The sequence below is a fragment of the Teleopsis dalmanni genome, chromosome 1 (genome assembly GCF_002237135.1).
Source record: "Teleopsis dalmanni isolate 2A chromosome 1, ASM223713v2, whole genome shotgun sequence".
Lineage (NCBI taxonomy): Eukaryota > Metazoa > Arthropoda > Insecta > Diptera > Diopsidae > Teleopsis > Teleopsis dalmanni.
The window spans coordinates 9,107,194-9,171,009 of NC_051846.1; the positions used below are offsets into that span (position 1 = coordinate 9,107,194).

Here is a 63,816-nt window from a genome sequence, read left to right on the forward strand (position 1 = left end):
TCGACTAATGATTGGATTTTGCAAAGTTTACTCGTTTCAATTAAAATTCCTTTGCTAATAAAATATAAATGATTCTAAATAATGTGATATGCAATGTGAAGACATCTGTAATGATCGCTGGAATACTCGTATCTCACTTACTTTATAGCTACGTTGTGATCGCAAAATGTGAGAGATACGCAAACTGGAAACTATGCGGTGCGAATCAGGTTGTGTTTAATGTGGTTTATCTAACTACTTTTAACATTTTTATTTCTTTATTATTATTTTAATTTTTCTCCATTTAAAAAAAATTTCATTTGGTTTTTCTATTACGTATTTGTTAATTTAATATTGAAATACTTGTTCTACTGCCATAATTAAATTAAGCGCAAAACTCTGCCAGTTACATAGTATTTTCTTAGTAATACATGTACTTCCGTCATATATCTTAGGATTGTCTACTCTGCTTATGTAGTTGCTATATAATACGAGTAAGCATGGCAACAACTTTGCGAATAAATTTGCATAAAAAAATTAGTTCAAAAACAATAATAATATATCAATAACAATATTTAGTTCAATAAACTGTAAATGTAAATTCAATACTTGGAAATTCTGTAAGCAGTCTATTTACATTTTCAATCTGACTCAGTCGATAATTCTATATTATTTGTTATTGGGTTTTAAGAAAAATTATTTCATTTTTTTTCAGTAAAAATGAATGACGATTTTCTTATATCAAATAAATATTTTAATGAATTATAATTTTTTTATTTTGGTCTAATACCATTTGTCACCTTCTTGGCAGTACCATATTTCCACGTTCATTAAACTTCAAGTCCAAACTTCAGGCTAGTATCAAGAAATTTACTTTGAGGGGGCTTACAGATTAAAAACCGTAAAATATCTATTATAATATCTAGATTATTTTTCTATAAATCTTTAACCAGTTCATCTGAATCAACTCTGGTTGCTGGTTAAATCAACAATTGAATCGGAATTCTGGCAAACGCTCTCAGTCTATCATTACCATTAATATTTCCAGACGGAATTCTTAACATCTTTTATGATCAAAACTTGCTGTTGTCACTGGTACAGTACTTCAACTCGTAAGTAGATACATCAGTACCAGAAACAAGTTTCATTAATTTAAAAACCAGCAGAAACATCTACAGAAGAAGGACGCAGTAAGTCGAAAGTTAATGATGGATTGTTATGGCCAAATAAGTAAGTCAAGTAAGTTATATATATATAATAAGTATATATATAATAATAAGTAAGTATAATAAGTAAGTTAATATATGCATCAATAGTTGATATGCTTCCACTACAAAGTATATACTCAGTTTTCACTGCAATAGACAATATTTTACCGACAATATTTTATTCAGAAGGCGCTTCAGGCCCTCCCCTGTTCCTTATTGGAACAGCAACCGTTAATGGTTGATGGTTTAAGATGTGATTGTTAATGGTTTAAGATGTGATTATTATTATCATTTTAATTAAATTTTTTTTAATATTTATCAGTTGCGAGAGCTACAAGACAATGATCTATGAATATATACAACATTGACACCTCAACATATATATCAATGTGCGATCTATTTAGAAGCACAGATTACATCTCTAGGATCCAATGGCTTAGATTATATAGGAAACCAATTAGAGACCTAATAAAACTTGCAACTCGTCTATTTGCTGAAATGTCAATGGCCTACTATGACAATACAGAGACACTTCAGTGGTCGATTACTCCGAAATTGGTTTGTGCAGGAGTTACCGAGATGATAAAAAGATGGAATATATCAATTACTTTTTATATCTTTTTATAAGACTAAAGATGAAGTAATTTAATTGTTTTTAAAAAAGTTTTCCTCACTGATTCGCATAGATAGCAAAGCCAGATTTATTGAAGTCTATATTGAATACTAAATGATTTAACTCAGATGGCACATAGTGTTAAAATAGAAACAACGTATACCGTATTGTCAATTCTCCCACAATTTCAATGTCTCCGAGTAGAATTGTTAAGATAGTTTTCAATAATCGCTTACTCAATCTTATCTAAATCTTGTCATTGTTGCAGATAACCTCATTTATGTTAATCTTATTATGCAATATAAACTTTTATGTTTCTTTTTTGTATATATATATTATTTTATAAACTGCTAGTTTTTTCTTGACGTGTTCACTCTACTGTAGACATAGTGTACCTATATCTTCTTCCTTCCCTTTTTTCACTAGAACGTCATCATCTTTATACAAATCAATACTAAGCCAACAATACTAATATATCTTATGGTTCATTCGACTGCTGTAGTTGTCATTAACTCATAAAGAACCAAGGATCTTAAATAGAACTTCTCTTCTCTCTGAAACTTCCAGTGCTGTTCTGTTATTCTGCGATATCCTAAACTGTTTCATTAAATAAATTATCTTTGTCAATTTGTCTACTTAATTGTTATAAACAAATACTATGGAATAATACTGAATTAGAAAATAGTTTATTTTTAAATACTTGGTTATTATAAAAAAAAACTTAAATTCTACTTATGAATATCTTTTAAGTGTTAATTAGACTCTAAAATAAGTACTACTTCAGTTCTTTTGCTTAATAACTGATAAGCGATATTGCTTTCGATACAAATAAATATAAATAGTACTACTATGAATATCGTATAATTTTACCTACGAAGCTATGGGACAATGGGGCTATGGGGCTATGTATGGGAAAGCAATGCAATCATATTCTGATCTTTAAAAAAAAAATGAAATTTTAAAAAATTTACAAACTCGAGCGTGCGACAATACAAAAATAACAACAGCGAACATAAGATGTTATTTGAAGAGAAAAAAAAAATATATATATAAAAATGAAAAAAAAAAAACCTTATCAGTATCTTAAAGCAATAAAAAAAATATATGAATAACAATGAAAATTCAACTTAACTAGCCCAGCATTTGCAGTTTCGAAAGCATTTTTACTTCTACCGATCGACGTTCAGGTTCAAATAAACTCCGCGCATCGTAGCGACAAGACGTTCTTCGGCGATAAACGATACCAGGCGGTCTCTGCGTCTTTGGTTTAGAACGTGCGCGTGTGTGTGTGCGTTTGTATCTCAAAATTGTGTATTTGCGTTGAATACGTCATACTGGAAACGTACTTATTAAATTGCATCTAGAAATTTTATATTTCAATTGAATTGAAAAAAAAATAAAAATTTAATATAAAATTATAATAATTATTTAAAAACAAAAGCAATATAATTTTAAATAATAAAATACGTTATAAGAAAAATTATTTATATTTATTAAAAAAAAAATAATATCTTCAAGATACAACATTAAATAATTAAAAAAAATAAATAAATAAAATTTTTGTTTAATATAAAATAAAAAAAAATTTTTATCGTAAAAAGTACTAAAATAATTTATGAAAATGTTACAAAATTATATGCAATTAATTACAAAATTAATTTTACTTAATTTATTTTTAATAAATGCACAAAATACTACACAGTAAGTAAAATTTTTGTTTTTCACTTGTCATAAGTAAACTTCATCTATGTTTTGTTTTGTTATTTTGTGGTTTAAAAAATATTCTACAATAATCTTGTTTTTATCAGATGATTCGTATTAAGAAATTTATCAAAAAAAAAAAGTAAAAAAATTATATAAACATTTTACTCTTCCGCCAATTTGTGTCTTGTGTCAACGATCTGTTACCAACCATGGAGTTTATTATCTAAAAAAAAAAAGTAATGAATACCAAAGATATTACAAAATTTGAACATTGTCGATTTCGTTTAATAAAATTTCAATTAAATTTTTTATTTATCTTAAAAAGATACATGTTAACCTGTTAGTTACAATAAAAAGCAAAAGAAAAAAACATTCATCTAACATTTATCGCTTCAAATTGCAGCCACACACAATTAATGTTACTCATACGCCACCAGTGCCACCAGTGCCGACTACACCGACAACGCCAATGCAATGCAATTAATTAGTGTTTAATTAAAGTTGAAGTAGTTTTATTTGAAATTGATCATTTAATGAGTCTAAGTATAATGTTTCACATTTAACTAATTTGTTTTTATTATTTGAATATTTAACTTTGGAATGTTTTGTTCATATATATAGACTAATGTGTAGATTTTGTGGTATGTTCGTATCTATAATTTACATTGTGCTTAAGCCATATTAATAAAACACATTCTTTTTGGCTTTAATATTCATAATTTTATTGATCTAGTGATTATTAAGTCTTCATTCTAGAAACGCTATATAAGACTCCGTACAAGACAAGACTCCGCTCTCAACCGCTCGACTGTTTTCTTAAACTTATACTAAGTCTTATAATATTGTGTTGAAGCTATTTGTGCCAGTAAATTTGAGCACTGTTACTCTTTCTTAACTCGAGGTATTTTCAAAACCCCTTTTTACGCCTTGACTGGATTATTGTTTATCACTTCATCAGACTAAGCAATAATTCACCGCAGATCTGCATACCTCCCCGAGGAGCCTGTAACCATTCTGAGTCAGTTTTACAATAGTTTGGTTTTATATTTGAAACAATATATTTCTCCTATTCTAATATTAGTTCTAATATCTTCTTAAATCTAATTGGTTACTTCATACTTCATATTATTATTTTCATGCTTCATTAGAAGCTTAAAGAGTCTACAAAAGTTTTCCAAAAGTTTTTCAATTCGTTAAACGATTTGCACGTCTCCTGCTGAACTGTCCTTCTTCAGGTCATTCTCCAGATCATTTCTGGTCTGACTCGTATTCTGACTAATGCCATAAATTATTAAAATGCAATGGTTTGCTCATTTTAAATAGGAACATTAGTGCTTTAAAGAATATGAATGCAACAGTCAACATAGACATAGACGGTCTTAACATTGAGTAATACCAACTATTGATATCCCATTACAATATAAATATAAATAAATATATAAAAAAAATATTATTTTAACATTAGTGATATATCCAGTAGAGAGAAGAGGGGATCAATTCCAACGCATTGACGATATAATTTAAAGATAATACACTGCAAAAACAATTTTCTCAAATTATTTTTTAATATAACTTTCACCATTGACACAATTCTGACTAAACCACTGTACAATAGACAACAAGTAAACGAAAAGGAATGAGAATTTCGGTATATTTTATAAGATATTACACTGCACAATCCATTGGCACAATCCGGATAATGCCACTATATAATATATAAGAAACAATCAAAAATTAACGACACTTTTGAATCATTTTAAACCTCTATGTAACCTTGCATCTTTAAACCATCTTCTTAGATATTATTTGTTAATGGCACCGTAGTTCGCAGATTGAGAAACACCGTTGGGGCACCTATTTAGATATTGTCTTGAACTATTTCTATGATATCACCTCTATCCCATATATTGTTGCAAACGTTATACCTTAAATACCTTTTCCCTTTGAGTTTAAGAAATAGCATAAAATTTTGTTAATACCCGAAGATATATGAGTTCAGATTGATTTCAAGACAGCTCAGTACAGTAACAGTTCACTATTGATTAATATTTGCGAATTTTCTCACAGACGGATGAAGCCATGTCATACATTACCTATTAAATTTTATTCTTCAACTTATACCTATTGTATTTGTTTATGCATTTAAATTAGTAAAGAAAAAACTAATTAACTTATTATTTGTAAATTTAGATTTATTAGTCAAAGCAAATGTGTAATCCCTTATGTGTTAAGAATTCTACATAAATGCTCACTTAGTTTCATATATATTCGACCCATAAGTAATCTTATCTATTGCTCTTTGATGTGTGAAGGAAATTACAACTACATTCTATAGTTATATGACGTAATTATTTGCAGTTAAGGCTTCACACCGCGGGGACTAATTGAAACTATACGTTTAGACATAGTTTCCTCTTTAGAAAGAGTAAGGCCATTCTAACATTTCTTCTGTTTTTTTTAGATCACCACACCCGGTTGGAAATTATAACTCAAGATTGAATGATAATAATGTATATTATCACTCTACCCTCATATCTTTGGATTTTAAATACATCCACCACGATGCTGCCATATAAGGGGTCTCACAATTTCAATTGAACAGCGACTACGATACTCCCATATAATAAGTCAGCCTCAATTGATCAGGATAACCTTATACCTTCAATCAGGTGACGCAAGTAAAATTCACTTACTACCATTTCTACTCCAAATAGTATCAAGTGGTGCCACAAGACTCTGTTTCCCTCTTACAGTCATCTCTTCCCCTAGAATATTCTAACTTGAGAATATAATATTTTTCGCGACGTGAAGCTACTTTTAGAGTACCATCTATTACTTAAATGGCTATCTCATCTGTAAATATTTTAGTAATAAGTTGTTACATCGTACTGGCTGGTACATCGTATGTGTATAGCAGATATAGAATGGGGCCCATACAATTATTGTGAGGTATTTCAGTTAAGCTATCGTAAGGTTTTGATTATTCACATTCTTTATTTGACAAAACGTTAGCGGTTTTTAAGATAGATCATTAGGTGATTTAGATAAATAATTCAGGTAAATAGTTTAGGTAAATAATTTTGATAGATAATTTGATAACTTAATTCGTAAAAAATATAGTTTCATCATAATAATAATAATTCGTCATATTAAACCCAATTAAAAGCTGGCAACATATTAAGGATAGCTAGAATTTTTTTGTTTGAATACATTGTGGAAATATGTTTTAATTAAATGATTATTTTTTAACTAATATATAGCACATTAACATTAACTATATATTTCCAGAAGATTTTATCCTTATCTGATGTTACGATGTCTTCAAGTACTGGCATTCTGACTTTCATTCAAAGTGAAGAATGTGTTGTTTTCGATTAGGTTAGGTTAGAAGCAGAAAAGGTGGGAGGGTGTTTATACTTTCCTTATCAATTATATATTATATTTATCACCGAAAACCTAGTACTAACATCCATTTTGTATGAATAATTTACATAAAGCTCTATGTTATATAGAGTTTCATATCAATTTATTGTACGAAATAGATATTAGAACTAGGCTTTATACAAAACAAAAAGTAAGTCATACCATATATAATAGAGAATACATTACGAGACGATTAAAAATTAAAATCTACTAATCAATTTATGTGCCAGTACGCGAACACCCATACATAATTTACTTTCGTTAACAGGCAACACAGATATCTAGTCATCTGACTAACTCTCTCATGCGCATTCTTCTGAGCATTCCCTATAATCTTGTCGTAACCTACAGGTAACTCAAAACCATTTAATATTTTCTCCTTGATTATCTGGCTTTGGCATCCAGAAAAAATAGATTTTTAAGAAAAGCTATTTAGAAAAAGGTAATAGGTTTTTCTAATAGCTTACTAGACCAACAAAGCTAATAAACTTATTAAATTAACTAAATTCGACGAGATGGATTTAGTCTGTATCTTTCTGTTTTAGAGTTTCTTGTGAGGTATGTGGTAGGTACGGGATGGATTCAGACTATATCCTTCTACCTTAGAGTTTCTTGTGAGATGTGTAGTAGCAAATGGCAAAGAATCGCTAATTGAGGTCAATGAAAAGTTAACTGCAGGCCTGCCAGTGCAACCAACCAACCAATCAATTCTCTGATGTGGTATGAAAAAGCAGTATCGAAACTAATTTCCACAGGTAACTGTGTTAATTGATAAAACAATTTTTACGAAAAGAAACTATTTATAAGTTAGTAGGGTTCAAACAGTAATTAAGTAACCACAACAAAAAATTTTAATTCAATTTATTGAAATTTGACCATACAATGCTGTTTTGAGTATTGCTAAGTGCTCATTATCACTGAAATATTTGATATATACTGATAGAATGATATTTTCTGATCATTTTAATAAAATTTGCAAAACTTTTATTGAAAAATAAACTCAAACAAAGCTTGGATATTACACGTGAGTAGCATTCCAAGTCCTTGACTGATTTCTATAAATAAAATTGAATACGTTTCGAATTCGAATAAATATCACATGATGCAAAGTGAAAGTAATACTACAATTATTTAACATTTCCATTTCAAATGAACAATTCTTAAGTCAATTGAGATACTCATAATGTTCTCAAAACGAAACGCGTGAGAATTCACATTATGTAAAAAATATGACTCACTCCTCTTAAGCCTAATTCTTATGCAAGCCATTGCACATAAATCTCCACGAAATATCTGAATAAATTATAGAATAGTAAACAATTCTATTTAGTATAGAAAACATATATTGCAAAATCAATTAAACGAGTATTCCATACTCGTTCCTCCCCGCAAGCATAGAAATATTGCATTTTTCGAGACAAATTAACTTTGAGAAGCATTGAGAAGTCATTGAGAAGTCAGCATATTTACGACAAATTCTTATCAATAATAATTAAAATTAATTTAATAATAGAAACAAATTGGATTTAACTGGAAAGTAAAAATTAATGAGCACTCATACGCACCGAGTTCCATAAATTAAATTGTACGGGAAAACACATATTTGTGCGCTTTGTTCTGGCCGGCTTTTAAATTTAAATGCTTATTTGCATACAATATTTGTATATACATATATATATATCTATCTCCAATAAAAACTATATGCTTATCATATTTCACAGAAATTATTTTGAGTTTTGTGGCGCCCCGCACCAGCGTCGTTTTAATTACATTTGCTGCTTAATTACACTGAAGAGAATGCGTTGCACTTTTGCGCGCAGCCTTTGCCTTTCGTTGTCGTCAATTAGTTCCGTATTTGAAAAACAGAAGAAGAAACAAATTAATAATTAAATAATAAATAAAAAAAAAATACAAAAAAAAAGTAAAAAGAATTTATCTTTAATTAAATTTTGCAGAAAATAATAAACAAAATATACACGAAGTCAGTGCAAAGAAATTAATTCATGAAAATCTACAAGCAAATATAGGCAAACACAAGGGCGGCGAAGTGTAGACATAACATTGGGGAAAATTAAAATATATTTTTTGTTGTTTATTTGCACCCAAGGAAAAAAATTAATTATCTCTGAAATATTTAAATTATTCAGAAAATTAATTATGACTGCAACAGTCAACCTCCCTTTACCCACATGACCCACATGGGTGATGATATTCAATTTCGGTACTGCAGAAACCCAAAGGTTGTTTCAGTTTGTTTTTTTTTGTTTTTTTTTACTTTTGATTAAGTAATTTTATTTACTTTTTTAATCTTATTAATTTGCAATAAATGCATATAAACAAGCGTATTTACATGAAGTTACAATTCCATACTTAAATGCAATATTAATATTATTTACTCAGTATGTCCATATGACAATATTTAACTTACGTTATTGTCAAGTATTTGCACGGAAAATTATTTTTCTTCGTTTTTTTTTTTGCGGCTATGAGGAGTTGAATGCCTGCTGACCACAATCCGGCGCCTCGGAATGTGATTGCCCGCATCACACGGACTAAACCACTCCCTCTCTTCTCCTCTCCTTCCTAGAGTTCTTGTCCTACCCCGGGACTACATGAGTATAACTTCGAGGTAGGGTCTCTATTAGTCATTTAAGACTTCCATCGGTGTGACCTGCGTCCAGGTACCGCTACTGATTTTTCTTTGTATTTAAGTTAAATATACAAGAGCCAACAATAAAATAGCCAATAAAAAGCCAATAAAATAAAATAATTGTTATTGACAAGTCCAAAAATATAAATTCAAGTCTTAGTTTAATCATAGAAGATTTTTAACTATTTCTAACACGTGCTAAAGCTTTTATTTTACTGAAAGATTTGCCCGACTCTCTGTTGATTGTGCTTCCCATGTAGTCTTTCGTCGACCGCGACTTCTTCTTTCTTGCGGATTTTATTCTAGAGCGACATATGCGATTTCGCTAAAGGGTTTGCATAGAGTATGGCCCAACCACCCATACTTTCTTCTTAAAATTTGTAGATCAATTGGCTTTTGTTCAGTTATAACCCACAGTTGCTCGTTGCTGATCATTCTGAGTCACCAAATTCTTAAAATTTGTCTCAAGCATCTATTGATATCTTGTTATATTAAGTACTAGGAAAAATACCATACCATAGATTAAATAAGAGTAAATAATGTTGGCGATCCTGCCTCCCATTTTACTCCTTGTGCTAATATATAAAGACTCGTATTTAAAATCTAACCCAAATTGCTCTTTAAAGGAAGGTCTTGACGATGTCGAAGATTCTCCACACGTTGCATATATCTTCCTCTGCACAGTAATACAACATGCTATGATATGAGTCGCTTTCTTCGTCCTCCTCAGTGACACTAAACACTAAAGTATCATTATTTTTCCAATGTTAATGTTAAATCTCAAGCCAAGTACTTAGGCTCATTGGTACAATCAGTTGCCACAAACTCAAAGGTTTCAAAACCGCTTTGAACTTTTCGTAAAGCTTAAAATTCTTTTTAGTGGAAGGTCCTTGAGTTGGCAAAGTTCCTCAAAAATAAAGCACCACAAATAGTGAAACGGTACTGAGCAATAACAAAGCATATATAGGACACTTTCATTGTCTTCTCTCCAACTGCAATAGGAATTATTAAACGGGGGATTGAAACTTAGAACATAGTTTTCTCATCGACTTTGACTCATGAGCAACTCTACCAAACGATTGATATCTTTAAGGAACAACTCCATGAGAGTACTTAACTTTTTGTAGATTTATTCAATCCTTCCGAAGAAACTCAATTTCCTATATCACTATCAATGTTAGGGCCGTTAGTAAAAATAGTTAGATCCTATTCTAATTAGGGGCCTCTCGACAGCCTTGCTCTACATCTTTTGAACCATTTCTTCCATGACTATTGAATTTATAGTTTAAACAGGAAAATAATGCAACGCTAAAATAATTTTTTATTTTATACCTTCAATGTTAGAAAGCCAAGCGTAAAGTTTGAGGATGAAGATTGCCCAAGTTTAACAAATGCAACGAATCTACAGCAAACCCAACTTATAGATAGACTAACGCATGTTTGCCGCTATGATAGACTTGAAAGACCAATACGTAAGTTTCTTGGAAGGTACAATATATGACAAATTTACTAAAATTAATTAACTTTCTTTCCTATCTTTCCTATAGCTTATGGAGTCAATGCGGAGCGTTTGCCAACCAATGTTAAAGCGCGCATCTATATTTACTATTTACAGAATCTCAACTCGGATTTGTTACAATTTAAGATGCACGCACTGTTGCAGTTAAGTTTTGTAGATAGTCGCCTTGCCTATAATATGGTAGCGCCGTCACGCAAGGAGCACATACTCGGTCAGAAACATCTTAGTGAACGTTTATGGATGCCACATATATTTTTCGCTAACGAACGCGAATCAGGTATACTGGGCACAGATGAAAAAGATGTCCTCACATCCATATCACCCGAAGGTCGTGTCATTATATCAACACGTCTGCAAGCAACACTTTATTGTTGGATGAATTTCAAGAAGTTTCCTTTCGATGAACAATTTTGTTCGACTGTTTTGGAAAGTTGTAAGTTGAGAACAGAAATATAGATCTTTAGGAATATTATTTTTATCTTGAAAAAAAATTTTAATTAAATTATTTTTAGGGATGTACAATACAACAGAATTGGTATTGAGCTGGGAAGCAAGTTCGCCGATTTCATTTGATCCAGAATTGAGATTAACTGGTAAGTTTATAAAGAGATTAAAATATTTACATATATATAGATATATATGTGAATTCACACACATACGTATGGAAAATATATTGTGTATTATTATTATACATTAAGACTGAAAAGTTTTCGGAAATTCTCATTTAAAATTCGCGCGCTGTATATTTTTCGATATTTTAAGTTTATGTAGTTTGGCAGCACTGTCCTTAATTACTATGCCAAAAATGAGCGCGATCTGTCAGACAGTTCGTTTACGGCAGCTGTTGAAACCAGTTCACCTCAGTAGTGCGTTGCGAAATGTCTTCGACGGTCTTACGACCGTCCTGAAAGGCTTTGTACCACTCATAAACTTGAGTTTTCGATAAAACTGATTCCCCATAAGCCTTTTGTAGCATTCGCAACGATTCTGCACACGAAATTCGTTCGAAACACAAAATTTGATGCAAACTCTTTGTTCAATATTTTTTTCCATTGTTTTTTTCGCAACGCACTACTGAGGTGAACTGGTTTCAACAGCTGCCGAAAACGAACTGTCTGACAGATCGCGCTCATTTTTGGCATAGTAATTAAGGACAGTGCTGCCAAACTACATAAACTTAAAATATCGAAAAATATACAGCGCGCGAATTTTAAATGAGAATTTCCGAAAACTTTTCGGTCTTAATGTATATTAGATGTATTAGATGTATTAGATATCGATAGGTTTGATATCTTAGCGTAAAAGTTTAATTTCAAAAAATAAAATTATTATAATAATAATAGCTTACAGTAATAGATACAGTGTAGAATATCTATTAAAAGTGATTAAAAATTTTAACCAACTTTAATAATAGGCTTATCTCATTGTAAATATAATAACCTGGGTATTAGGAAAGGAAATTTAAGTCTTCAATTGATTTTTCATAAAAATTGAATGTTATACAATCATATGTTATATATTACAATATGTGTTTGGAATTCTCTCTGCCTCTAGCAGTATGTACCAAGTCTCCAAACATTTTTAACTCAGGCCGACGTCGGATGTTTCTCAACGAAAACTTTATTAAAATAATAGCCACAATGGAAGTTCTCATAAATTCTATAGTTTATGACTAATTTATATACTATATCAGAAAGTCTACAAAAACCAGCACTTTTATGATAGTTTGAAGCACTATTTTTCTTATGAATATAATTTTGTATACTGCAATGAAGTGTTGGGGAAAGCAAACTTAACTGAAATTATTTAAGGACAATGTTTGGAGATAAAAATGTTAGTAATGTTAGTAAATAAAAACTATCAATATAATGAAATCAAAAAAATTTCTTACCTGATAATGAGATATATTATATAAACCAAAACAATAAAATTTCTGGTTCGGTGTTCATTAAAACACGTTTATTAACGAAAATTTGAAAATTACTTGCAATAGTTTCTTACAGTAAATACTAAGAAATTATAGACACAATTCTTAAAGAACTTCTTCTTTAAGATCCCACTTTTAATTAGATCCAAATTTGCAAACTCCTATGTATGCATAAAAGATATTCACACTATTTTGTAGATGTCTCAGAATCATATTAAGCCTCCAGGACTTTAATTCTCCAATAGATCATCTTATTTTCTAAACGATATTATGAGGATTTTAAGAAAATTATAAGTTTTATACGAATTCGAATAGCAAAGCAAAGACAAGGACAAAAATTTTATTTAATTTATTGCAATTTGGCTGAATCCGTCTAACTTTTAAATGATTTCTTTTTGTCATAAAGACGTGTCACTCTCGGTAAGGATGAATGAACATTATAATAAGTTTTAATTTGAAAAATCATAAAAAAGACGAAGAAGATTAATCCGATATTAATGCTGAGGGATTAATGTTGATAAAATATTCTATTTCTTCACTTCAGTTGTTTCCAGACATCGGTAAACAGTAATGAATCTTTCTGAAAACACATTAAATTTGAATAACATGTGAAGGCATATTTAATGGATAGAAACTTGATATACATATGTTTTAGGTTAGATTATACCGGCGATCGTTGGGAGATCCACTTAGGCCTATAGGTCCATTATGCTACCGTATTATTAAAAACCCAAGGGCTAAAACTATTTAGAACCTTTGGGAAAGCTTATGATGCTATTTAAAGTGAGGTTTTGAAGTTTGCCTCGAAAGACCTACGTCTTATAACTGAAGTTTTTCTCCAGATAAAGTTTGCTTTAACTCCCTGAACTCAAATGGCATTTAATATAACATTTAGAGTCCCTTACTTCTTCAAAGCAATTTTTGCATATCTTAAACTTAGAAATCCCTTTAGTATTTTTACTTTGTATCTATATTAATGTTTATATTAGTATTTATAATATCTATTTACATATTTATTTATTTTTCTATATTTTTCAGAATATAATATGCAACGGTTTTGGTATAATGAGAGCATTGTCCATTCGGATATAGTCAATATGCGGCATGGTGCTTTCTGTAAGTATATATATATATATATATTAACATATTATTTTAAATAGTTTTAATAATCAAAAATATCAAATCACTGGTATATATTCTTCAAATTAGCCATTTTTTAATAATTCTGATTTCTAATGTTCTGTATATCATGCATACATCCATTTCTTAGTTCAAGAACTCAAGAGTGTATGCATACTTCACATTTCTCAATGGGCAGATATATATCTGAAATACCAGCAAAAGTATTTAAAGTCAGGATACCGATCTTTCCTCTAACTTACCTAGCAACGCTGTTGATAATATACAAAGAAAAAGAGAAAAGAGAGAGAAAACAAAATAAATAAAAATCAGATAGAAAAAATACAGATCGTAATAGGGATCGAGATAGAGAAGAAGATGGAGATAAAGATAGAAATAGAGAAAGAAATAGAGAGATTAGGATAGATGTCGAGGTAGAATAGAGGTATAGATAAAAATGAAAATGGAGATAAAGAGAAAGAGAAAGCTGATTTCCTATATGAGAATAATAAATTTTGGTCTTATCTTCTCTGGCTGCGTTACTGATAAGATAATAGAGAAATAAAGAAAGAGAGGGAGAGGCAGAGAGAGTGAGAGTGAGAGAGAAAACCTTACTTCAATATTAAAATAGCGATCTATCCCTTAAACAGCATTTTATTTTCTTTCAAATGCATACATACAAAGATTTTAAACTATCCCTATTTTGAGGTTGGCTATTTACTCTCTTATCTCTCTATTTCTTTTTTTTTTGTATTTTTTTGGAATACTTATATTCTGCTCAATAATAAACTTAAGTTTGATTATATATAATAATTATATTGATTATTGTCACTTATATTCAATATTGTTTTATATAATCAGATAACTAACAATCAGTATCTTGACTTAACCTTCTTTATACTCGTATTTCTCTCTATTAAAAATGATTTTAAAGTTTCATAAAATTTATTATTTTTGTTGTTATATTTCATATTTATATATTTATTTATATTCTTATATTTATTTATATTTATATATTTTTCAGTTGGCAATTACAGTTCAATAAGCTTTACAGTCAATTTGAATCGAGAAATTGGTTTCTATCTAATGGATTACTTCTTGCCCTCTATGATGATTGTTGCCATATCGTGGGTATCCTTTTGGCTTCAAGCTGATGCATCACCACCACGAATTATGTTGGGTAAGTTTAATTAAACACCATTCAAAATGTAAATGAATCGTTAAATTCATTCACCAAATAATTTTGACTATTAGCTTACCATTAGCCTTTAAAAACACTAACAATATATAGGTAAAAAAAAATTTATTCATATTTTTTTTTATATCTTTCAGGCACCAGCACTATGTTATCATTCATCACACTTTCTTCATCTCAAAGTAAAACTCTACCCAAAGTCAGTTATATAAAAGTATCTGAAGTTTGGTTTCTGGGTTGTACATTCTTCATCTTTGGAAGTTTAGTAGAATTTGCGTTCGTAAATACAATTTGGCGACGAAAAGAGAATATTGAACTCAAAAAAGTCAATAGCAAATATATAATTAAATCTACACTAACACCTCGTCCTGCACGTCGTGAATTAGGTCTTAACAATCAGTCACGTAGTCAATCCCGATCCTGTTCTAGCTTGGATAATATTGTTTCAAGCACAGAAAGTGTTAATGGCAAGACTGGTAACTCCAATCCAGGATTTAACAATTATTTAACAGTTCATGTGAGTATTTTTGATTATTAATTATTTATTAATCATTAATTAATAATCTTTTATAATCAATTTAATGAATTAAAATTTACATCATACAATATTATTTGATTTTTCATTTAATTAAGGACTATGTCCCCCTCCGCTTAAATTTTCAATCTCTCATATCGTATTCCGTCGCGTCTAGTAATAATTTACTCAGTAAAAGCCAATTATTTCTATGTAAAGTCTCCAGCTTTTACTGATGTCTCCCCATGGACACTCTTTGGGGATGACAAATTATTTTTAAGTAAAGTCTCCAGCTTTTACTGATGTCTCCTCATGGACATGACAAATTTCCTGAAACAAAATTTTCTTTGAAGATTATTTGGCAACTTAACTCGTTTTGACCGAATACTGACCGAAGACTCTCAAGAAGTTTCATGAATTTTTCTGAATTTAAAAAATAAAATATAAAAGTATTGCATACTTTTAGGCCAAAAAGTTAATTTTTTCACCTGAATATTTTTCCGCTTCCATATAAATAATTGCTGTGAATTATTACTAGAGAAGGAGGAGAAATCATTTTTCTGAGATAGACATAAAAATAATGTGAATCTTTTTTTCTTATAAATTTTAATACAATTATTTGAAAAATATAAATATTTTTCTCTAAATATATATCCGTTTATTGCTTTCAGAATTTACCAATCATAAAAACAGAATCAGTGGATAGTGTTTCGGTTACTAGTGAACGCAATAGCACTGATCATGTTGTTGACATTGACAAGGATAGTAATAAAGATAATAAGGAGCCTGATCACACAACATTCACCACGATGACGCCACAGGAAATCGCTATGTGGATAGATCGCCGGTCACGTTTTCTATTTCCTGTTATGTTCCTAGCATTTAATGCTTTGTACTGGACGTTCGTCTATTGTTTCTAAGTCACGTTGGTTGTTTTAATTTGTTGCTTTAATTAGTTTTATTTTAATTAACATTTCATGAAATAATGTACATATACATACAAATCCTATTTAATTCTCTCATTTTTTGCACCTACATTTTTACCAAATCATGACGTTTATTTATCATTATAAAAAATTTATACTTTCTCGATTTATTTTACTTTTTATATTTTTACTCTTACATACATTGCTCTAATTTTATATAATATTTATATATATATATGTATGTTATTTTTTAATTAAAATTTAATTTAATAATGTGTATGAAAGTTATTCATTTATAAAATGAATTCTGTACGATTTAATAAATTTAATAGATATTTTTTGAAAAAAATAATTTGTTATTTCATTTGTAGAGAAATAATTTTGAAATATTTTTAAATAAGTATTTTTCGATGAAAACTTTTAACGATATATATATTTGTATATATAAAATTTTGTATACATATATAGTAATTGCAATTAATAGAAATAGAAAATATACGGGTTGCTGACTCGCAATAGAGCAAAGTCAACGCGACCAAGATTGATCGTTTCTACTGATCTAACCGATTCTAACTGAACAAAAGACATTCTGTTCTTCATATGAAAGTCAGAAGGTCAACTGTCGAAAACATCCTAACATCAGATGGAAATAGAATCAGGACCTAATAGTATCTCCTAGTTCACATCAAAACTGGAAAGTCACGGAGAATATTATTGGAGGCCTCATCAGCCAAACACTTCTGGATCAACAGGTCTTTAGTTTTGTGACCATCGGTATACCAAGAGTTCACTTTTGATTCTAAACCAATAGTGGAATTTTCCGTAAAGACTCTAATTGAATGCTAATTAAATTTATGAGAGTTTTTTATTGGTCATATTTTTTAATTAATTAATAATTTATGTATTTAAAAAATATCAACCATTAAATTTAAATGTTTGACGACAGCTGCACTTTTTTCTCAAAGCCACTATTTATTCTTTATAAAAAAGACAGGTAAAATTTGGTATGTGTTTTATACTCTTAAAATAAATAAAAGATATAGTGAATGTTAAATAAAAGTAAAATAAACTATAAATCTTACTATTGATATATATGTCAATCACGTTTCTTTTTGGACAAAAGGCGATACACCCACCATGTTTGTCACGCCACGTGTAATTTTTAGAATACTCTTTATAAACGGATCATTAGATGGATACATGCGACAAACCCGTTGTACGCGAAAAATCTTTCTTAAGTACAAATTCCTTTCAGAATATTTTATCTCAAGATTAAAGTTTTCAACTTCAAATTGTTTTCTTGCTTTTCTTAATGCTTTTTCCAAATGTCGAGGTTTCTCATGATTTATCTGTATCGCATTGACGTATGTAAGTGATTCGTTCGATTTCACCTTTGGTTCACCATATCCAATTTCAAGATTAAAACGTTCTTCCAATGGATAATAAATGCGTTGGAAATCTTTAAAGTTATTATCAAAGAATTGCTTAAACCAGATATAAAACTCTAAATTGGATGCATAATCGTGTTTAGTTACTTCCGAAAAGGGTATCTCTCTGAACTCTTGTCTTCTGTGTAAAGCCTCTTGTAGTATTAAGAAATTCTTAACAGCATCTGCTTTAAGATTAGTCAAGAATACTACTTTCCTCAAATCCATGAGATGCGGAAAGAAATAATGATACAACTGGCAATATGCTGCACCGGTACAAAGATCCTCAAGTTTTTTGAATTTCGATTCTAAGGCATTATTTATCCAAGAAAGATCTTCTTTGCGTGGACACTTGCGATCGTAATCGCCATGGTCTTCCTGAAACATTCTATTGTTAAGGGGTTGGACCACATAAATACCTAAATTTTGGATAGGCCAGAAATAATTATTTTTAATAAATTTTGAACGCAAAACTGACTTGTTTTCTTGTTTTAATTTAAAGTATTAGTTACAAAGTTTTTAGCTGTTACTAAGTTATTTTTATGGAAGCAAATAGATGTCAAATTCTTATTTAATTTAAGAATTTAATAAATTCTTTTTAACTTATGTTAATCAAATTAAAATTTAGTCGTTTCCATTGACATAAGTTGATTTATGCATGTGAAAGAGCTTTTATATTTAGAAAAGTTCTGTAAAAGGTAACATTTAAAAGTTACCAGATATTATTTAGTTTTTATTTTTAGCATAAATTAATTAATTGATTATGAGACCCAGAAAATGTAAAAAATTTTGAACATATTATTTATTTATAAAAAACAAAAATTTAAAAAAATTCTTACCTCTCATTTGTTTGATTTCTTGATTATTTGTTTATCTACATTTTATTTTATGTGTCAAATATGTCAAATTTCGATCATTTCCCTTTTCAGAAATATATTTTTGACGTAATTTCCTTTGATTTATTCTTAACTAAGTTAAAAAGCACAAAAGGTCTTTGTACGGTTAATCAAATTTCATTAGGGATCTTAATCAAATAAACTGCTTTAACAAAGGCAATGGGAACATACAATTAATCTCAAACTAACTTAATTCCGGCTTTAGAAAATTATTGCTGGTTTAATTCGTACTTAAGTCAGTTATGAGATTCAAATTACGACTATTCAATTGTCTCCGAATTAGTATAAACTGCTTATTATTTATTTTTATTGTATAATATTAATGCTTGCCAAAATAAATGTTTTATTTGTAGTAAACATATTATATTAATTTTACAATAAGAACTTAGGTCCAAAAATTGAATTAAGTATACCATAATTCAGCAAAGTTAATGCCTTCAGCATGAATTAAATTAACGTTGAGTGTGTTACTATTACTATGTCCAGACAACCAAATTTCCTTAATTTTGAAAAAATTAAGTTAATTTCGAAAGTGTTCATACTGCCCCAAATTAAGGAAATTATATGTGTTTTACTTCCAATTCGAATGTTAAAAATTACATGCTCCAAAAACCATTTGTATATGGGAAATTTTAAAAGTTAATTATTGTAACAATAAAGGATGGCATTCAGTAGTTTTATTAGCTTTAGTGGATTTCAGTTATGTGAATTATTATTTTCCACTCTATTTTAAATTAATAACAGTTATTGTTTTTGCTCTATATTCAAATTTAAAAATGTGCACTACTTTCAAAATATTATCTCGATTTCATTAGTCAACACATTTTTAAAAAAATGTCAGTGAAAAAACAACTTGATTTCGCTGAAATGAATATGAAATTAAGATTTTTGCGAAATTAGTGTGTCTGAACAAAGTATAATGTAATTTCAGCCATAAAACAATATCATTAATAAAATAAGAATTTAATTTTTTGCATTTTGATATTAATTATGTCATTTTTAAAATTATATAAAGGTTTACGTATTACGTATTACACATTTAGAAAAAAATTTTATAATCAATATTGTTTCAGTTAAAATTCAAAAAAAAATTTTTAAGTATTAATTTTCTTTAAAATTAATAAGTTTTAACAGAAAACCATTGTGCCACACTACAATTTATCTATTTGTGGAGGTAAAGAAACGAGCTGTCAAATTGTAGATAACCACAAACAGCCCCTGACGTTTTGGTGCTGCTGATTTAAGGCATAAATTTTCTTGTCTCCAATCAAGGTAAAAATGTGTTGTAATAATAAATCAAAAATAAAACTATTGAAAATGACAGCATATAAAATGCAAAAGTGCAAATCTAAAAATACATATTTTTGGCAAAAGTGCAGTGATTATTAGCATTGCGAATATAATTTTTGCCAGCAATAATCAAACATAAATTACATAATTAAGTGAAGAGAACGTTGTTCATCGCTCGACCATAGCAAAAATGTTCATTTTTACAATTTGTATTTTTATACAAATACTAGTTAATTTACTTGTTTGATGGCATCAGTAGTTAATTATTAATTATATTGCAGTAAGGAACGACAACACAGCACAAAAATGCGCCTAACCTCGATTTTGAATGGACAACATTTCGGTCAATTGGCCAAGTTAAACGGCATTGTCACCTACAAGATTTCACCATTCGAGCAACGCGCCTTTGCCGGTGCCATTAGTAAAGGAGTACCAAACATGGTCCGTCGTTTCCGCTCCAATGTATTCATTGTAACTCCACGTAAGTAAACTACTTTTAATATATAAAAGACAACAGAATTCTTATTTGATTATTTCTATTAACAGCTCTCCTGGCTGCTTACCTTATCTATGACATGGCTGAACGGGAGCACAAACGCTTATTACGCAAGAACCCTGCAGAATTCGCCGACGATGAATAGAATTAGTTTCCACTTAAATTGCAATTAAACTTAATTAGTAAAATTCTTTAAATAAATAGAATTTAATAATTTGATAACAGTAATTTTACTTACATATATATTATAACAAAGAGGAATATCTATGAGTTTGTTAAATTATAATTTTTGGTATTGGTTATATTAAACAATAATAATTTTGTCAGTGTTTAGATACAATTTTCTTTATAAAAAATATTTTGGATTATTCGAAGATTTGAAAATCTTCGCAAATTATATACAGATCATTTAAATTAAAGATAAATTAGTTGTCTTTTTATTAAAAGAAGTAAACGTATATACCATAAATAGTAATATGCAGATCTGAGGTCAGTTATTGCATAGTCAGATGAAGTGATAAACAATAATCCAGTCAAGATGTAGAGAGGGGTTATGTAGAAACCTTGCAGTTAATTGAGAGTAAAAGTCTCTAGTGCACTGACTCAACTAGCCTCAACCTAATAAATTCCACTTATCGAACAGAGAGTTCGAGAGTTATAGACCCTCTGCTCTATTATTTTTATTTCCAAAAGTACAAAAATGCAATTACAGATAGCACAAAACATGACTTTAAGAAGACTATTTAAGTTTCCATGGTATATTAGAACAACAGACATGCACAGAGATCTAAGGGTCGACTCAGTGAATGAACATATCAGGGACAGAGTCCTAAAATTATTTAGAAAAGTTAATACGCTGCTCAACTCCGCCCTAACAAACTTCAAGTCCATCGTAGGACCCGCAGGAAGATATGCAGTCTTACGGTCCGTCATCTGTTAAACGATAAATGAACGATACGAATTCCAGTATAGTTAAAGCTTAATAAGAGGACTTGTGGGTTTTCATGTGACAACTTGGTACCAGTTCTGAACTCTTTAAAGTTCAATTTACGTAATTAATTATTAATAATCTTATCCAATATAAAATAACTTCATTTATTTACTTTTATTAGAGTTATTACTTTTTTCTAGTTACTTGATGTCTTATTTAAACAAGCCACTGTTAGAATAGAAAAGTAGTTTTGTTTATAAATTTAAAATTCGATTTTAATTTTATTAATTTATAATATAGTTACACTTATAAAATGAAGAGAGTTAATTGCTTCATAATATTGGTCTGAAATGGCATAATATGATTTTCAGTCATATTGTTGAGATTGTTTGTATTGAGAAGATTACACAAATATGTCTTATATATCAAGTTAAGTAATGTTTTCAATCATTGTATTTATGAATCTTATATTTATACAACCTCTTTAGTATAGTTATATATGTATTTTGTATGAAAAAGAGTACATATTGGATCCATTTTGATGTTAAGTTCAATAGTCTAAACATAAGATTCCGCTATTTAAAGTTAATAACTAATTTATCAATATATACTGATCACTACATAATTACAGGAAATAAATATTATTTATAACAAATTTATAACTTTAATATATAATGACGATAATGTGAATCACTTATATATATACTAAAGAATTGTTATTAATAAAAATATTTAAAAGCACCCTATTTACGACATAAACAGAAACGTAAGTGAACACAACGTAATGGAACATATGTATCAGCTGTTGCGTCCATACATTGTGAAATACTTCGCTGATTAAAATTAAATAATAAGTAACAAGCAACAACAAGAAAGAAGAAGGCACCTGCATAAAACAAACGTAACTTGTGATTATTTATATTAGAAATAAATTGAATGTACTTAAATTAGAAGAAAAATATTTTCGTATAATTGCAACAAGTGATGAACGATTGCTGCAACGCTGAGATGCATGGTCAGGCATTTCACAGCATGTTAGAAACAATTGTTGATTCGAAAATTATATCAATTGAAGTATTTACGGCAGCGATTGGTATTTTGTTTGTGGTGGTGCTGCTTAAAAACAAATTCAGAAGTTTCTGCGGAACCTGAACTAAATATGTATACATTTGATTATTTAGTTTTAATAAATATCATAATCTAAAAATTGGTATTTGCATTTTTTTTGTTATTATTTTCAAGGCAATATTTTCCATTGTCTATACAGTGAAACAGTGAGAACGGAACAAATAACGTCATCGTTGCAGCGCGTAAATGTAAAATTTCAAAAACAAAAATTGAAAAGCATTAATTTCAACTCAAGCAAAAGGAACCTATTATGACAAATATTACGCTATATTTTGAAATTCACTTTTGCCATGAGTAATGCCGAAATCTTGGCTGTTGATTGTTATGTTATGATAATAAATGTGGCAGTGATTTTAATGATAATTAAAGCTTCTTTAACAGTCTGAAATTAGTCATCATAATCAGTGTATTAAACTATTTCAATATCAGTGGAATATATAGAATCTAATAAAGGCATGTACAATATTGAGTGGTTTCAGAAACAGTTTAGTCATAAAGGAATAGTTGGAACCACTCGTTTCTATAGCCAAGTATTCGTCTTTGCCATCATGGACAGGAAATGCATATGCTTATGGGTTAATCAGCCAATAAATCTAAGTTTGTCGTAACTTATTGGATTAAAAAAATTGTGTCGCATACAATTGGAGTAAACATAAGTCCAATCACTATTTCACCAAATATTTAAATATATATTTTGAAATATTAAACAAAATATCATTCCTTGGAATTATTTAAAGGCTACAAACACGATTTGAAAAATAGTATATAAAAATATCGTATAAGTGAAATTTCTAACATAATTTGTTGTATTATATTTAATAATATTTTTATTTTAGTTATCACTTAGTCAATTGTAGATTTTAAAGGTAAATCTTCTTTGAAACCATTTTCAATAATGGATAACGATTCGTTAGAGACTGTTACTTATGCTTATCATTAATAACCTCTGACTTTAGTTGAGAGCACAGTTTTTGATAAAAACCAACTGCAATGAATAGATTTTTGAGAGGAAAGTATGGAAAGTCCCAACTTGCTTCTAATATCCACGCCAATTTTGGGATACGATCTCATTTTATCGATTTTTGTATGTAATTAAATAAATAAATAAATAAATTAAATAAATACTTTGTATATAATACACTCTGGGCAGTACGCATATCTTAGATCAGTCATAGAATAATCATGTAGCTTATAAGGACTACACTAATTAATCAGTGAGATGAATAGTACTTTGCAGAAACCCCTCAGACATCAAAGAGTAAAAGTGCCCAGATGAACTAACTTAGAAAAGACGCAACTAAGATATAATACATTTGTAATATTATTAACATATATATATATTTATATAATATATATATTAATATTATATTATATTCATACGTACTTACTTACTGTTGTCCTTCTCTTCTAAGTGAAGTACAGGGCCTGTATGTAGTATTACTTTAAATGATGAAATGGTTAAGTACTTTTAATCGTTTTGAACTTTTGACCCAATTCGTTAGGATGGTTTACTAGGAAATCATTGCTTTGATTATAACTGAAAAAATTATATATATAAAGATACAAACATTTATATTTATATATAAAAGGGTAACAGCTATTGGGACTGCACGTCAATTGATTTTCCTTACGACAATTAATTAATTTGCGGAATCAATTGACTATTTCCATAAAAATCACTTCTATAAATTTTAGAATTGGCTTTTCTTGGAAATAGTTCGAAAAAATAAAAATCATGGATGAGATATTTTTTATCTCAATCAAAAACTTTAATTAAATACTTTCTATTTATATTTCTGTAAATAAAAGAATTTTAACAATCAACATATTTTAATATTAAAAATTAAAACTCTTTAATACTAATTTTCATGCCTGTAACCCGTAGGGTTAGCTTTTTCTTAAGCAGTTTACTTTGATGAGCGAACGTTGGCAATCTTATAAAAGTTGGGAGTCCCACTCCCAAAGTTGAGGTTGTTGATGACAATCACTTGACAGCTGTTGGAACCTTCTAAAATTGGTTTTATTTTTTAATTCATATTTTAATAATAAATCGCGGGCATCATTACCTTTCATGGGAAGTAATATTTTAACAGTATTTTTGAGCGTCAATAAGTAATAGATTACAATCAATACTGGCAGGTATACTGCGCCGATCTTCAAAACATATCAAATTTGTCTTATTTCTCAGCTTATAATTCGATAACAAATAGTTTTATCTTTTCTGCAAGTCTCGCTTTGCATTGAATCGTTGGAAACTGCAGAAGTTGTGAATGTCACTTGGTCATCGTTGACAATTGGTTCCGTCACATATATTCGGCTGCTCCAAAAGGCAAAATTCCAAAAATTGGTTATATTTTTTAGCGTAGATTTTGACGACAAATCGTGTGCAGTTCTCCGTTTTCGTTTAAGTATTATTATTAGTATTGCAATCAGCGGAAATCCACCAAAGGTTATGAGTTTCACTAAGATTATCGATGACAATTTTGCTACAGTTATACTCCTGCTTCTGAAGTATCTTAATCATCTTTTTCAGCTTATAAATCAGTTATTAATCATAGGTAATTTCTATTTCAATGACAAGTATAGTCTTGCTTTGCGACTGGTGGGAACTCACTAGAGGTTGTGAGTATCACTTGGTTGTTGGTGATAATTTTTTCCGGTACATATACTTGACGGCTCCTTAAATAATATAAAATTGATTATATGATTAAACAATGTTATATTCAAATGTACTTCCTTATTTCCTAAGAAGTATATTGCTTTCGTACAACTAATAAGGACGTGGCAGGAGTTTCGAGTGTTAATTAATCGTAGTTGAGAATTAACTCTACCATATATAACTGACGACTTCTAGAAGCTTTTAATAGATCACATTTTTCAGTTTATAAATCGAGAGTATATCTAAATCCGTTTCAGTTCAATCATAAAACTGAATTAAATTTTTGATATATAATCTATGGAAATATTTTATACTATTTCTGATATTACGGAATAACCATTGGCACGTGCTTTTCGCTAAATATTTTCTTATAAACGTACATGAAAGCTATTTGAGATTCGATAAATTTTGTTGATGAATTGCTTAAATTTTTTAATTTCTTGGATGAATTTTAATATCGTTTTCATTAAATTTATAGAAATTGTTTTAAAATTTATGAACATCGATTGCGAAAATATTTCTTACTTGCAAATTATATATAACGACATTTTTTTTTAATCTCTTCATATTTATATTTTTGAGTAATGAGCAAGACCCAATATATAAACTCAACGAAAAGGTCAGGTTTCGTATAGTTTCTTGTTCACTTCTCCATTGGATAATATAGTAGAATTTATATAAATGATCCAATTGAATCAGAAGTCCTAAGGAGCACTCATTTTGATTTTGACTCTATTTTCATCTTGGATGTGTTAATGTTGTAAAATACTTGGCGTTCTCATCAGTTCCAGTAGGCAGTATACAAGGGAATAAAAGTATATAAACTGAAATATAAACAATATAGGATGCAGTTAAAGATACAGAGTTCAAATATTATTTAAAAATTGGTATGCAAACACAAAAAGATCATCCAATAACCTATATTCACACTCACATCAATAAAATGGAGTTATAGTACAAAAACTGTGGATGAAGAATCAGGATAATCTAATTCTGATCTATCTAGTGCATTAAGAGTTAGACGAATCTAATTCTGATTTAAAAATCTTCTATCTAGTGTATTAATGTATCAGTGTATCTATCTAAACTATATAGTGGTTTATATATATAGTGATTTTTCTATCAGAAAAATCTAATTTTGATTAAGATTTCTGATTTAGAAATCTTCTTAGTACAGCGAGATTGAGTGAAAGATATTAAGTATAGAACGGGAGAGATAAAAACCTGAGCTATATTCACACCCATAAATTGTCAGGACAATAATATTGAGTCATAATATATAATGTATTGATGATATTGAAATCTGGTACCAAATAATTGATATGGATAAAACTTGGTTCACAAATCATTGTTCTACAATAACATGAAAGGTATTCAGTGCAAATATTCCTTAGAAATAAGTAAAGAAATATAAAGTAGTGAAGTAAAGAATTGAAGGGATATAAAATTAACTCACATTCACACTTATAAACTATATCACCTCCATAGTATGGAGTCATATTATACAACCTATTGGAACTACTGAGATGTGGCTTTATCTAGTGAATTTGGAGTAGACAACGAATCAGGAGAAATGTCACCTCCATGAGATGAAATCAAAATATAAACAACTATATAATATCAGAAAATGTGGGAAATGTTTGGAAGTAATTGATAACTGTTATTCATATGGCTTCATACTTATTTTGTCAATAAGTTAGAATACTTTTAGCTGCTCCTCGCAGTTGAGTTTCTTCTTGCGAATTATTAGGGGTGGACATTTGTTCAAGATCTCATTTTTACTAAACTGATGTCTCACGATCTAATATATTACATTCATTATTTAAATGGATTTGTTAAAGACTACATTGATCTATATTGTTATAGTTCTTTCATTGTAAAATGTTAGTTGACAAAAATTTAATAATTGCGTGTGTAAATGGATAACCAAGAAAGGTCAAAGTTTTGATTGGCATTACCTGGAAATTGGTTAGTATCTACTACGTTTATGGTAGTGGTATTGTTTGTTATATAAAAAGAATTGATATGATTCATGGTGTATAATAAATATGAATGAATGAATGAATGAATAATGAAAATAATGATAAAATATGAATGAAGATCAGTTGAACTATGCATCCAAGAATACCCTTATCTTGTTATTATTTACATAAGCAGTTATAATTATATATATATATATATATATGTCAGTTATTTTAAAGTATTATGTTGTAGGGAAGTGGGCTGGTTTCTTCTGAATTCAATTTCTGCGAAAACGCATATATCATTGAACTTGAATAAATTTAATTAATAAATGCTTAATCACTGAACAAAATATTAATGAAATAAAAATAAACAAAAGTAAAAAAAAAGTTAAATAATTCTCGAAAAATGTGATCGTAAACAAATTTCTTCTTTGTTTTTGGACTGGAATTCTCATTCGACTTATGAGTGATCAATAAAAAATTAAATTGTAAAACATTCAGAATAACGTGTAAATAAGCAATTTTCAACCAAATATACATAATCTATACATATTTATAGAGAACACAGACATTCAATAAAAAACAGTATTATTTTTAGATACTGAATTCAAGTAACAACATCCGTCCGAATTTCATTTTATGAATTTACAATTAATTTTTTTCTTTTTTTTGTTCCAGAACAAATTTTTACACATTTTTTTCATTCCTTTTATAGAGTTTAATTTATATAAAATTTTTTTTTTTTACTATTTTAATTTATTTTTAACAATTTCCATAGTGACTTATTTTAACTAAAAGTTCTTTGTTATTAATAAATCAAATTACAATTAACATTTCCACATAATTGCTCAGTAGTCATACAAATTAAACGCTCAAGTAATAAAGACCGATCAGGCGTCCAACACGAGACCCTCAAGCTAATCCAACCATGAGTGTAAGAATTTTATGTGCAATATTGAAAGCAGAACACACAATCGGGATTCATGGAGTGTAATCATTTGTTCAAAGTTCTTAATGAGTAGATATATTCAGTGTTTACAACTGATTGACTGACTGACTCATTACTGATCACTTGATATTTCTTGGTTCCGAAAATGAATGAATAATAAAAACCTAATTCTTAAAAATAATATATTAAAAATTATTTAATATAGTAATATGAATTAATTTCTATATATTGATTTTTAAAAATTATCCATAATAAAAGGTTATCCATATCATGGTCCCAATTTGGTATAAGTATTTCAGTGTCATAAAAAGTTTCATACGTTTACTTAAAGTCTTACTTTTTACAATATGGTTCGTTTAACAATCGCTGAACATATTTTTAATGTCAAAGTGCAATTAGAAAAACTGTGTTTAAATAAAATTTCATAGTATGCAAATCTCTATATGGACTTAGCAATGTCTTGCCTTCAGACTTTGTTGAATATATTTTGACTTTAATTTATAACGAAGTGATTATATATATCATATCAAATCTCACTCAGTTGATAAAATTTTTTGTGCTTATTTTCTGACAATCGCAGAGCGCGGTTAAATTAGATAGATGTCCATTATTCCCGTCTTTAAAAGGTGTTAGTTAGCATAAGCAGGTCCAGTTCAAAAACTAGTAATTAATTTAAGTTTATACATATTCTTAATTAAGTATTCAGTATTCTTAATTTAATAATCTTTTGGGTATTGACTTGACTAAGCAGTCAGGTATTTGAATATGGCTTAAATGTTCTTCAAAAAGAGGGTAGACGTTCCTACGAAGTTGTTCTTAAAGGCCAAATCTAGAAAAATAATATATATTGCAGGCAGGAACGAACTAAGTAAGTAAGTAATGAAAAATTAATTTTTCTGTTGAAATCAAATTTTCTTTGTTAGCAGTCAGTCCTTTTTGAGTCAGTTGGTTAATGAACACTAACTCTGAGCTTCAAGTTTGATAGGGTACGAGTTCAAACCTTGAAACTAATTATTATTATTATTACTAATTGTATTATTGTGCCCCTTCTGGGTTTAGAGAAGCTCTCTAAGCCCTGTTACGCCAATAAAAAGTAGTATAGAACCTACGTTACAGAGCTGTATTGCCTATTCCGTATTTGCATTAGCGCAGGACATACTAACTTCTCCTCATTCTCTTCCCAGAATCTACAGTTTGCATCCGGAAGTATACACAGTCTTGAAAGGTGGTGTGTTAGTTAGTCCTGTTAGAATTCCAGTGATTATTTTTTTCTTTTTTTGATATTCTTAATACTTTCAATCACAAAAAATTTTTTACGAATAAATAAATATAAGAAATAATACCAAACCCCTGATGAAGGGTTTTTGACAATTCTCGAAACAGCTGTATGGTCAGCCAAAAAATCAATTAATTAAAAATAATAATAAAATTTTTGTTGTTGCAATTCACTACTGTTCGATAAAAACCTTTATTGAAAACAATACTTTATATTAAGAATTTAGTTTCTTTCGTCAAAACGGAGGTTGTAAATCAATTCTTAGCAGTTATGCAAATAATATTTCCACAAAGAATTTCTTTTAAAATTTATTAGATGTTCTTCTAAATGTGAATAAATGTTAAACTACATAAATATGATCATACATTCATCATTTTATCATCAATTTTCAGGTTTTATTTCATGTTTTTCGAATACGACATGACATTTGGGAACCAGGGGTAAATCGCTAGTTCAATCCATTTTAATTCCCTAGTTATTAGATTATTACATTGAAACCATATAATGTTTTTTATTAAATACTCATATTACATTCATTTTACAATATTTAATTTAACGCTTTTGTCTTATAATTTCCTTTATTTTTCAGTATGACTTACACCCAATAACTCGTAAATATATATTTATCTGCAAAATTATGTATTATGTTATGCTTTCGATAAAAAAAACCCTTCAGTAATCGATTTGACTGAGTGTTCTTGATGGAAAGTATCAGTGTCTGTATAAAGACTGTCATTAGCATATCATAAAACAGAATTTTTACGACCCAAAATACTGCAGGCAATTATCCAGTATGTAAGCGTTACTTAAACTGTAATAAAATAATATGACTCTTGAGTTCGGTGTAGGGTGCTAAATATCAATTACTTTTGTCGTACTTCTTATGTCCGCAATAATTTAAGCACCCATCCACTTAAAAAGCCCACTTCTTTACTTGTTTCAATCATAATTCCTATAATTTAAAATCAATAAAAAGCAAAGTTTATGCATTTTTAACAAAAAAGTAACTGCATTTTATTTTATACTCGTATTATAAACATTTTCCTTTTTTTTTAGGAACCTAATAATATCACTAATTTGTATCTGATATTTGGCATCCATCGCATCAGCCCATTGGTATGGGCTATGTATGGGCTTGCACCGCGTATTCGCATTTTGTTAATGCGTAATTGTATTTCATATCAGATACTCCGAATCTTAAGTGTTAGTTAAAAAATTTGCAAATATTTAAAAAATAAAATTAAAAAAAAAAACAAAAATGATATGAAAAAATTTATAATAAATATTTAATAAAGATTGAGCCTTTATGTACCCCAGGGTGCCAGCGCTTTGGACTGCTCTTGGTAGCCTTCGCTTCGGTTCCTGCGTCAATTTCGATTATTGATGCCGCGTGATATGATTCCTTGATACTCGCATATGTTATTATATTTTAATTCTTATTACACCCATTTTTTGAACTTGCACCGTCCCTCCCGATTATATTGTTATAAGCCTTGCACCCGTGCGTTTGTGAATATTTAGTGTGTAAAAGTATTTGCGAGGGAAGCGCCGTTTTAAATTTGTTTCTTTTTTTTTGTGGTTTATTACAACTTTTTTTACATTTTTTGGAATACATAAAAACCATTTAAGATTTTAAGGTTTTCAATTTTGAAAAATCTGTAAAATTTGTGCTATTAATTGGTTTGAAATATAGGAAAAGAAAGAAGCCGGCTCACATCATATAACTACAGGATTTATTAATACATGTAAGTTAACTTAATTTGATCTTTAGAGGAATGGAGGATAAGACTATCGCCAAAAAATTGCTTCAAACGATACGATCAGAAAAAAATCTAAAAAAGAGTGAAACTTTCTTAAAGAAAAAGAGATTTAGTGCTTGGTAACCTGCCACAGCTTGATATTTCTGAATGGCATCAACTTATGAAACGATTGATGCAGAATACCACAAGTAGGACCAATCGATATACGGTTACATTGCTAAGTAAGTAAATTAAAAATATTAATGACAATAATTTAAAAAAAAAATTTTATAGTTTGTAAACCTAAGAAATCGGGGTGAAAACTACGCAGGAAACCACTCGAAGCACCTAAACAATCTGGGCATATCGTTGACATCATGAAAATTGTCACTGAATTCTTCTTATGCCGAACTTTTGAATAAAAGATGGAAAAATTCAACGATATGTAGGCATCTGTATGCAATTTAGCCACGCTCCAATAAAAGGAAATCAAACTCTTTAGAAGTCTTTAGAAATCTTCTTAATATAGCAGATGAGACTCTTCAACATTTTTTTAAGCTTCATAAGATTCAACACAGATTTATAAGCTTTATGGAGTTGTTCTGTATAACTAGTAACATTGTAGTCTATTATTACCACAATTATTTTTAATTTAATAAATTTTTCTTCTTCTTTCTTCTACCAGGTTTGACATTCTGAAACCAAGATATCCTCTTAATCCTCACCCAAGTATCATATTTTTGCCTAATTTTAAGTAAACAATTCTGTCAGTTAATGCTCGCTTCCTATATAAGTGTCTTTGCTGCCTTATTACAATAGTGACAATATTTGAATATTTGATATCGTCATCCATTTGTAATCCGAATTTGAATATGCTCTATGAAATGTTTGGCCTTGGTAATATTCCTAAGAACAGCATCCTAACTACATTGTACCTTTCGCTGCTAAAGATTATATGTTATACGTCTACCGTATCGTCGTTTCTGCAGTTTGTATAGTTAAGTAATCTAACTATAGTTACTTCAACTAAAGCGGAATCTGCTCAGAACTACGGTATCGGTACTGTCAGGCCACTGCATATTAGAGAGGCATGCTAGGCTCTCTAGGTTTTTCCTAGAGAAATGTCGTTATAGGAAATGTGTTCCATCTCATGTGTTAGGGGCCCTTTTTCTAACCGATCTGACTGAGCTGTCATCCTGCAATATTAGAGACTTAGTCAGAATTGTCAGGTGATGTAGTATGTATATGATAGCTTATATTTATATCAGTGCTTCCTTCCATTGAGACAAAATTCCTCATATTATTAATTCTATCAAAGAATTTACTGATAATAGCAGTAGAAAATTGAGATCAAGTGAAAGAATATTTTTCTGGTTATGGTCTCCGCTGAGACAATAATTTTGCAATTTTTCAGTCTCTCTGAGTGGTTCCTGTAAATATATTTGGTTGATGTGAAGTAATTTCTTTTGGGTAATTTGAATAATAGATGGCAACAAAGTTTGTTTCGAAAGTTTATGATAGTACTTCGCTGTATTGAGATGAAAATACTGCTATTATTAATTCTATCAGAGAGATTCATGATGATAGTAGTAAATAAATTGGTAAGTAATTTTTCTTGGATAAAAGTTTCGACCAAAGTTGACGTGGCTTAAATATAGCTGAAGAATACCAGAATGAAGTTAAAACTTAAGCTTCAATTTTTAAATCCCACATAGCAGCAGATTAAACATTTTTGTAGTATATAGCTAGAGAACTCAAGATCCTACAGAAATGCTCTCTGTGGAAAGTAGGGAAGAAAAACTAAATGAAGAAATCCGAACTCAAACGTCTGTGGCATGTTTTTATCGTAGTAGTGTACTTTATTTTTCCAAAGAGGCACTGTAAAAGAATTCTGCTTCGAAATGCTTGTCTATACGGTGGCTAATTCCTACTGTTTTCCATTTGCTTTGGGTGTGCATTTAACTTTTTAGATGCAAAAATAAGGAATTAAAACATTGCAAAAAAATTAAAATTTTTTCTTTCGATAAAAGCAACATAATTTTTTATATGTTTTACAAATTTACCACCACCTTAAATGATGATTATCACCACGAAATATATGCTGCTGTACCGCTGCACCGCTGCACTACTGCACCGCCGTATGTTGCCCACTAATGTGTTGCGCATTCAAAATTTATGACTTGAAATATCTCAAATATACTTTGTCCGATAAACTGACACACGCGAATCCGTTTTGCAATAATTGGACGGTTCATTGTGTCCCAAAAGACCGAAAACCCTTTGTGAAGCACTCTTTGATTTGATATTCCGCAATCCTAGCTGCTGGAGAATTGAGATATGAGTTGAACGGTGCGTTGGCAGCGGTTCTCATATGAACGGAACATTTCTCATGTCCAAGTAGTAAGTGAATCATTTGTATCGCAGAAGGCAAAAGCATAAAACCTTTAACGTTGCAGCAGTTGCAGTGGGTGCACTGCCTCGCCTTACTGCATTGCGGAGATCATATAAAACCGATTAGCATTTTTGAGGGTCAATAACATTTTACCATTTTGCCTTTTTTGTTGAATAAAACGTATTAAAGTATCTGTCTTTTATGTATATACAATTTTTACCACATAACCACATAGTATCGAAGTATTCAAGTGTAAGTGGCAGCAGAAGTGCGGGAGCAATTCTGCGCTTTTTTTCATTGGCGGTCTTCTGATTTCTTTGTTAACATTTTTTATTACTTTGTATTTAACATAAGTATAAGAAGAGATAACGTCCAGAGGAGTGCGTGTATACTCCATAAGAAAAAAGTGTTAAATGCAATATTCGTCATTACCTAAAAAAAAAGGAAAAAATCGTAAATTATGAGTTCACTTCTTTTTGCATTTTTAGCATTTGTAAGTTAATTTTCAGTTTTTTTTATTTAAAAAAATTTTTTTTTATTTAAAATTTTTGTTAAATTTTCTGCGATATATTCTCTTAAAATATTCTGGCGGATGTGATGTTCCAAATCTTCGGAAATTTGTTAAACAAATGACAATTCAAATTATTTGCTTGCATATCTGTCTTTTGTGAAAATAAAAGAATAATACCGACTTTGGAAAAATGCATTTCCATATTATCGTTCCAAGTCAGATTCATTCGACCACCCAAAATCACGTGGTTTTATAAATATTCCCGATTTATGTATACAAAACATCTAAACTGGAACAAATTGTGTAAATTTGAGTCTGTAATCTGCATTCATTTTAAGTGACTCTCTGAATAGATATTTGCATTAGAATCTAACAGTGGCATTCATCTTCATTATCAATTCCTGTATCTCCAATTGGAGCATAGGATTAATTGCTAACTTACTATTCAACATTAACTTATAATAGATATTAGTCTATAAGTCAAGAGGGTATTTAGAACTTTAGCATTATTCTCTGGGATGACAACAGAGAAATGAGATTATTGACACTTTTTGTTTTATTTAGCATAGAAAATTAAATACATTTATTAAACACTTATCACTTATAATAGAAAATAATATTAATAGACCATTAATTTTAATTCGTTTAAAAAAAGTTGTTAGAAAACTATAACGTGGTTTTATGTCATACTTTCATAGTTATCAACTACCAACCATCTATTATAAAACTTTCTAAATAAACTTGCCAAAACTGTATTGTATCTGATATGACATTACTAACTATCTATCTAATCTATCTATCTAATGCTATCTGATAGACGACCACTAATAGCAGTTGAGCATTTGAAAATGTAATATACTTTTTCCAGAATGTGTCTTTATTGTTAATCATTATCATTGTTACCTTCAGCTACTTGAGGAGTGAAGAGGCTTAAGGAGTTAATATATAAGAATCAAAAATACACTAACTAAAAGATAATAAAAATCAACCCCTTATTTAGTAAAATCCCTACAAAAATTTATCGAACTTTAAATGTAGTGTGTGCTGAGTCGACCATAACCAAAATGTAGTGTGTTGTCTCGTTAACCTAACTACTTTTTTAAAAATCCTTTATATAAAGTATGGGATTCAGTCCCTAACATTAACTGATAACCAAAGAACCAGCTTGAATCGAAATTTCTTAAAGAAGATCATCTCCCTAAACTAACTGCTTCTTTAAAAATCCTTTATATAAAGTGTGAAATATAGTCGATGATCTCTTAAAGAAAATCATTGACCAATATGTGGACAAAATATCTTATATTACTCGATTTTCAACAGTAGCTCTCTTTATTTAATAAAATATATTCAGAAAAAAATGTGTGTTAATTCGTTAAGACCCTAACTACTTGACTGCTGAATGGAAATGCATATAATGAAATGTGTGTTAATTCGTTAAGACCCTAACTACTTGACTGCTGAATAGAAATGCATATGAAAATGCATATAATTTTGAAACAAAGATTTGTCATAATGTTGTGGATTTATTTTCTAGTAGTTACCATTGATAAAATATCAATTAATCCACCATAGGTCATATTGTTTCAGTCAGATCCTTTTTGACTTTAATCTTTAAATCTTTCTCCAAAATTTTGGGATAATGTGACGTTTTCCCCATCACTCTTATATATGTATATACTGGGCACTTTTACTATTTGATAGCTGGAGGTATTACAGGGTCCCACCCATCTCATCACTCTTATAGAGATCAAATGTTTATATCTCCAAATAACAAACAAAATACAATAAAAGTTTAATTTGACAAATTTCCAGTGCAGCCCTATTAATTTCGCTATGTAGATTTTTTAAGTGGCTGTCTTTAAAGAGGGATATGGATTTCATAGATTCTTATTTCACGTCTATATGTATTTGTTGTGTTTTATTACTTATTCGAGTTAGTGTCAGTGAACACCTCTAGTCTATTTTGTGGTTGATCTTTTTAATATGTTATTAGGAATATGAGATTATGTTAGTATTTGTGTGGGTTAAACATTCGTATTCGTTTCTTAAGGTGCATAGGTCTGCTTATTTTTTTACGGTTCTTGAGATTGGAGGAACCTTTAGCTAGTTTTATCCTCAATTCGAATAGTTGTCAACTTTTTCAGTTGGTTACAATATATTGTTTCTTAAATATTTTTTTGAAACCTTCAGTTCTCCATAAACTTCTGCAATTCTAATATAACGATGGGTAATCACATTTTTCAACGTTATGGTTTGACAGATTTGAGGTTTTGTAATATTTGTTTCAAATGCTTTCCCATATGATGTACATATAACATAATATAGATTTGTCCGTATTATTTATGTGTTTAAAGCGGTTAGGAAAATATTTTATTGAGTTGTGTGTACCCGGCATGCGTTATTACTAGATGACTTTAAGAAGGTTTTATGGATCTTTAAAATTATTCGGATATGCAATGAAATATTGCCTGTAATAAAATTGAAGACTGTTCTGTTAGTAAAATAACTTTTTTATTTTTCGACTTTTAAGGAATTATTGCACTTCCCGTAATAAAAAATTTTGATTGGAAGTATTTGCCAAAGTAAGTTTAGGTCTATTAAAAATATTGTAAGAATAACCGCGTCACATTTGTATATTAAAATCATTTGACTATTAAAAATACAAAGAAAGTAAGTAAAATTATGTAACTTCTTTCACACTACGAACCATTGAATGGTGACCAAAGCTGTTAGCCATTACAGGATATAAATGGAATTCATAGTTATGGGTTTGACTGCAATTTCTATATTGAAAACGTGACTAGAGACCGACTCACGCACATGTGAGAAGCGTATATACGGGCGCGTGAGGTTTATACGTTTGAGAAATGTAAATGGGTGGACATACACTGCGAGGTGCGGGTATTACGAGCGTAGAAAAGTTATGCAATACCAAGTCAACAAATGTTTCGAATACAATTATAGAAAATTTATTAATAACAATTGCAGACATTGAGTTCAGTCCAGTACGAGTGCTGTGCGCAGAGATAGATTTCAGTGGCTTCGGTGCTGCATGCCCACGAAGCGCTGCATTTCTAATACAAATAAATTCTAATGTACGAGTAATTTGTGAAAATATATGAGAAATTGAAATTCAATCACGCAGACCATCGTTCAAAGTTGTCAACGCCATTCAAAATAGTGTCTTGATTGAATAAAAAGTATCAAATAAAATGAAATATTTAATAAAAGTTGGCACGGAAAGAGTGAAACGTGCACTTTTTCAAAATTGATTTCAAAGTTTGTCGACCGTGCTTGGCCTTTTCAAATGCTTTGCACAAATCAGAGTTATAGGCGAATACAAGACTAAACTGGGCAGTCACAACGGACCAATGGACTTTGTGACTGACTAAACAACTTAGACTATCGAAACGAGTTGTTTTGTCTTATCAACCGAAAGTGACCAGCAATTATGCAACAAGTGTCTGGAAATCAAATTAAATCAAATGCAATTTTTACCAATTTTATGAAATTTCAATTTAATGATAAAAAAAAATTGAACCAAAATGTACAGAAAAAAATTCTCTTAAATTTTTTGGGACAATATTCACAGCATATGGATAACGAGAGTAATGAAAGGATTATAGGCCAAGTACTTTTATTTCATAATGACCACAAGAATTCCTAAGTATCTCTGAGAAATGCTCTGCTTTTCAATTTACGATTTCCTATTACTATGCTTTATCCATTATCACCTAACTAAAGTCTTTTGTTGCCTACACCTATTAGCTGATCAACATCAGCATCCAGTGAATTAATTGAGAATCTATTCGTTTCCCCTATCTTGTTGTCAGGCCACTTCAATTTATAACGATGGCCTCCTGGCTGTGGTATGTAACGTGGCCCAAGATCGACTGGTATGTTTCTATATTAAATTGATTTTTAACGTCCGCTTTGACAAAAAAAACTTGATTCTTAATATAAACTATTATCTTCAATATAGAGGTTTTATCAAACAGTAGTGAATTACAACAACAAAATTTTATTATTTTCAATAAATTCAATTTTCGGCTGACAAACTGTCTCGAGTATTGCCAAATACCCATCATCAGTGATCTTGGTATTATTTCTTATATTCAATTATTTGTAAATAATTTTTTGAGATTGCAAGTACCAAGGATTAATCTCGTACCCTGCCAAATTTGAAACTCAGAGTCAATGATCATTAGCCAAATCATATATCAACTGGCTGGCTTGTTTTCTTTTTAATTACGATTTAATACTTAATTAAATTAATTAATATCAATTTATTAGTTATATTATTAATATATTACATGGCAAAATCCCCAAAAACTGCTCCATACTTTGCACTATTCATAGTGCAAATAGTATGCAAATTTTGCTACGTTTTTCAGTGTACAAATCAAAAGTGAATAAATATTTGTTTTTTTAGTGGCTCTGCCACTCAACAACGTCTGTCTGCCATGTACATTAAGTAAATTAATAAATTTGAATACAAATTTCATTGAATTTAAATTACCTAAAATTGAATTTCAAATGCACCAAAAATATCTAAATTTTCAATTAAACGTGTTCGATAGTAGCCGTTTTGCATAAGTATTTGTTATTATATATTGTAAAATAATAAAAAAGGTTGAGAAAATTTCATCTTTTAACATATGTCTTTTAGTCTAATACTGGAAGTATAAATTGGTTTAATATTTAATAGCTCATGTGGAACTAGCGGATATGAGTAGTAATGAATTTAAGTGACTACAAAACCATTTAATTGTGTTGTCTACAAAAACGTCTTATTTCAGAATAGGAAATTTTGAGCTAAGAAATGTCTGTCATAATAGACGAGACTTCTTAAGAGTGGCCCGAATCCATACCTGTTATTATAGACGACTAAATTTACTGTCTACAAAAACTTCCTATTTCTGGATTCCTTTTTCATAAGAGGATTTAGCTTAATTCCGAGGTAAGAAATGTCTGCCATCTATTGGACGCCACTTTGTCTTATTTTAGACTATAATTGGTAGTTTGTGGATTTTATTTGCAATATTCAACCAGAAATGTGAGTCTGATATCACGAGATATTAGTATTAGTATTTGTACTTTCATTTAGTAAGGAGTTGTATTTTTTTAACCGAATATTGTCATCCGTAAAAAAGAAAAAGAATTGAGGTTATGATCACCTGGTTTCTATGGCCACCGGCAGAACTTTTTCTAATGGAGAGTTGATTATACTATCCCAAGTCCTTAAGATCTTAATGATATTAAGCTGCCACTGTTGTTAATCAACCACAGGCGTTTTAACTTCGAAGATGATTCCTTGATCTGAGATATCAAATACATCGTGTGGAGAAGGTAATACAAAGTATTTTTCAAGATTACACAAATTTCAAATTTTTAAAAAAAACTTCTGAACGAAAAACACATATAATCATAAAAACCTCAATATATTATACAAACACCTTAAAACAATGTTTTCTAAGCTTTTTTGAGAAATCCTCAAAGCTTTGAAAAATTTTAAGGGTTGGCCTGTGTTCGGAAACGTAAGTGGATCAGTAGAATTTTTATACTTTTTTGAAAAACGATAGACTATAGTTTTACGGAAAACAGTAATTTTTTATAAAATTACTGTTTATGGTTTTTATTCATTTTCCATATATCAATACTTTATTATATTAACAACATTTTTTTTAAATATTGCCCATCTTTACTATTAAATTGGTCTGTAAGTGTATTCTAAATCGAGATTTGTTCAACAAAAATGCACAAATTTTCCTAGAGAAATGTCATGGAGGTCATAAAATCAGTATCGATCACTACTTTCAATGCCTTTTATTTTTTATCTTGGCCATAAGCCTATGGTCTTTAGGATGTATGAGAGAGAGCGTATGAGTGAAATAAAACATTTGCTCACTTTAAAGGATAATTACTAAAAAATTGCTTGAAAAATAGAAATATCTTTAACATATTATGTTCGTAAGATAATATGGCATTGATAAAAGAAAAATTTCACAAAAATTTTGAGAACCAAAAAATTAAAAAAGGATTAATTGTGACCCACCACATTTTCAAATCCATTTAAATTAGAAAAAATATTTGATATCAAATAAAAAATGTTTCACGAATTAAGACTAAGAATAACTAAGAATAACTTAAATTATTTACAATTTAAATATTGAAAGTGGATTCCATACAGATACATGATGACTATACCTTCTGCTCAAAAAGTATCCGCATTTTGTTGTTTGTTAACTACTCCTTAAGTAATAGACTTTTTTTGTCATGTTGGTACACCTTTTCTTACCATATGGTACAAATTTGAGCGCCATCTGTTAATTAGTTTGTTTACAGCAGTTGTTAATGTGAGACTACCTCAAGTGCAGTTAGCGTTTTTTACTATGGAAAATTCTTGTTGTACGCGATTTTTTGACCAAACACGGCACCACTGTCATCGCTCAGGCACCATATTTGCCAGATCTGGATTCGTGCGACTTTTTCCTGTTCCCGAAACTCAAATTGCCCCTCCGTGGTAAACGTTTTGAATAGATTGAATCGGTAAAACAGAATTCGCTGAAGGAACAAAAAGCCATACCTTCACGGGCCCACGAAAAGTGTATGGAAGATTGGGTTAAGCGTTGGCATATGTGTATTGCTTCAGAAGGAGCATATTTTGAAGGAGATAAATTAAATTTGGAATAAAATTTAAATTTGTGTTTTATTTACAAAATCCGAGTACTTTTTGAGCAGAAGGTATGTATAAATATATCCATTCATAAATGCATAATAGTATTACTGAATCATAAGTAAAATGTTCAGTATTTTATCTGAAGGTACCCTTTCTCCCCTCCACATTCCTTACTTGTGGTTATGACCCTGATTTAATATCATTTTAAAGAAAGGTAATATACTTACCCTGTATTTAATACTTCATCACACAAAATCGTGAATAAACTTAATCGTATCTGGATAAACGAGAACGAGCTTATATAGTCAGTCGTGCACATACTTATATATATATAAATTAATGTGTTAATATATGTCTATATATATTTATTTACTTCAATAAAAATATTTTTTCAACACCACAACAAAAACTTCATAATATATATTAACTTGAACTGATTTCTGCATTAATTAATCGATTTTAGTAGTAATAATGACAACGAATCCAAAAAAAAATTTCTAATGAATTTTTCAATATATAAACAACTTCAAAAAGTTGCTGATTGTGTTGTTGTTGTTGTTGTTGTTGTTGTTGTTATCGTCGTTTGTGTTGTTGTTGTTGCTGTTGATATTATAGCACAAGGTTCAATAATCGCTTCATGGTAATTTTAATTATTAATATTTTTTTCTTAAAGTATTGTTTTTGTGAATCACAGCATATAAATTATGCTAAAGTCGAAATGCATCCCGCGTTTGCTGATACCAACGACAATTTTTAAACTTTTTACACGAATCGCAACACGCAACCATGCAATAACGCAGCAACGCAACAACGCAATAGTGCAACAGTGCAGCGTGCGCCAGAGAAGTTGAATGAATGCAACTGCAAGCAAACATTAAATTGAATTTTAATTTCTGTTGAACTCCACGCACAATTTTCCGTCTTTTTTCATTAAATATTTTATTAGATTTCTAAGACAATAAAGTATAAAAAATATTAAAACAAATTTATTAATTACGAAGACGATGGCCTCGTACTCATTGAGCTCAGTTGTTTGTTTTGTTTTTTTTACATGGAAAATATACAAAATATTTTTATTATATATGCAATCCATTAAATATAGTGAATTTATTTGATTTTGTTATTTGTGAGTTTTAAGAATGTTTTTATAAAATAAAAAAGTGCTTTTTTTAAATAAAATATAAATGAAACTGGGGTAAATAATATAAAAATGAGTCCCACTTTAAATCGATATAAAGATAAGATATATAGAAAATGTATAAATCCATTTTCAATGCTTTCAATGCCATTTTCAATATTATTTCTGGATTATCCAAATAATATTCAAAATTTTGTGCAATGAGGTGAAAATATCACGCAGTACAAAAACCAAAAGTCTAATGCTACACAATAGCGTTTAATAATTTTCTCCACCCGGTTTCGCTACTTTGCCCACCCCGTTCTAATTCACCAAGTTGTTTGCTAAAATAACAGCACTTTCTGAATATTTTCGTTGTTTTAGTGTTTTGTTATTAAAAAGTCGTTATGAGAATTATATGGTCACCACACCGATTTTCATATTTGACAATACCGGTATGGTAAATAGATAAGAGAGATTTTTTTAAGATATTACACCAAGAAGCACAATTATTCAAAATTACCTCTCAGATTCGCTTGTATATATTATGTGATAATAGTCTTACTACTCTTATCTCTCTAACAGTGATATAATTAGGGTTACTGTCATCCGCTGTGGTAAACTGATGGCATCACTACTCCAGATATTTACCACTGATCCCTGTTCTTGAAACAATTTAATATTATAAAAATGGCAATTGCCATAATATGTGTTTTACTTATATTTTACTTACGCATATATATATGCCCTTAATTTTTGTATAGGATAGGATTCGAAAGGATTTTTTGATAGATTCAAACATTCTGTTGACCCAATATTACTGTTTTCTCTTTCATCATATTTATCTCAACTCTTATTTATTGTGCATTATATTTCTTACTTTGCTTTATTAGTACATATCCTGCTCATAGTTTCCTTATCAGTTTTTTTTAACAATTGTAGACATAGTCTAAGCTGTCAAGCTGAAAATTGATTGGAACTGAAATGGTGCACCGTAGGTTTTTACCGACATATATGGTTAGGATTATCCCAAACAGTTAGGCTTCCATGTTATACTCTGTCCACCACCTTATATACAAAATCTTATATATGATTGAGAATCGTACAGATATATATAGTTTAAGTTGTATAAATTTTGATTGTACTCTGTATCTACGGTTATAATCTATATGAACTTAATATGACATACAGTGTTTGTCTGTCATATTACTATACTCCCTTCTATTCAAAGTATATTTCACTGGATTATTTATTCATTTATATTGAAGATTAATTATTTCTAAAAGAAGATTCCAGTTATTGCACGTATGTAACTTAAAATTAATTATACAATTTTATTAAGAATTTTCTCCCTCTTGCCATACCTACATCGCCCAAAGGACATAGTTAATCATTTCCGAATTTTATCGTGAAGATACATGAAAGAAATCAAATTTTCCCAATCCAAACTTTTTCTATCAAAACTTTGACGTCGAATTCAGTGCTGCTCTTAATGGATTGCATTAAATTACTGTCTCTGTTTAGGATCAAATCACATCCTGTTTTATTTTACCACCCTTCGCGTTACTAGCCTTTCGCCAAAGAACTCGGCACGTGTAGTTATGTACAAATTCGGTTATATAATGTACCGAATGTATAGTAACTACGAAAATAATAATGGTCTTATACGTCCTTATTTATTGGTTCAGTTATCCTGTTCTAAGGCACTTCATTCCAGATTTCGTCATGTGTACATATGTACTTAATTTTATTTTTCCCAAAAAAGGAGACAAACATCACAAGCCGGCGAGACCTTGAAATAAACCTTATTTTTGTTATTATTTTTATTATTATTTTTTTTCTTTTTGTTAAATTTTTTCTCATTTTTTGGTGCTCTTGGCTGTCTGCAATTTTCGTGTTGTCTGTCTGTTTGTCCTCTATCTTTTTATATGCATACATACGTATAAATCTCTATATTTGCAAGTCTGTGTCTGCAGACAGAATTTGCTCTTGTTTAATTTATACAATTTTTATCTGGCAGATATATACACTCTGATATACGTGAATATTATTATTTTGATTTTGATTCACATTTGATACCAAATTTCAAAACTGTTTGCGTTCGCCTTTAAGTTTAACCTTGAATTTACCATCAAGTCCATTTTATACAAATAGAAAAAATGAAAAAAAATAAAAAAAAGAAATAAGACTCAACTTAAATTAAAATAATATCTCAAAATCAAAATCGAAACCAAAACAAATCATAATAAATTGCAACCAAAACTTGAACAAAATTTTAAATTAGATTTCAAGTCCTTTTTACTTCCACATCACATCACATCACATCATATCACAGACCCAGAAGCCGTCGAAGAAGTGTCGACAAGTTGACATATTCACACTGAAAGCACAAATGATAATAAATATAAATAATTAGAAAGTATTTAGGAATATATACGTTACATAATTTATACATATATGTATAAATATATTTTCATGAATATCGATGATTTGGACATCGCAGAAGATTTAGATAAAGAGTTCAAAACAAACGACATGGATATATTGGTAATGACAATAATTATTATTATATCGTTAATCTTAAAAATGACTTGGATAAAAGTAAAGCCAAGGAGCTCAGTAAACGTTATCTTAGACTTACAAAACTCTGAATATATGATCAATTTCTTTTAACTTTAAAATACCTTTCAAAAGAACAAAATATGCATTGGCAAGACTTTGAACCACACGAGGATCTAAATATAAGGACAATTTGTTTTAACTTTAAAGTACCATTTAAACCATAAGTGACACATATCAAGATGTCAGTAATTGATTAAATTGTACCAAATTTGCATTGGCGAGACCTTGAACCACATGAGAATCTAAATTAATTCACAATTTCTTTCACCTGTTCACTACCATTTTAACCACGTCTTCTTTTGTATCAAATATAGACACATATATAAAACTATATTTGCGAATCTTTGGACAATTGCTAAGAATAAATCTCTGAATATTTAAAACTTTTCTGAAATATACCAGTTGCATATCCAAAGGGAGTTATAGACTACCCCTTTGATAATACAGATAATACAATACAAAAACACTGGCAATATAAATATTTTTATGTAAATCCCCTTTGGCTCAATACTGAATAAGCCACTAAAATCTGTTATAGTATAATATATATATGCAACATTTTGATTTCTTTGGTAACTGCAAGTATATATGAGTAACATCACGATGTCATCTGCAAAATTAACTCGATGATAGACGTAGTCAAAAGATATCTGAAGAATCGATGACTATGCCGCATTGGATATACACCAAGAAGATCTTAAGAAAATATTCATACAATCGCATTAAAATGGAATTTACAAGGATAAAAATATGCCTAAATTACTTGAGCGTACAGATCCAAACAAACTTCAAAAGTATGGCCTGAGATGAGACGAAATAGGTACAGTTGCTCATTGCCAAATCTTCTTGAATTTCTACGTAAAGCCCTAAACTTCCTTAAAAAATAAAGAAAGAACAAAAAATACGTTTTCATGAAAATTTATAATTATTTTATATTATTTTTAGTTATAGAGGCATTCGGGCCGAAAATGTGGATATTATTGATATACTGCTTTAATATGTTACTTATAAATAAGTTTTTTATTAATTTTACATTAATGAATTATAAAAGCTTAATACTCTTGTAAAAATCTAGTGGTCATCACATTGTGTTGTATATCTGTTTAATTGTGCCTTTGACTTACACTCCCCTCACCTAACTTCCTTCTACCTATACTACACCCATACTTTCTAGCGTCGTTAAATTGAGACTCTTAATAGTAAACCTAATTATCTTAACTCCCAATCTTAATTACTAGAATAAAGTTTGATCCATTGCCCTTCAGGATAGTGATGGACATTTTCTTTATTCATTCATTCATTTTGAGGTCATTTTAGTCGCTTAAAGTCTCAAAGTGTGACGTTACTGTATTCCACTGGCCTCAAAAAAAAACATAAAAAATTGCTTTTTATGTATATAAGACTAATTAAATGCTAGTTCCGTTTTAATTAGAAGGTGAGGTTAGATCTGTGATCACATAGATCTGTGACCAGAATTCTCATCCCCGACTTCAAACAAAACAATAACAAAATGCTATATAGTTACATATGACATATGTAACATATAAATGTTATATGACACATATTAAATATTGGTTCCTATATAGTTACATATGACATATGTAACATATAAATGTTATATGACACATATTAAATATTGGTTCCTTTTCTCTAAGGTGTTAAAGTTCTTAATGTGAATCTGGAATATTCTATTTTCTATAATTTTCCCTTAAAATTCCCTATAAAATTCTCATCCACTATCTTTTCTCATCAAAATTTTTTAAGTTAACATTATGATATTCCAAACTTTTCAAATTTTCACTACCCTTCATCACTTTGATAGATCTTCTAATGGATCTACAACAACAGCAATAGTATTAACAAAAACTCTGTAGTCATACAATGAAATAAATATTAATACATTATTATAATTAATAAGGGAAGAGAGACTAGAACACTTAACACATAAAGAAACTACTTCCTAAAATAATTTACCAATTTTTTTTTAATTTTTTTTAATTTTTTTAAAATTTTAAATAAATTTTTTTTTATTTTCATTAACATACTAAGCTGATTTCAGTCCATTTCGAAATGAAAATCCGCCAATTTTTCTTCTGCTTCTAACATTGTTGTTGTGTGTATATTTGACCTTTTGTTACTATTTCTGGAAAATATCTTTCTCAGTTGGAAAAAATGCAAATGAAACTACAAAAATGTGTTTGAGTGATAATTACATGGGTACATAGTGTATAGATAAAAACGTTTAGTATTTCCTCTACTGCATCTGCTTGTGAATTTATACTGAGCATGAAATCAGAATAGAAACATTTTGGGTGCTTATCAACATTTTATTGTTCCATCAGATACATTTATTGTAGATGATACATCGGATAGGCAATTATACATATGTAACCTGTTTACAAACATGTGCCTTGGGATGACAGCACGTTTAGCACAGATGTCAAATAATATAAATAAATAAGAGACCCAAAGAATTGGTTTATTTGTTTATTACATATCCGAGCATAGTTGCTAACACGGTGTCAGATAGAAAATCTACTTCAACTTACAAGGCAACGAAAACAAATTGTCAAGAATTTCAACTTGAATGGAAGTAATGATACCAAATAGTTTTATCACTTGTAATGCTGACAGATATGTCGTTGTAATTAGGTAGAAAACTATCTATTGCTTCAGTTCAAGAAGTCAAATCGATTATGGATATGTGAGTGATCATAGCTTTTTGGTATTAAAATTAATTTTAAGATAAATTAATTAAACCAATTTGTAAGCTTGAATCTAGTCAATTTTAAGTTTGCTTTAAAATTTACTAGAAATTTATGCAGTGTTAAAAATTTCGTGTAATTTCAAAAACTTTGTGTAATATTCAGACACATTTTTTGCTCACAACGTATACTGATAAGAAATAATCCAATTGACGGTAGCACTCAAAGAAATAGTTTTGGACATGCACTCATTAATACGGAGCAGCTGGTACACTCAATGCTCACAATGTTCTCACACTCTCTCAAGCACAGCAAATGCGTACAGTATCCCAGCGGCACCATTATGCCAGCGCTGAAAAAGTAAGCGAGGAGGTAATAGCTCTTCGTTTTTATTTTTCTTTGTTTTCGACATTTGTGTTTGACATAGGCAATTTCGGGGTTGAAATTATAAAAGAATGAAGAAGAAAAGCATATGAGTTAAGAATTTCTTGTTTTGCCTACATTGTATACATTTAGTCTGCTTTTGATTTTAGTGAAGTGCGAACAGTGAACAATTTTTAATTTTTAAAATCAAATAAAAAACAAAAATATAAATAAAATATAATTTGTAATTTCACATAAACTCACTGTAAGTATATGCAAAATTAAGTAAATATATTTAAAATGATAATTGTAATTTTTGTTTTGTATTATGTAGAAGCTACTGCGTCAAGAACGATTAATTGACCAATGTGCTGAGAATGCAGTCATTCTAAAGCAAGGGGTAATCAGCTGTAGTCATGTAGTCAGCTGTTTCAATTGGAAAATTTTACAATTCAAACTGAGGAGGATTTAATTCAATTTAATGAAGAAATCACTGCCGTTGAAGTAGTTGTAAGTTAAATTATATATGTTTCTTACTTTCAATTTCAACTTATTAATATATTCACATGTAACAATTTTACTAATTCATACATTTCTTTTCATCTATTACGTTATTTATAGACTGCATCAATGAGACGCGTTATTAAAAAACAACCAATTACGCGAAAGATTTCGTGAAATTTTGGAGGAATGGTACCCAAGGCAAGAAGTCCTTAAGAGCGTTAGAGAATGTGACAGCAGCACTTTTTGGTATGGTATATTGTACATAATTAACTTTAGCGTATACAATAACATACTTTTGTATTTACAGATGCTTTAAGTACAGATGGTAAGCCGGAACAAGTGATCGAGTCGAGTCTGGAAATCTCTTCAAGGTGTTAGTAACAATTTCCAGAAAAATATTCATCTTTATAAGTATGTTATATTTTTTTATGTAAATATTAATGTTTTAATTGTATAAAACATAAATATAAAATATAATTTATTCAAAAAAATTTATAGTATTTTATTTAAAAATCAATAGCATAGGTAAAATTGAAAATTTAAGCGAACATATCAGCGCTGATATGTTGCATTACAAATTCTAAAAAGTAAGCTAACATGTCAGCGCTGATATGTTGCATTACAAATTCGAAAAAGTAAGCGAACATGTCAGCGCTGATATGTTGCATTACAAATTCGAAAAAGTAAGCGAGCATGTCAGCGCTGAAATGTTGCATTACAAATTTGAAAAGGTAATCGAACGATTCAGCGCTTGCCCGCAATGACATGCACGTGTTAAAGTAATTAGGAGTTTCCTTTGAATAATCAGCGCTAGGCATTACCATTCAGCGCTGAGGGAATCGATTCCCTCAGCGCTGAAAGTCCCGCTGGGAGATAAGAACGGGTCTTGTTGAGCTCATAACAAATACATATATATTATACGAATACGTTTCGCAATCTTTGGAATATCTTCTTTGCTGGTCTGCAAGTACCTCGGTAAATATATTTTGCATCCTCCACAAGCTAAGCTTATAAAAATCAGTTAAATATTATTGTAATCATTTTGTAAGAATGATACACTTTATAAATGTTAGAAACAGCAGCATCTAGTAGTTTGTGGTGGTGATTAAGTTGGCAGTAGATTTACGTTGTTTGTTAACTGAAAAAACGTGTGAGTTACATTATCCTTAAAACGCCAAGCTGTTCTAATATTGTTCAGTGCCAGAACAATATCCTCACACAAACCCAGTGAGATATTGTGCACAATTAAAACTTTTCTTGAATAGTGAACACAGTTGAAGGGTTTGATTTAACAAATTGCAACAAATTGCAACAAATTTGCGTCGTCACACAATAATCACGCATGTTTTAATTAAGAAATTCCTTTTTGAAACAATTTAATCAAAATTACGGCAATAAAATTATAAAACCATGCACGACAGAACATTAGCACATATAATAGATACACACATGCATTAAGTTTTTGTGTGAGGTTGGCAAGGATGCGGCAAGTCAAACTCACTCATGTGTGCGTGTGTATGCGGGTGTATGCGATGTGCATGTGTGAAAATCCACTTGTAAAGTGAAATAAATCGATGCATGTGCAGCAAAGAAATTTAACAAATGACAAAATTCAATTCAGAGACAACAATATGAAAAAGAAAGCAACAAATTGCATGCAATTTATAAACTAAACAAGTTGCAGACAGTTACTTGCGTAACTTGCAACAACAACAACAACAACAACAACAACAGCAACAAGAACAACCTAAAGTACAAAAATATTGCATTCACAGTAAATGGCTGGCAGTTGCGTTAGTATAACCAACAAAATCAAGTATAGCGGAAACAGCTTCTAAGCTTCCAAGCTGCCAAGCTGCAAATTGCAATATACAAGCAACAATAGCCAGTAATAGCAACAATTCTACAAACAACACAAGTGCAGCATAGTACATATTACAAAAAAAAAGTAAATCTGCATTGCCTCACACAAACTAACAACAGCAGTAGCACGTTCCCATAATGCAGCTTCAGCGTCTTTAATTTATCAAACCTACACTTTTGATCGGCATGTACGTTTCTGAGAAACGCATTTACAAAGACTGCATGATATATGGAATTGTATAGAATTTGTATCTTGATAAATAGATATAACTTGAAGTGTATGAGGACCAAATTATACTCCGGGATTTTAGGTGATCTCAGATTTATTTACTATTTCGAGTTACGAGTATGGAGGTTTTGAAAGAATGGATTTTTTATAAGTTAATTCATTGATATATGGTATAACTTAATTATAATTTTTGAAAAGCTTGTATGTTCATTTCATCTTTTTTGAACTTACCTTCCTTTGATATTATGCACTTATGTTATAGTAGTTTCTAGTTTGACAAACACCGTTGAAAAGTCTTTTTGGATGTGCTCTTAATCTCCCGATTTCGCTTTTATCTTGAGAAATAGTGAAAATTATTGATAATCGAAAAGTAGGATGTATGCAGTGTTATAATTAGATCATGCAGCGCTTTGAACTATTCGATAAGCAACGAATTTTCAAAACAAATTTGATAGCCACTCGTTATACGATGTGTTGAAAGGCCAAGACCTCGTGTTATTTTCAATGTTTTCTCAATCATCCTGTAAGCTTTTGTATCCCTCATAAACATATGCAGTATCGTTGCTAATGCATTTATATTACTCTTTTGAAACTAAAATTCGTAGTAGCTCTCTGACATTATCGTCAATCGTTCAGTAAACACAAACGAACCAAGTCTCGATTCGATGAACTGAATGCTCAAATCCTGTGAATGTTTTTGCATTGGACTCTTGTCTATTACTTCAGTTACTTCAGTAGCAACTCTCGTCATACGAGACACTGGTTCAATTGTTTTGCAGGTGTGCATACTATTTCCAATAGTTGAGAGAACTAAAGGAAATAATATGAGTTCTAGCAAAATATAATAAACATTTTAGTTTTCTTATATGTCTTAATTTATTCAAATAAAATAATATTCTTTTATTTTTTATAAAAGATCCTGTTTAGAACAATACAAGATTAGAGAAAATGATTAGGTAAATACAAAATCGCATAATTTGTTGAAAGTAATATGATAAAAAAAGACTTTGTCTTAGGACTGTCAATACAAAAAACAATCCATAATTAAATATAAATATAATTATAAAAAATAAAAGTGGTGCTGATACTAAAAGACGCATTTTTTGAAAGATCTTCTTCTTTTCTCCTATATGGAATGGAACTAATTTTAAATATTGAGTAGAGTGAGTCAAATAATCTTCTTAGGAAGCAAAGGTCTGATGCTTGATAAAAAAACTCTGATACTTTGGAAAGAAGCTTGGTTTTCTTTTTTACTCTAATTTGTGATTTGTAAGTGGAGCCATAAGTTGAGTCGGTAATAATGTTTTACATTAAGAATTTTAACTGAAACAAGTAATAGATATTACCTTGGGTGAAAGAAAATTTTTTGTTCTATGGTCTATGCTCATATGTTATTTGCATTTATTAGATGAGCCATGTTTTTCATAATTACGCAATCCACTTAAATTATTTATCGCTTAAAGCATAGCTTCCTTGCAGCGGAATATTGTGCATTGTCGAAATGTGCATTCAACAAAAGTTGCACAGTAAAACAAAGAATATATCAAATGGTTTTAAGGTATGTTATCCCTTATATCCTGCGTAGCTAATACGTGTATGTACATTGAAATATAAGTACATCACGGATGCACAACCAACGAGAAGACTTCTTATGCACCCCAGAGCACAACAATGCTTTCCTTCATGACGTTTGTACTGTGTGGTTCCTTCGTTCTGCTGTTGTGCTGCTGCTGCTGTTGCTACTGATGTTGCAACAACTTTTTTATACTCATGTCATTGTTTGTTACCAAAGATGCTGTTTTTGGTTTTGTTGCCATTGTTGTTTTAACCTTATCGCCATTGTTACCTAAGCTATTGCTGGAAGTTTCCTACTCTTGTCACTTTGCCAAAATGATGAATGATAATGCTGCGCAATAACTAAACACAATAGTTGTAGTAAGTTTGTAAGGTTCATTGGTGATGCGACTATTGTACTACCTGCCACTATTGGTATTGATGTTACTCCGGTTGCTCCAGTTGGTTAACCAACGCACCTATGCATACCTTCAGTTTATATTTCAGTTTCAGTTTCAGTTTCAGTTGTTGTTCTGTTTTGGTTTTGTTTAGAATTTACTTTTATCATTTGCATGCATAATTTTTCTTTAGCTTGACTTTTCATATTCATTAGTTGTCAAGGATGCTGCATGCAACAATATTAAGTTTCGATTATTTGCTATTACGAGATGTTACACAAAAACTAAAACTAAAACTAAAACTAAAACAGTATGTCATTTCCATTGGTTTATAGGAAATCAGTTAGAAATTAATTTAACTTAACTTAATTTAACAAGCTTTAAAGTGGAAAGAGAAGTGAACTGTTCTCAAAATCTATCTTTTATTTTAGTGAATATAGTCTATATTATTTAGTGTTTGTTCATAGAGCAAAACACTCTCTTAATAATTCTTCTTGTTCTTCAATTTTCATATCACAGAAACGATAAAGATAAAATTCGTTTCCAAAAAATGGTATCGGTTTTACTGGTTATACTGGTTAATTGCTCAATCCAAATTGATTTAAACTCAGTTAAAATACAGAAGCGTATTCTAAATGAACATGTTTCTTTTAAGCATTATATCTGGGATTAAAGGATGTTGACATATGCATATTCCGTAAAATGTATAGCGTAGCATCTGTCCATCTTATCTGTTCGAATTTCGGGGTTGTCATTAAACAATTCCAGTATCATTATCTAAAGTCATTGAAGGGATTAAGGTCTACAGCAGTAAACTAAAGAATATTACTACGTTTATGAGAACTGGAGTTTTACTTCCTGCTATTACCGATTTATAAGAAATTTTAATGGTGTGATTGCCAGTATTTCTTGGTACTCTGAATATAATTTTTTTTATTGAACGTTCCTCTAGCAACTAAGTGCTTGTATACCACGTAATCTGAGGTGGTATCAATGTCTGTATTTGCTTACTTTGTTACACTGACTATTAGGCACATAAACCAATAATCAGGTAGTTAAGATGAAAGGCTTGCAGGCACATAAACCGCTAGCCAAGTAAGTAAATAATTTTTATTTTGTTTCTACAGTGGTTAAAAGGCACATCTACCAATAACCAATTTTTGATTGTGAAGTAAAGACGATTGTTTTCGCTTTTTTTTTTATTATTAATATTGTTTCCTTATATAGTATAAAATTACTTACTAAGCATAATAATAATTACAATTATTGGTGACTAAAATAATAATTAAAATTTCACATATTGCTGCATAAGCATAAATACAATATGTGAAGTTATTGAACTTATAAACGTAAATATTTACAATATTTATTTGCTGCATAAGCGTGATTACAAGCGAGCTAAAATATGTTAGGTTTGTTAAACTTAACATTCTGCCCGGCTTGAATTACGTTATTCAAGAATGAATCTATGAGCAATGATTAATTTGATTTGCAATGCATTATGTGTGTTTTTTTTTTAAAAAATCAAAAAAAAATAAAAAAAAAATAATTACAACATTTTGTGGATATATAAATACACATATAATTTTTAAACAATAAATAGTTATACAATATTATATAAACTTAAGAATATAAAATTTAGAGTTTATAGCATCATGAGAATTTGAGAAGCTATGTAATTGTTTCAGGCTCCAAAGTAAATCTTGTTCGTGGCATCGCGTTTGGTGTGAGAGTTTGTGTTGGCTGATTGACTTCTGGATGCTTTACCTGCTTTATTTTCCATATCATCCATATGATGGCTCCAACGACAAGAATTAGGGTTATGGAATTAATTGCGTAATGGTGCATGCTGTCCGTCTGTAGTTTGTGTGGTAATTCAGCGAATTTTTCATCTTTCAGAGTATTGTGAAGTAGCTTTAACTGTTTAAGTTCATTGCTGAGATTCAATGAACTTCCTTTAAACTTTGACCATAATTCTGAGTTATTGATGACAGGTATCTCACCAAATGCAATGTAAGATTCATACATGGTGTCGGTAAGCGTTTGATGTGTCTGAATTGTAGACGTTTGGTGTTTGAGTACACAGTCATCTTGTAATTTCAGCAGTGTTGCACCTTGTAGTTCTAAATGAGTCGTGATGCCCTTACAGACGGCCGTAACTGTTGTATTGTTTTTTGACCCGAATATCCATTGGTTCGCATGATACAGGGGACTCCAAATAATGTTCGATTTTGTTTCCTGCACATTACACGTATTGTCAGATATGTTTTTTAATAGGTTAAATTCGCAAGCGTAAACCTGTGAGCCGGTGTTATATTTTGATTGTTTATCTGAACAAAGTAGTTTGTTTTCTGGTTGCTTGAAAATCATACACTCCTTATACTGTTCACGAGTTAAGGCAAAATATTGGTCTCTATGCGGCGTGGCAGCTAAAAATGAAGCTTCTGGAACTATTGTCATCATTGTATTGTTGACTGTTGCAGGAATTGGGACGAGATTGAATAAATCGAAATCCTCATGATCGGTTAATGGCAGTTGTAAGACAACTATCAAATGATCTTGTGTGATTCCACTTTGTGAAGACATCAACGTGTATAAATGAATAACATCCTCTTGATTAAATGGAAGACGAAGTGAATGAGGTAAATGGCCCTTGATCTTCATGATTTGGTCTTGAAGTTGTTGTGGAGACATCAAAAGAGAATTAATTCTGCCATGCTGAGTATCAGTTAAGACATCAAATATCGCAGCTTCAATTTTCATTAATGTATGTGCCATCCATGTAAGTTGGGTTACCAGTGATGTATAGATCTCTAGGTGGTTAATACGTTTAGTATTATGATTAGTGTGATCTACTATTTTGTTTGTCTCATCTTGTAGTTGATTCAGTTTGACTGCAATGGCTTCTGTAGTTTTGCTGAATATATTTAGAGTTGAGTCCATGACTGTAGTCTGATTTTTGATCATTTTTGATAGTACATCTTCATTATTGTTGATTTGAGTTAGAGTTTTAGAAATCGTTTCAGCATATTCTGAATCTAAAACACCAAATAATTTGTTAGCAATATTTCCAACTATATTGATGGCTCCTCTGGCTGATCGGTGTCTCGTCATGACCTTCGTTTCAGTTCGTAACTCTATGTTAGTATTATTGAATTGACGGACGAGCTCATAACAGCTTTCTTGTTGCTGTAACAATGGGCACAATTGCTGAAGTGCTGCTGTGCCATTTTGAAACCTTTCGATCTCCTTTCGAATAGGCGCGAACTCAAAGTAAGTGATAATTTTCCATCTTCCAATGATTTGATTTACGGTGCCAATTCCTTCAAAATATATTCCGGGTTTGTTTGGAAATGATATTTCTTCAATGGGTTTCGAAAGTATTAATGGCATCATCAAAATTGTCACAAGTATGGTCATCATTAAAGATGTGCCATCATATATCTTTCGACGCTTTGGCAACGCTTCACTAGGTTCATTCGTTCGTCTTGTTTGTGTGACAGTAGAATTTTGTTTTGTTGGATTTTGATTAATGCTGCCTTCAGTGGGTAGGGGGGCCAATGATCGTAATGGTCGTTTAAAAATCCCATTGGCTGTTTTTATGTCAGCTACACGGACCAAGCCATCTTCTCCTTCATACACCTGTTGCACCCTGCCAAGAGGCCATTTGTACATGGGTAGATTATCATCTTTAATAATGACTAAATCACCTTGGCATAGATTTGCCTTTTGTTGTTTCCATTTGTACCTTGATTGGAGTTCATTGAGATATTCCTTTGACCATCTTCTCCAGAATTCTTGTTTGAGTTCAGAAACTAAACGCCATCGTGATGATAAACTCATTCGGCTCTCCTTTTGATAAGGATCTACATTAGTGGTAGGTGGTTCGCCTATGAGAAAGTGTCCTGGTGTAAGCGCTGTTAGATCATTTGGATCGGATGACATTTTTGTTATTGGCCTTGAATTTAACATGGCTTCTATTTCAGTTATGACTGTTGTCAATTCTTCATAAGTCAATGAAGCGTTGAAAATTCCTTTAATCATTAAATGTTTAGCTGACTTGACGGCAGCTTCCCAGAGTCCTCCAAAATGAGGAGCTCTTGGTGGAATGAATTTGAAGTCAATTCCCTTGTTACTACTGGTCTTAATGATCTTTTCTTTACCATTTTCTGAATAAATGGTAGACTGGAGCTCTTGTAGTTGGTTTCTCGCCCCAACAAAGTTAGTCGCATTGTCACTATAAATTGTTTGGCATCTTCCTCTTCTGCTGATAAAACGTTGAATAGCGGCTATGAATGCCTCTGTTGTCAGGTCACTCACCACTTCTAGGTGAAAAGCCTTAGTCGCGAAACAGCAAAATACTGCTAAATATGCCTTTGTTGGCCTTTTTCCTCTAATTTTATAATGAATCCATATCGGACCACAGTAATCAACTCCTGTGGTAAAAAATGGTTTAGTCAGAGTAACTCGATCAGTCGGTAAGTTGCCCATGAGTTGGTCCATCAGTTTTGGTTTTGCCTTTGAACAGATGACACAGCTGTGAACAATGTTTCGCGCCATAATCTTTCCTTTAATCGGCCAGAAGTTTTGTCTCATTATGCTTAGCAATAATTGTGGAGCACAATGGGAATTTTCTTCATGTTTCATTTTGAACATCAATTTCACTATTGAGTGATTGTAAGGAATTACCATTGGGTGTTTAGCATCATATGGCAATGTTGATGCTTCAAGCCTTCCTCCAACACGAAGTACACCTTGTTCGTCAATGAACGGTGCTAAAGTATTTAGTTGACTCGAACTGTTGACTGCTTTACATTGTTTTAAATCAGAGATTTCCTTTGCAAATTCTGAGCCCTGAATAGTTTTAATTATGAAGACTAATGCATCTCGTAATTCTTTTGGAGAAAGTGTTCTTGTTGGTGATTGTGTGCGATGAAATACACGGCGAACATAAGCAATTGTTCTTTGGAGGTATCTGAATGAGTTTCGATGATCAATTTGATTTATCATGTGATCAGAACCAGTCGTTTGAATGATAATGTTAACTGTATGTCCTTGTCGTCTTTCGATATCAGTTGAGATGTTAAATGCCTTTGGGTTTGGCTGTTGCCAAAATTCGTTGCTTCCATGAAGAAAGAGTGGACCAAAAAACCATATATGTGAATAATTGAACATTTTAACCTTTATTCCTCTGGAAATGATGTCAGCAGGATTATCCTTTGATGCCACATGATGCCATTGATCAGCATGTGACATCTCTTGAATTTTGCTAATACGATTTGCTACGAATGTGTGCAATGAGGCAGATGAAGATATTATCCATGACAAAACAATTTTGGAATCGGACCAAAAGTAGGTTGGCACGTTTTGATACTTTAAATCTTGTTTAACTCTTTCTGCTAATTCGACTCCCAGCAATGCTGCGCAGAGTTCTAGTCGTGGAAGTGTCTGTTTCTTTAATGGTGCTATTCTAGATTTGGCGCACAATAGTCTCGATGTTATTGTCTTATCATTATATATTGTTCGCACGTACATAGCTGCTCCATATGCCTTCTCTGATGCATCCGTAAACACGTGTAATTGAATCGAACAAGGAACCTTCGAATTAAAAATATGTCTGGGTACTTTCACAGTATTTAATGTTTGTAAGTCAGTTCTAAACCGCTTCCATTCTAGCTGAGCCTGAGGTAACAGTTCCGCATCCCAGGAATAGTTTTGTTGCCACAATTCCTGCATGAATATTTTAGCTGTTACAGTAATGGGGCCAAAAATTCCCAAAGGATCAAAAATTCGAGCTAAGTCCGATGCCATAATCCGCTTCGTGATAGGTTGCTCTGATGACATCTCTGCCTTTCCGCAAAATTCGTCTGATTTCGGGAGCCAAATAATGCCTAATGTTTTTGTTGGCTTTATGGCTGAGTCATCTAAATCAAGGTTGATTTCTTGGTCTTCTATCGGAATGTTTTGTAGTAGTCGTGTATTATTTGAGCACCATTTTCTCAGTTTAAATCCTGATTTACTGAGCAGTTCCGAAAGTTGTTGTTGAGTGTCTAAGGCGGTAATGATGCTGTTAGTTCCGCTTAAACAGTCATCTACATAAAAATCATTAAGTAATGCAGGTGCTCCAAGCGGATAGTTGGTCATATTATGTTTCGCAAGGTGTTGAAGACATTTTGTTGCAAGATAAGGGGCTGACTTTGTTCCATATGTAACCGTTTTCAGTCGGTAATATTGTATACTATCATCAGCACTTTTTCTCCAGATTATCAGCTGCTGTGCTGTATCTTCATCATGTACTTGAATTTGCCGGTACATTTTCTCAATATCGGCCGTAAATACAAACCGGTATATTCTAAAACGCAACAGTATTGAAAAAAGATCACTTTGCACTGTTGGACCTTTGTGCAAAATATCGTTTAGTGCTAAACCGCTTGATGTTTTTGCTGATGCATCAAAGACAACTCTCAATTTGGTTGTAGTGCTGTCAGGTTTCAAGACACAATGATGAGGAATGAAATATTGTGATCCTTTGACATCTTTTGGGCAAACTTTTTCCATGTGACCTAATGACTCGTAGTCATCCATGAATTTTATGTATTCCTTGTATAAATTTGGGTCCTTTTGTAACTTCCTTTCCAGAGAACAAAATCGATTGAATGCTATCTCACGCGATCTACCAAGTGTTGTGGGATCATCGCGAAAAGGTAAGCGTACAATGAAACGACCATCGCGATTTGTCTTTACATGATTTGTAAAGTGATTTTCACACCATTTCTCAGATACAGTCAAAACCCTTTCTGCAGTCTCAATGTTATCTAACTTCCAAAATCGTTCTATCATTTCTGACATTTCACCAACCTCTCCTGTAGTAATAGCGCATGTTGGTTTAATATCTGTTGTAGTTTTAGTCTTACCAACCACCAACCAACCTAGAACCGAATTTTGTAACAGTGGCGAATTCTTTCCTATTATCAATTGTTCTGGTTGAAGTAGAGTATTATAGAATTCAGCACCAATCAGCATGTCAATTCTTCCAGATCTGTTAAAGCTGGGGTCTGCTAATTCTACATTCTGTGGGATCTGCCAATCCGAGATATCTAGGTCTCGTGACGGTTGTGCTGATATTATTTGTGGCAGTACAAATGCCTCTAGTCTCGTCCTGAAGCTTCCATTAGTAGCCTGCAGTTCAACATTTACGCGAGATTTTGAGTTCCCGAATTGACGGCCAATACCTTCGATCGATAGATTTGAATTTGTGGTAATTAAAGATAACTTGTTGATTACTCTTTGGGTTACTAGGTTCACTTGAGACCCTGAGTCGAGTATGGCACGAACATCACACGTTCGTCCATTGTTTGCAATAATGCGCACCTTTGCAGTGGCTAGCAGAACGTAATTACGAGTACACTTTGCATTAGTTGTTGCTGTTATGGATGGCGATTCATTAGCGTTGATCAATGTTGTGGTTGACTTTGTGTTTGTTGCTGGTGCCCTTGAAGGTTTAGGTGACTGTTGCTCTAAATGGAGCAAAGTGTTATGCTTCTTGGCACATTTTTTACATGATCCAGCTTCACAAACCTTTGCTTTATGGTCGGATTTGAAACAATTCACACATAGTTTTTGTCGTTGAATCCAATTTAATCGTTCAGGAGGAGTCATTTCAATGAACTTTTTGCAATAGTAGATTGGATGTTTATCTGTATTACAAACTTTACATAGATCTGAACAAACCATAGTTACGGCTATCCTTTTGTTGGGTTTATATACTGCATTGTCTCGTAGACCTATAGCCTCAAGTGACTGAAATCTCAATTCTAAAAATTCTAAGAATTGTTTTATTGTGGGCATCTCCTTTGGGTTAGTAAGAGTTTGTTCAAAACTGCAATGTGTATTTTTATCCAATTTTTTTAATAGTATGTGAACTAAAATTGGATCCCAAGTTGATGTTTCAATATTTAAATTATGAAGTTCACATAGACTTTCCTTTGTTGTGTCATGCATATTTTTAATGGCTTGGACTGTTGGATGGTCATATAAAGAGTTTTGAGCTGTCAAACGTTGCAAAACTGCTGATACTAGAACTCTTTTATTCTCATATCTACTTTGTAGTAATTGCCATGCCGTCTCATAATTTGCATCTGATATTTGCAAATGCTTGATGAGTGCTTCAGCTTCGCCTTGAATATTGGTTTTCAAATACCAGAGTTTCTGTGAGTCTGATATTCTTTGATTGTGTATTAGTTGTGCAAACAGATCACTGAATTGTCGCCAACTCAAATAATCTCCACTGAACTTTGGAAGAGATATTGTTGGCAAAGTAGCCGATGATTGGTAAGTTGACCTAATTGATGTCTCAATCTTGGTCGACTTACTAGTCCATTCCACCATTGTATCTTGCACCAATTGTTCAAGTGCTAGATAATGATTGCAATCAGAAGGGTTGTCTTGCCGTTCCTGAATAGTAAAATTTAAACCTTCAGCCTGATCCCATAACTTGGTAAGCGTAGCTAATTTTACTGCAAAATATTGTGGTACCTGTTGCTGGTTATCTTGTCTCACATTGTGGATGAGACGATTGATTGATTTACACACTGCATTTCGTCTGTTGACTAATGCCTGAATAATTTCATTCTCTTGACCACCAGTAGGTAATACTATTTCAGGAGCTTCAACATCATTATTTATCTGAAGGTCCAACCCCTTTATTGTTGATGGTTGAGCCTTAATGAGTAATGCTTCCAGCTCTTGAGTTATTGTGGTGATATATTTGTTACCCAAATTTATGATTACCATGCCGTAATCTTGTGTGAAATAGTCCGATGTTCTTGCTAGTACATCGGCTTGTTGTAGTTGCTCATCATTAGCCTTGAAGTCAGCTAATAACTGTTCTAAAGTTGTTTTACGATCTTCGAGATATTGACGTGTTTTCCTGCTGGGTGAGTCCTTCTTGAAGTTGCGAATGATTCTGTCGATCTCTGAACCAATTGAATCCTGCTGGTCAGTTAAAGTGGATATTGATTTTGGATCCATGGTTATTGTATTTCCGTTGAAACAAGTTGTTTTCAATGAAGGTTTTTTGTAAACGCTGCTGGCTCACACTGAGTTGCTCTTGCCAATCACGTCGGGGTCACCAATGTATACCACGTAATCTGAGGTGGTATCAATGTCTATATTTGCTTACTTTGTTACACTGACTATTAGGCACATAAACCAATAATCAGGTAGTTAAGATGAAAGGCTTGCAGGCACATAAACCGCTAGCCAAGTAAATAATTTTTATTTTGTTTCTACAGTGGTTAAAAGGCACATCTACCAATAACCAATTTTTGATTGTAAAGAAAAGACGATTGTTTTCGCTTTCAAACTTTATTATTAATATTGTTTCCTTATATAGTATAAAATTACTTACTAAGCATAATAATAATTACAATTATTGGTGACTAAAATAATAATTAAAATTTCACATATTGCTGCATAAGCATAAATACAATATGTGAAGTTATTGAACTTATAAACGTAAATATTTACAATATTTATTTGCTGCATAAGCGTGATTACAAGCGAGCTAAAATATGTTAGGTTTGTTAAACTTAACAATATGTATAAATTGCTTTGTTTAAAATATTAATATATATTAACACAAAAAATTATAATTTGATCAATATTCCGTGAATAACCATAAAAAATAGCGTAATAAATATTAATATTTACGTTTTTATACATATTTATTAACACATGTTTATTAATAACTATCTTAAAATTAATTCACTTAAACTATGTATTTTGAACAAAATAAATAAAGTAAGTAGTTATGGTAATAAATAAATTATAAATGAATGTTATTAAGCCTGTATTAGGGCAAATTTGTAATATAAGGTCATATAACAATTTATGCCTTAGTCGATTCCACTTTCTCTACCATCCAAAGGAATTGCTTACGAGGTAATATAAGCAGAATAAAGCCCAGCAATTCAATTCGATGAAGTCTGCAGGCCCCAATAAACCAACTCGGTAAATTATGGTAAAGTTAACTGAAATTTCCTAGGGTTTTTTTGCACTGCACTTATGTTAAAAGTTTTCAAATTTATTTATTTTTTTATTATACATCTTATAAAATGTTCCCAATGGTAATATCAAATTTACCTAATTTACCATACTCGAAATTCTGGTAAATACATTCGCTGCCATACAAGTTAACACCGTGCATCACTATAACGGCACTTTGCCGTTCTACACAATTTTTGTATCTTAAGTATGCGCATCAATGTATTGCGCATTAAGATATCTCACAACGCCTACGCGCGTTTGTATATTCAATTTCAGTCAGGCTTATTGCCTGTACTTCATATGGCAACAATGTTGCAAAGGAAAACAAAATTGTTTTCTTTCAACACGCAACTATGTTGCGGAAAACGTATCAATTATCATTTGAAATACTTGATCAATGAATTGTTCAATCATTATTGGACACAGATATCATCATCTGGCTACTGACGCCAAAGCTAAAGACGCTGACGAGGTGCTTTAGCAAATAGAAGCTCCAATCCTATAGGATGGAAAAAAGAATCGTCTAGAACATTATAAGGAACTTTAGAAGCTATAATTCGATTGATCAATCCAATCCTGAAATCTGCATTAACGACTTGAGACATCAAAGGAAAAACTTTGAAGTGTCAGTTGTTAGGAAAGGTTTAATTAATAAAATCGTGTCTTGCTAAGTCGTTAGCAAAGGTTGAATAGAAACGGTTCGTTGTAAAAGTCCTCATCCAAGAAATTATTAAAGTTGTCGGAATATAAATATCTTATAAATCAAATTACAATAATAAAAGTGTTATATTAAAAATTACATATCTTAATAAATTAAATTATAATTAAAATAATAAAAGTGTAAAAACGATTTAATTCATATATATAAATAAATTATGTAAAAGTTAGACCGATTCGAATAGCAAAGAAAGACAACGAAAAAAATTTTTTATATTTAATTTAATGAAATTTGGCTAACCATACAATGCTGTTTCGAGTATTGCCAAGTACTCTTCATCAGTGGTCTTTGGAAATAATCGAACTTTATTTAATTAGTTTGTAGTCCGCATATAATTTGTTTGGACTACAAGTGCCAGGCTTAGACTCGTGCCTGTCAAATTAGAGAAGCGATGACTAATTGTGTTTATCCACAAGAAGCCAAGGCTGCACAAACTTTCAATGCTCAAGTTCCAGGTTTTATTGTCACTTATTTTTATTTAATTAGTGACACCAACCAAAGCACTTGCCGTGCTTTAAATTAGAACGAGCTTATAAACTACAGCTTTATTTTTGGAAACACAAGTTCAACGAATTGAAAGTT

At 30.6% G+C, this 63,816-nt stretch overlaps 4 protein-coding genes and 1 long non-coding RNA gene across 5 annotated transcripts; 3 read left to right on the plus strand and 2 right to left on the minus strand.

Moving 5' to 3' along the window:
* Positions 1-3,466: 3,466 nt before the first annotated feature.
* On the plus strand, positions 3,467-16,771 carry LOC119677076 (pH-sensitive chloride channel 2; the record flags this gene model as incomplete). The annotated part of the gene is made up of 8 exons (XM_038088348.1): positions 3,467-3,501; positions 10,922-11,049; positions 11,125-11,529; positions 11,609-11,689; positions 14,062-14,139; positions 15,167-15,322; positions 15,475-15,854; positions 16,523-16,771. Coding segments are annotated over 8 exons (1,512 nt in total), but the record flags the coding sequence as incomplete, so codon positions are not given.
* A 957-nt stretch (positions 16,772-17,728) lies between these two features.
* On the minus strand, positions 17,729-18,660 carry LOC119672344 (microtubule-associated protein RP/EB family member 1-like). Its single transcript, XM_038083366.1, has 2 exons — positions 17,860-18,660; positions 17,729-17,797 (listed from the first exon to the last, which is right to left on the minus strand). The coding sequence occupies exon 1, from the start codon at positions 18,589-18,591 to the stop codon at positions 17,878-17,880; it is 714 nt and encodes a 237-aa protein (XP_037939294.1). The 5' UTR covers positions 18,592-18,660; the 3' UTR covers positions 17,729-17,797; positions 17,860-17,877.
* A 1,602-nt stretch (positions 18,661-20,262) lies between these two features.
* On the plus strand, positions 20,263-21,043 carry LOC119668730 (cytochrome b-c1 complex subunit 8). Its single transcript, XM_038078334.1, has 3 exons — positions 20,263-20,372; positions 20,672-20,871; positions 20,937-21,043. The coding sequence occupies exons 2-3, from the start codon at positions 20,697-20,699 to the stop codon at positions 21,029-21,031; spliced, it is 270 nt and encodes an 89-aa protein (XP_037934262.1). The 5' UTR covers positions 20,263-20,372; positions 20,672-20,696; the 3' UTR covers positions 21,032-21,043.
* Positions 21,044-22,678: 1,635 nt separating this feature from the next.
* LOC119672857 lies at positions 22,679-23,008 on the plus strand. The gene has a single exon (XM_038084005.1). The coding sequence runs from the start codon at positions 22,802-22,804 to the stop codon at positions 22,967-22,969; it is 168 nt and encodes a 55-aa protein (XP_037939933.1). The 5' UTR covers positions 22,679-22,801; the 3' UTR covers positions 22,970-23,008.
* Positions 23,009-24,831: 1,823 nt separating this feature from the next.
* On the minus strand, positions 24,832-25,859 carry LOC119673387. Its single transcript, XR_005252049.1, has 3 exons — positions 25,679-25,859; positions 25,012-25,624; positions 24,832-24,953 (listed from the first exon to the last, which is right to left on the minus strand). It is a non-coding gene; the product is annotated as an uncharacterized LOC119673387 (long non-coding RNA).
* Positions 25,860-63,816: the final 37,957 nt, after the last annotated feature.

Bases quoted from the DNA above. Each gene is read 5' to 3' on its own strand.
- LOC119672857 (XM_038084005.1), top strand. From the start codon at position 22,802: ATGAACGATTGCTGCAACGCTGAGATGCATGGTCAGGCATTTCACAGC.
- LOC119668730 (XM_038078334.1), top strand. From the start codon at position 20,697: ATGCGCCTAACCTCGATTTTGAATGGACAACATTTCGGTCAATTGGCC. The intron at 20,872-20,936 runs GTAAGTAAACTA...TTCTATTAACAG, and splicing joins TGTATTCATTGTAACTCCAC to CTCTCCTGGCTGCTTACCTT.
- LOC119672344 (XM_038083366.1), bottom strand. From the start codon at position 18,591: ATGTTTCAGGAAGACCATGGCGATTACGATCGCAAGTGTCCACGCAAA.